We start from the raw sequence: 72,089 nt of genomic DNA on the forward strand, positions 1-72,089 counted from the left end.
CATACCTTTGGAGTCTATCTTATGTATGACAGAAAAGAAAACTGCAATGTAAAAATAAAGCATATAATTTAAGCTCAATTTCTCTAGGGCACACAAATACATCCAGGGAAGGTAACTGGTATTCTAGTACTTCAAACCTTTAAACACCTACATATTTTCTCTCTTTAAGAAGAAAAGTAGTAACATATCAGTCTTGGAACCTGGAGTGTGACCAGCCTTAGGTCTGATCTCAGTAGCCAAATGTCTCTGTGGTGCCATTCGAGGAATAGTGGCAATGCCCTTCTGCTCTCCACACATCTTTCTCACTCAAGTACCACAGTGCTTGAAATTTTCATCATTAAAGATCACTTAGATTCTTTTAAAGGTGGAAGTACTCTTGGAAATGATTAACACAAACAAAGTCACACAAGGTATTAAATACCTAATCAAGATGATTTCTGATATTAAAAATAGAAACAGTCCTTCCTTCTCTCTGCTTTTCTACTCTCCTATGTAAATGCTTACTGTTGTGAAATTTTTTTTAAAAAAATGAAGTACAGGGCTTCCCTGGTGGCACAGTGGTTAAGAATCTGCCTGCCAATGCAGGGGACACGGGTTCGAGCCCTGGTCCGGGAAGATCCCACATGCCGTGGAGCAACTAAGCCCGTGCGTCACAACTACTGAGCCTGCGCTCTGGAGCCCACGAGCCACAGCTACTGAACCCACGTGCCTAGAGCCCGTGCTCCGCAACAAGAGAAGCCACCGCAATGAGAAGCCCACGCACCACAACAAAGAGTAGCCCCTGCTCGCCGCAACTAGAGAAAGCCCGCACGCAGCAACGAAGACCCACTGCAGCCAAAAATATAAACAAATAAAATAAAAATGAAGTACAAAGTTCCAAGGCCAACACAATCTACTTCACAGTTCTGCTAAAATTCACTTCCTCTGAAGCGTTTTGGTAAAGGGCATCAATAATATATAAAGTCAAATATAAAACAAAGAACTGATTATGGCTTGGGCCCAGAGGTACAACTGTGCATATTTGAATGGAAATAGGTCAAAGACATGGGCGAAAGTTAGAGATTTGTTACTCCCATTTCTAAAACACATTTCCCACTAAAAGTACTTTCTGCCTCACTTTTCCTTTAAATATCTTCCAGCAAAGTCACCAAGAAATTCCTGCGAGTGGTCCTCCCCTTCTCTTGTCAATCTTCCAAGAGTGCTCGGAAAACTGTATGTAAACAACACCGACCTGTTCAGGAACAGGGGAGAATTTGTTTAACTTTACTATTTAGAACTACATTAAAACCATCTTTTTTCAGTTCATAATTGGCAAAACTTACAAATTAAAAGTTTGGGTTTTTTCCCTAGATTGTATACGAACGGTAATGTGAAGGCTCGAAACTCGGATATACTATATATAACGTATATGGATAAACTGTTAATTAACATACTGATCGGAGACCAGCCTCTTTCACGTCCAAGCTGACAAATGGAAAACTTGCTGACTCCAAAATAAAATTGTGACCACATTTCTGCCCTGGTGAAGTGTTACCAGTAAGGAACAGGTACCTACAAGATGCTCCATGCGATGACTCAAAAACCCCAGGAGAACCAAACTCGCTGTGCACGCCCGGGCGGTGAGGTCTAAGCAACTTTCGGCCCCTCTGGAGCTGCAGTTTCTCCCTCTGTTGGGGCCCTCGGTGGGAAAAAGCCTGCCTGCAGGTCGGATTCCTGCTGGCCCACCGATGGCTTCCAAGGTCAACAGGCCAGCTGCCCCAGCCCCGCCCCGCCGGGCCCCATCTTCTTAACACACAGCATGGAACTGGTGGAAACATCTCCAAGGTCTTTATTTAGCTTAGGCATCTGATTTAAAAGGCGGTTCTATAAGTTACCGATTAAATAAGGTGCCCTACTATTGGAACCTGTGGGCCTTCGTGAAAGAACGACTCTTTGTTCCTTTCCTTTTCCCTTTTCACAAGCTAGAACTAGCTCTTCAGCACGCGCGTCCCGTCAAAGCAACGCCCTCAGAGCCGTCGCCCCCTGACGCGAACGCACGAGCTTCGCGGTGAGGCGGCCCGGCCTGCAGCGACCACCCCCGCTCGCCCTCTCAGTCTCTGGCTCAGACAAGAAGCTGGTCTCCCGGGTACGGCCTCCTCACCTCAGTCTCCCGGGCCGCGGGCCCGCGCTCCTCAGCGTCCTCCCGCCGTCTCTGAGGTACCGCTCCCAGAATGCCCCGCGCCCCCCGCGCCCCCAAGCGTAACCCCGAGCGTTCCCAGAATGCCCCGCGCGGCGCACTTTTTCCCGCCAAAGCTTTTGACTGCCTGCGCTGTTCTGCCGACGCTCGTGGTTCCCCGAGAGAAGAGCCGGCGTTGGCGCTGGTGTGGCCCGTCTCGAGGCCCTTGCTGTCTTGCAGAGAGAGGTAGGATGCATCTGCGCGGTATGGCCGCTGGGGAGCCACAGGTGCCGAGCCCCGCGCTCGCCGCACTGACGGGCTGTTCGGCCTCATGCGCAGGGCGGCCCTTGGATCCGCTGAATGTCCGGCGGTGGAACTTCCTGAGTGGGGGGCCCTGAAGCGTGGCGTGGCGTGGAGCGGAAGCCGGGCGCAAGGGCTAGTTCCTAGGTATTTATTAAGCGCCTGCTGTGTGCCCGGAGCGTTTGTAGGAGTCACTGATGGAGCATTGAACTAAGAGCGTTCCCTGCCTTCCTGGAGCTTACATTTTACTTGAGGGTTGGGGGATAGATTAATACTATAAGTGCGTAAAATGTCGGTCTGGAAGATGGTGATAGGTGTGCTGGGACAGGGAGACGGAGTGCCGGGAGAGGCCCTTTCGGAGGTCGCGAGGCCTCATGGAGAAGGTGACATGTAGGACAGAAAGGAGATGGGAGTGGGCGGCCACACACAGGTCGGGGGAGGACGTTGTAAGGGAGGGAATCGCGAGGACAAGCAGAACGCCTGAGGCAGGCGGGAGGGTGACCAGCTGGCTGCAGTGGAGCTGGAAGGAGAGGTAGGGACGCGAGGCCGGGAGGTTAAAGCGCGTCAGACAGTGTTAGGCGTGATAAGCCATGTGTATTGTGAAAATGTATGGCTTTTATTTGGATCTTGATTTAAATAAACTATAAAAACTATTTATGAAAGTCAGAAATTTGCATACTCTGTATATTTAATTGTACTAAGGAATTATTTTCTAGATGGCAAAATAACATCTAAAGATAATACTTATAAGATCCTTATTTCACAGACGTATAGAAGTATTTATGGATGAAATGACATATCTGGGATTTGCTTTAGAATGATCCCGTGGGAGATGAGGGTGGTGACAAAGAGGTAACAGAATTGGCCATGTTTTGATAATTGTTGAAAATGAGTGAAGGTTCCTATTATTATCTGTGCTTTTATGTATTTTACTATCTTCTCCACTTTTGTGGTGTGTTTGAACTTTTCTATAATAAAAAGCTTTTAAAAACTTATGTTTTTCAAAAGTAAAATAAAGTGAAGAGACAGGCCACAAGTTGGGAGAAGATATTTTCATAAAAGTAACCCACAAGTGATTAGTTTCCAGATTATATAAAGAACTCTCACAAATCAATTAGAGTAAGACAGTCAGTCATAGAAAAAAGCACTAAGGTCAAGAACAGGTATTTTGCAGAAGGAAGAAAAAGGATGGCTTATAAGCCTATGAAAAGATATTCAACCTCATTAATTATTAAATCTAAATAAGACCACAACGAAATACCATAGTATTGGCAAAATTTTAAGGGTTAGTAAGGATGCAGAATAAGATCTCCATACACTGTTGGAATGTAGGAATGTAAATTTGAAAACAATGTGATGTAATCTTCTGAAGTTGAATATTAACATACCCTTAGACTTAGAAATTCCTTATATACACTTCCCCTTAAGAGACTCTTACATATGTGCACCAAGAAATATGTTTGTAGCAGCATTGTTTGTTGAATAAAATAAGTAAATGCAAAAACAAACAAAATCCCAAATGTTCAGGGACAGGGGGACAGATAGATAAATTGAATTATATTTACAAAATTGGATATTATACAGCAAAGAAAAAAATGAACTACATTTATATGCAACAATATGGATAAAACTTTCAAAATTAAAATGTGAACATATCATAAGTACAGCAGATCCTCTACATAGGAACAAGTTCTGTTCCATGAGCACGTTTGTAAGTCCAATTTGTTTGTAAGTCCAACAGAGTTAGCCTACGTACCCGACTAACACAGTCAGCTATATAGTACTGTACTGTAATAGGTTTATAATACTTTTCACACAAATAATACATAAAACAAAAAATAAAACATTTAAAATCTTACAGTACAGTACCTTGAAAAGTACAGTAGTATAGGACAGCAGCTGGCATCCAGGGGCTGGCATTGAGTGAGCAGACAAGAAGTTACTGACTGGAGGAGGGAGAGGAGGTGGGAGATGGTAGAGCTGAAGGATTGTCAGCAATAGGAGATGGAGGGCAAGCTGCCATTTCACTCATGCCCGATGTTGATGGCACAGGTTCTGGTTCCTTGCTGGATTTAATTCTGTCTACCCTCTTGGAAAATGATGCAGTGATGTCTGCGTAGTAGCTCTTTTTTTCTCGTCATAGGTGACAGTAATACTGGATTGCATTCTGAATGGCTGTTGCAACCTCCGTTTACCATTCTACGTTTGGGTCCTGTGCCTCAAAAGCTAACATTGCCTCCTCAGATAAAGAAAATCCCCTTGCCTTTTCCTGCGTGGTGAATCCCTTCGGTTCTTCAGTTACTTCTTCTTCCTCTTGTCTCTCTTCGTCCTTTCTCTGAGCCTCCAATTCCATCGGGTCTTCATTAATAAGCTCCTTGTGTTGCCCAGCAGCAGTACCGTACAGTAAAGTACACAAAAGCACAACCACTTGTAGAGGATGCACACACGCGAAAATGTATGCCAGACACGTGAACTAACTTACGTGACTGGACACGTGAATGCACGTTCGCATCTTTGAAAGTTCGCAACTTGAAGGTTTGTATGTAGGGGACTTACTGTAAACACTTAGACAGTTTTTCGAATTTTTTTCAAAAATGACCACCCTTATATACCTACCACCCAGATCTAAAGATAGCACATTACCTGTATCCAGGAAGTTCTCCTCATGCCCTCTCCCAGCCACTTACCCACTTTCTCTAAGGTAACTACTGTCCCAACTGCTAACACCATACGTTAATTTTGCTTGCTTTGAAAAGTTAATGGAATCATACCACACAAACTCTGTTGTGTATAGCTTCTTTTGTAAATATTATATTCATAAGATTCATCCATATTGTTGAGGGCAGCAGTATTTTATTCATTTTCATTGCTGGATATGGTTCCATTGTGTGTATATATTTATCCTTCCTGAGGTTGAAGGACAATTTGAGTGCTTCCAGTTTAGAATTATTATGAAGAATGCTGCTAAGACCATTCTTGTTCTTTTGTTTTGTATTTCCTTCTATTCAATATGGATGAATTTTTGAAACATAATTTTGAATGGAGAAGAAAGTTCCAGAAGACTACATACAGTATAATCCTATTTTTATAAAGCTCAATAGTTCTCCAGGAAAGCTGAATAAATTGTTTGTTGATATATCCATATGTGCAAAACTAATTTTTTTAATAGGCAAGGACATCATGAACACAATTCAGGATAATAATGATTTTGGGGAGGCAGAAGAATGGGAATATGGGAGGAGCCCACTGTCCCCAAGTCAAGTGAAGGGTTCATTGGTGTTCATTTATGGTACTATGCTTCAAAATATATATGTACATCCATTTATATGTATAAAACATTACATCATAATTTTTAATTAATAAAAAAACACAGAATGTTATAGGGCCAGAAAGAATTTTCATCCAGGGAAAAATTTTCCTCACAGGGATACATTTTGATGACAAGCTTGTGGGCAAGCTTATTCAATTTTCCAAGTATATGAGTTACTTAAGTTTCCCTTTATCTCACTCACAGGCATTCAAGATGGGAAGGAATGCTCTTAAGGATTCCACCCACTAGTTACCTGTATGTATCTTTTATAAAGATTAAGATCCTTGCATTGTGTTAAATCATGTTTAAACCGTTAGGACATGCAAAGATTAGACCATACTTTGTGGGTAGCCAAGTACCACAAGAAAATGAAGGTCATTTCTCAGAAGAACTACCTGGGGAAGAGTCAGATCTTTAGACTGGAAACTGGAACTAAGATGACAAGACCTAGATGGGCCTTACGGCTGGGTTCAGCATGCACCTTGGACTGGAATTCGAAGAACTGGGATGTCTGAGATTGTATTTATGGGTAGAGTATAATCATCTGCCCTCAAACATACAGAGGGAGACTGGGACTTAGAAGGAAGGGTCCTTACAAAGGGTCCTCACTGGGTGTGCACCTCACAGTCACCTGAGATTTGACAATCAGACAGACTTTTTGAATTGGCATCACTGCTTCATTTATTAAAGGTGAATGAACTATGTCAGGCTCTCATAGTGGAAAATTCTTTTAGGTTATCCTTTAGCAAAGTTCATTTGAATATTCTGGCTCTGCTGTAAGAAGGCAAAGATAAGGGCTCTTTATACACACTTGTGCTAGAGTGTCAAGGACAGTAGCGCAGTGGTAGGCGGTGGGGAGTGGTATCAGTAATCAGTGAGAGAATCAGGGAAGGAAGGATATGGAGGGGTGCAGTTGCATACCTAGAAAGAAGAAACATTTACTTCCTTCCAGCGTCAGCCTTAGAGGTCCTAGATGGTATTTTTATTTAGGTAGGTAGCTGTGTTTCTGATACGGGACTCCCAGCTTTCGAGAACTCCGCTGCCCTCTCCATCATTCATGTTACTTGTACACTTACGTGGCTGCATTGAGCACCTTGGACTGGTGTTAGGTCCACACGCTCATTCATTTTAAACTATTTTCATGCTGCTGCTGCTGCAGCTGCATTTAGCTTCTTTTCCCCACTTTCCTAAACTGGGGAAGAAATAAAACAGTTTTACTTTTTGTAGTGTTACCGAGCCAGGTTTGTTTGTCTGACATGCAAGCCAAACGCTGAGACCCTGAGGTTTGCAGCAGACAAAGGGTTTATTCTCGAGGCCACCAAGCGAGGAGATGGGAGAACAAATCTCAAATCCACTTCCCCAAAGGCAAGGGACTTGGGATATTTATGGAATAAAGCTGGGGTGTCAGGAGCACGGGGAGTGTGAGGAAGGGTGATTAGAGACAAGAAAAAGGTGAGGTAATCATCGTCGTGCAGCTAAGCTACAGGCTTCTTGGGACACGTGCTCAGAAGATGGTGGCGTTAGCGTGTTCTGAGGGTGGAGTTTTTGGCCTTCTGACATGAGACGTTTTCGCCATCTTAACCAGTCTTAACTGTCTGGAGCTTGAACTGGACACAGCTGACTCCAAGTTCCCAATAAACAACTTGGGCAAACATCTCTTATTATTTGGGCTGTGTGACACTTGGAGTACATGCAAGTTTTTGTAAAGACAGTTAAAGCAAGCTTGGTCAGCAAGGGCAAGTTACAGGTATAATGGATCTAACTGATGATTACCCACCCCACCCCCATTTCAGTAGGTGTCCTGGGAAAAGTTAAAAACTTGGCTAATACTCTTGCTAGTGTCAGATAAATGAATCCACATTTCTCAGTATGATTATAGTGTAATTATGATTTTTCCAAGTACTCACATGCCATCTCCTGTATCACATTTATATCCTTATTCATTCAAAAACATTTATGGAGCACGTGCTGAGTGCCAGGCACTGCGCTAGGTTCTGAAGATACAGATGTGACTAACCATTCCTGTCCTTTAGGAACTCTTGGTCCAGTGAGAAAGACAGACATGTTGACCGATGATGTAGTGAGTGCATGATAGCCATGACTGGGGAATAAAGGAGCAGAGAGGGTGCTACTTGGAGGGGAAGGGTGTGGTCAGCTCATGCTTCCTCCACAGTTGACTCCTAAGCTGAGTCAAAAAGGATCCTGAGTCCTTGGCCAGGATAAAGGAAGTAGGAGAAAGGTAAGGAGAGTAAGAGGTAAACTTAAGAGGCAAAGGACAGGGATTGAGCAAGGGTATGGAAGTGAGGAAAGAATGCAGTGTGTTGGAGATCTAAAAATAGCTCACTGTTGCTAGGCTATAACTTGAGGGGGAAATGACAAAGGATGAAGCTAGAGAGAGAGATTTTGAATGACCTTGGATGTTCTGGTAAGGAATTTGAACTTTAGTTATTGGGAAACATTGGAATGTCTTAGGCAAATAATGATATGATCAGATTTTAATTATGGATCCATTACTCATGGAAGATGGGTCTGAGGAGTTCAAGACTAGAGGCAAAAAGCCTGTTAGGAGGTTATTGTAAGCAGATAGGCAGGTAATCATGAAAGGCAAATCTGGGGCAGTGGTAGTTGGGATAAAGAGGAGAGACTGACCTGCATGATTCCCAAGCTTCTGACTTGGGTGACCTGATGATGATAACACTGTCAGCTGTATTACACAGAACTGTCTAGAACCCTGAAGTCTTTACAGAGTTAAATAGAATATCTGGAACTTTCCTTATCTATACCATTTTACTCTTGTTCTGTTTACTTGTGCTGGAGACAAAAAGATTTTTAAAAAGAAGTTTAATATTGCAACCATGTACAATCAAACATCTAATCTTTTTATTTACCTGCTCCTAATTAAAGATGGACATACAAGGAAAATGTGCCTAAGAACGTATTTACAATAAGATGTCCTACATATAATTAACTTGTCTTTGTCTGAAGTTACTGAGGAAAGTTGCCTTACCTCAGCAATGAACTTAAGACCTTTGTATTGACTTTGTGATCAGGTATCTATTATTTTCTGCTCATTTCTGCCTTTGCTATTCAACTGATTAGAGATTATCAACTGACATTCTGGTGTGTTATAAATATGCATGGATTAAAAAAACTTCAAGACATAAGTGCTTTATTTAAGATGAATGAAAATTTAAAAATTTAGAAAATTTTGGATCTTATTGCTAATAGATGGGGAATTGTTTGGAAATCAACTAAATAGGGTATACATACTAGAGATACAGATATTTTTAGAAGGGAAAAGTTAACCTATGCTAACATATTTAAAAGACATGGATTTTAAAAAAATAAAAATAAAAAAATAGAAGACATGGATTTAATACAAATTATCCATGTAGATAATTTGGAGTCCATCTTTTAAGAGTGCCCATTTGTTAAGAGGGAACCTGCTCTCTATGGTTATGGCAAATACAATGATTTGTCAATGGGAAGGAAAGAGCTGATGAAGTGTTTCTTGTGTATTAGTGGCAGAAAGAATTAGAAAAGGAATAAAAAATGCAATAACGTTTGCTTATTTGTGCTTTATGGTAAAAGACTGAGTGCTTTCTACAGTATATTTTACCTGAGGAACTTGAGGAGTAGAGTTGGTTTTCTAAATGTTTATTAAAATTTCTTTGCTGGAGGGGAGGTCAGGAAGAGTTTATAAATTCTTATGTTCCTTTAATTGCTCAGGTTTGTTTGTTTCTAAATTTGCCTAAATTTGCTTCACCTTGGAGCACCTTCCACGTAGGATATTTCCTTATACCTGTGTTTTAGAATAAGGAAGTCTTGATTGATAATAGCACTTGCTAACATCTATTGATTGCTTTCTGTGTGCCAGAGCCTGTGCTAAGCATTTTATAAGCAGTGGCTTAGATGAGTTAACTGATCAGGTCGTAGTCATGCATTTGATAAGTTACTAATCCAGGGATAGTACCAGGTTACTGGCACCAAAGTTTTGTTTTAACCACTTACGGAGTTATTTGGAACTGGGACTGAAATGTGAATCAGTCTTGACATTGGATTATAGAGGTAGCCATGCACTCAAGAGACTCATTGCTCTGCCAGAGTCACAGGGATGTTCAGCAGACCTGGGAACTGTTAGGAAAATAGTATACATAATCTGGTTTACTTTTTTTTTTTTTAATATTTATTTATTTGGCTACGTTGGCCCTTAGTTGCGGCACGCGGGATTTTCATTGAGGCATGCAGGATCTTTTGTAGTGGCACTAGGGCTTCTCTCTAGTTGTGGCATGTGGGTTTTTCTCTCTCTAGTTGTGGCGCAAGGGCTTAGTTGCCCCGTGGCATGTGGGATCTTAGTTCCCCGACCAGGGATTGAACCTGCATCCCCTGCATTGGAAGGCGGATTCTTTACCACTGGACCACCAGGGAAGTCCCTGGTTTACTATTTTTAAAGCATTTAAGAAAGTTATAACACTAAATGCATGCATTTGGAAAGAGGAAAAGTCTCAATTCAATAATCTAAACTCTCACCCCAAGAGACTAGGGAAAAAAGAAAGAAACCCAAAGCAAGCAGAAAGAAGGACTCAATAAAGAGCAGAAATCAGTAATATTTTAAAAAAAAAAGGAAAAACAATAGAGAAAATCAGAGACAGAAAGCTAGCTCTTTGAAAAAATCAATAAAACTGACAAACCTCTAGCAAGGCTGACAACAATAACAACAAGAAGAGTGGTCAAATTACTACTACCAGGAATTAAACAGAGGATATCACTGCAGACGTTGCAGACATCAAAAGATAATAAGGGACAACTATGAACAACTCTATACATAGATTTGACAATTAAGATGAAGTGGACCAATTCCTCGAAAAGTACAGACTACCGCAATTCACCCAGTATGAAACAGATCCGAATAGTCTTATAACTGTTATGGAATTTAAACTCATAGTTTAAAACTTCCTGGAAAATACATCTGCCAGCCCATATGATTTCACTGGAGAATTCTATCAAGAATTTAAAGAAGAGTAACACCAATTCTACACGTTCTCTTCCAGAAAAATAGAGGAAAAGGGAATACTTCACAACTCATTCTATGAAGCCAGTATTACTCTGATAGCCAAGCCAGACAAATACAATGCATAAAGTGAAAACTACACACCAATATCTCTCATAAATATGGATAGAAAATCTCTTAACAAAATATAATTCAGCAATACATAAAAAGAATTACATATCTTTTCAGCAGGTGGTGTTGGGAAAGCTGGACAGCCGCATGTAAAGCAATGCAGTTAGAATACTCCCTCACACCATACACAAAAGTGCACTCAAAATGGCTTAAAGACTTGAATATAAACCATGACATTATAAACCTCCTAGAAGGGAGCATAGGCAAAACATTCTCTGACATAAATTGTAGCAATATTTTCTTAGGTTAGTCTCCCAAGGCAACAGAAATAAAAGCAAAAATAAACAAATGGGACCTAATCAAACTTATAAACTTTTGCATAGCAAAGGAAACCATAAATAAAATGAAAAGACAACCCACAGAATGGGAGAAAATATTTGCAAACAATGTGACCAGCAAGGGATTAATTTCCAAAGTATACAAACAGCTCATACAACTCAATAACAAAAAAGCAAACAACCCAATCAAAAAATGGGCAGAAGACCTAAATAGATATTTCTGCAACATAGAGATGGATAATAAGCACATGAAAAGATGCTTAACATTTCTAATTATTAGAGAAATGCAAATCAAAACTATAATGAGCTATCACCTCACACAGGTCAGAAACAATACAAATAAGTCTACAAATAATAAATGCTGGAGAGGGTGTGGAGAAAATGGAAGCCTCCTACACCATGGGAATGTAAATTGATGCAGCCATTATGGAGAACAGTATGGAGGTTCCTTAAAAAAACTAGAGTTACCATATGATCTTGTAGTCCTACTGGGCATATATCCAGAGAAAACTCTAATTCAAAAAGAGACATACACCCCAATCAATATTCATAGCAGCACTATTTACAATAGCCAAGACATGGAATCAACCTAAATGTCCATTGACAGATGAATGAATGAAGAAGATGTGGTATATGTGTATATATATATATACTCACACATATGTACAATGGAATGCTACTCAGCTGTAAAATAGAATGAAATTATGACACAGCAATATGGATGGACCTAGAGATTAACATACTAAATGAAGTCAGAGAAAGACAAATATTATATGATACCATCTATATATGGACTCTAAAATATGATACAAATGAACATATTTACAAAACAGAAGCAGACTCACAGACATAGAAAACAAATTTATGGTTACCAAAGGGGAAAGGGGGTGGGATAAATTAGGAGTTTGGGATTAGCAGATACAAACTATATATATATAAAATAGATAAACAACAAAGTCCTACTGTATAATACAGGGAACTATATTCAACATCTTGTAATACACTATAACAGAAAAGAATATGAAAAAACATACATATGTATGTATAACTGAATCACTTTGCTGTACATCAGAAACTAACACAACATTGTATATTAACTATATATACTTCAGTTTTTTAAAACAAATAAAAAAATTATACATCGTAAGCAAGTGGGGTTTATTTCAGAGATGCAAAGCTAGTGCAGTATTTGAAAATCAATGTATTCCATCATATGAAAAGGCTAAAGACTATATTTGGAATGTTTGGAAAAATGTCTTCCATGGCCTTGCATTCCTATGGAAGAGGTAAGCAGGGGGACAGGAAGCTAACATTCATCAGCAACTAGTGTGGAAGAACTGTGCTTAGTTTCTGGGAGGATGACGTACATGTGTAACCTATTGTGTAGTTCTTTTTGGAATTAAATACCATTGCCGAAAAAGACCTTAATAAATATCAGGCGACTTTTTAATATGCTGGAATTCTCTCCCCCGCCTTTTTAAAATAGAACATTTGTAAATCTTCCTATCGGTGCCCAGCTGGGGAGGTACTGTTCCCGACTCTATTCCAAGAGCAATCAATTATTTAGGATTTACCTTAAACAATATACTGTTGAGAATAGCAGGAGACACTAATACAAGTACTCGCCTAGTCAGGGTCAACAGCGAATAACTTCAGAGCGACATATGTCCTACGCACATCAGGACGTTTTTGCTTTTATAGAACAATTTCCCTGGGTTTGTTTATCCTGTGATGGGGCAGTTCTGGGGATGGGTCGGGAAATTACAGAGCACTGTTCTGGGCAACACACTTGTTTTGTCGAGGCTACATGAGGTAACTGCGTCTTTTACCGTCCACGAGGCTCGTTTACATCTCCTCTCACACTAACAGTCCACCTCGACACTCGCAGCGGAACGACTTTGTTACAAATTAACGCCCAGCTCTGCCTGATCTGACCTGATTGGGAAATCGCGGCGATTTTGATGTGGGGTCGCTGCCCTGCACAAGATGGACTCTGCGCCCGACCCGTCGGACCCTCCCTCGTCGGCCACCTCGCCTTGTCCGCCGCGAACACCCACACCCGAGGGCTCAGGCCCTGGCGCCGGATCTCCGCGCCACCACCTTCTGCGCAGACACAAAGTTAGCCCCGCCCTCCGCGTGCTCCCACCGCTGTGACTGTGAAGGGCACCTTCTGCAGCCAATCAACGCTCGCGAACTGGGTGCGGCCCGTTGGAGTTGGTGGAGTGTCGGCCGAGGGCGGGACCCTTGAGTGACACGAATTTTGGCCAATCATCGGAAGCCTTGCTTCGACCTCCCCCCACCCCCACCCCAGTGCCTGCCTCCCTGCCCAGGCGCTGAGTAGCGCCGTGGGGAATGTCCCGGGGGAAGTTAGCGGAGACGCCGGTTGCACACAGCCCGGCTGCGCTGCTCGTTTTAGGGCCTGAGGCTCGCCGCGTTCCGAAATGGCAGAGGAGTCCGACAAAGCCGTGAAGTACTATACCCTGGAAGAGATCCAGAAGCACAACCACAGCAAGAGCACCTGGTTGATCCTGCATTACAAGGTGTACGATTTGACCAAATTTTTGGATGAGGTGAGTTGGTGGAGGCAGGATGCCGACTGGAGTTTGGGGGTTCCCTGTCGAGACTTGTCGTTCGCAGCGTGGTGGGATTGACCTGCCCGGCTCTATGTGCGCACCTGAGTGTGTTAACCAGTGCGTGCGCACCCGGCTTTGCACACCTGGGAGCTGCTCCCCGCGTCTGCATACTTGTGTGTGCACCCCCTGAGTCTGTACACCTGGGAGCGGACCCCGAGTTTATACACCTGAGGCTGCGCGCCCGCGTGTTCACACCTGGAGGTGCATAAGCCACTGCCGCGACCAGGTGAACCAATTTAGCAGCCCTTGTAGGGCAGAAACTGTCTCCCGAGACCCTTCGCGGGCATGTAGGAGAGCACCACTTCGCACTTCGTGGGAAACAAAATCTCATCTGGAGCTGTCTTCCTAAGAGAGAGCGCAACTACGGAAGGATTTTTGAAGATCCTTTTTATCCTTGAGTGTGCATAGAGCAGGTCTTCATCTAGGACAGGGGTCGTCCCACTTATTATTCCTGGAGTGGATTCCTAATTGGAGCCGGTTGGAGACCACCCACCTTGAGAGCTGTGGGATCCCACAAGAGGGGACCTTGAGTTCGGAGGTCCAGGTGTGGTCTGCGCCGGCTCTCCCCCTGGCATCCACAAGCCCACCCCACCATCCACGCCCACCCACCCGCTGTTCACCTAGAGGGCGCCCAGTGATATTTAAGGTATCCAGTGAGGACTTCGGTGAGGTACAGTAGTGGACTCCTAAGAGTGAGCGTGGGGGTATGTGTGTGGCTTTGATGAGGAGCAAGGGGGAGGGACAGAGAAGTGAAAAATGCCAGTGCGACTTCATCCTTAAGCAGCTTTGGGAATTGTAAAGTAACTTTGCTTAACTTTGAGGAAAACATTTCTTTGATGAGATTCTTTGCGTTGATTATAATTTTTGCAATAAATTCTAAGGAGTTTTTCTTTGCTGCCTCTGGCTGTGTTATATCACTGTGGGGGAGTTTCAGTCATAAATCTTCATGTAACGCTTGCTCTCCTTCATTTCCCCAGACAATAGACAGGAATGCTTAGTGATGGGAATTTTCTACATAGTTTGTGAGGAAAATGAAGATAGAGGCCTGGTCTGAGCTGGATCACAATTTATATCAAAGGACATTGGTTTTGTAGAGAATGTTTTAAAAAGAATTTTTTTTAAAGATTGAAGTTGATGGTTATTAGTAAGATATATTATTGTTAAATTGTCCTCAGGTGATGTGCCAGAAGATAAAATAGTGTCCTGATCTGGTTAAGAGTGGTTTATAGTAGGGGGTCAGATCTGATCTGTCCTGTTCCTTCTGCTGAGCTACAGAGCTTATTTGCTATTAGAGATTCTTGAACTAATAATCCTGCATAATAACGTCAGGTCTAATTGATACCAGATGTCTGCTTAAAACTGTTCTTTCCCCCTTCCCATGGTATATATACTTGTAGAATTTTAAGATCCATTGTGTGCTTTCTTTATTTGTGTCTATAAAAAAGAATAGCATTTATAAAATAATAGGATATTTTATGTTATGAAGCTTTGCCATTTTTTTCTTTCTTTTTTGTGGGGTCTGTCCTATTCATTGTGTTGTACAGGGGGCCTCCATGGTCTCCCCCCACCAGATGCCAGTATCACCCCCTCCCCCCGTTGTGACAACCAAAAATGTCTCCAACTATTGCCAAATGTCCCCTTGGGGACAAATAAGTCACTGCTAGTCAAGAATCACTGCCCTAAGATATATTGTGCATAACTTTTATGGGTACATTTCTCAGGAGATAAGGAAGAGAAGATGACTAAGCTTTACTATAAACCATTTACATTTCATTCTTATGAGGCAGAAAAGGAATTGCACAAGGTTTTCTAAGCAAAATGGGAAGAGATGCAAACCAGCTGTTCAATGGGTGAATTAGCTGACAGCAAATTCCTTTATTTTTCACTCAGTTTTCAATACTCTTTCTTTAAAAGTAGCTTGGGGAGAACATCTCTCAAGAAAAACGCGATGAGTCGAGTTTATCACTAATATTTGATAACTAATACTTAGCAAGATAACTCAAAACTACTGTTTATAGTGAGATACATAAAAACAAGTTTACAGCGGTTCCTATAAACTAAACTTTTCTTAATTGCTTCATGGTAGAAACTCCCCAGAATAGCCTATCTGTGACACCACTGCTCTCTGGTATTCACTCACGCCCTTCCTTTTGATCAGTGATCCTGTATCTGCTGAGTTCTTATAGTGGAGACTGTGGAACTCGAGAGGAAGAGATATCAGTTCTATTCTCTGAAGTTTCCGTTTGAGGAAGCAGGAATAACACAGAAAACAATGCATGGGCAGGGATTACACACACAGCTGTGCTGTATCAGCCAGAGTCTAGTTCAGCGGTGGGGAGTGGACCCGGAGTGGCCGTGTGAGGCATCAGGCATCGACTCTGGTGAGTAGGGCCTAACATCAGCGGTGACAGACTGGCTCCCAGAGCTGGTCTGGATTAAGGTAGAACAGGACAGTGGCTGACATTGTGAAATGGGACCGATCAGAAGGATGAAGGTATGCAGCGAGGAGGAGGCTCCTGCAGCCTGTTCTAGCTGGTCATCGGCGGTGCCAGCCTTCCCAGAGCATCTGATTCTACTTTTAGGGGACATATGTTCTATTTACTATTTTCACTATCTGTTTTCACTTTTTGTGACCATCTCTGATTAATGCAGTGTCCTAGGCTTTGGCTTCCTGCCCCAGCTTAGCCATCCTAGGATTCCCTGCCAGTGGCTTACTGCATCTTCAACACACATCTCCTTCAGAGACCTGCAGGGCGCTCTGCCAGAATTTTCACTTCTTCCGAGATTCCTCCTGTTCCGTTGTTAGGGCAGTGCTATTTATCTCATCCCTTCTTTTGAAATAGAAAAAGGAGCCCAGAAGATATGTTTCTCCCCTCTTGCCCTGCCCCCTTTCTTCCATCATTTAAAAGCTCCAGAAATTCATGAAGCCTTTGCGTGGTAACTAAAGAAGATTCTACTTTTGCTAACTTACCCAAATATGAAAGAAGTTTTTTGCCTTCCTACCTCTAAATAGTGAACTTTCATTATGGGCTAGATCTCCGTATATATTATAGATCTATATGCATGTCTGTATTCATGTTGAGACAGTATATACTGTGATGGATGGAAGGGGGTCCTAGTCTGTGCCCACGCTCTCTATGCCTCATATGCCTTATTTAACGTAAAACGGGAGGATGACAGTAGTGCCAACTTTGAGGGGTTATGATAAGAAACAAAATAATGCTGGTTAAACATATAACGCAACGGCAGGTGTATGGTCTTCACAGTAAATGCAAACTCCTATACCTGTACAGGTCAGCGTGGGGTGTGGCTTTCTTTCTGTAGCATCATAGGCAGCTGAGTGCTAACATGAGATTTTAGGTGAAGGTGAAAATCTGGCAGGTGATGTTGAAACAGGAGAGCATTATAAAAATTATACCCTCTGGGCAAGAACACAAGTGAAGTTTCTAAGTTGTGCAGTGAGCTCCATCTCCTGAAATAATAGCCTTATAAAGCTGTTTTGTTTTCCAGAGAAGGGTAGACACCTGAGAGGGAAGATTGGCTCCTTACTACTGGCAATCTCAATAGTGGCAGGTGTTCAGTTACTATCTGACACTGATCTATGAGATTATGAGCCTTGTTGCCTACATATTTTTTGAAAATTTATTTATTTTATTTATTTACTTTTGGCTGCGTTGGGTCTTTGTTGCTGCGCGTGGGCTTTCTCTAGTTGTGGCAAGCGGGGGCTACTCTTCATTGCGCTGCGTGGGCTTCTCATTGCGGTGGCTTCTCTTGTTGTGGAGCACGGGCTCTAGGCGCGTGGGCTTCAGTAGTTGTGGCATGTGGGCTCAGTAGTTGTGGCTCGTGGGCTCTAGAGTGCAGGCTCACTAATTGTGGCGCACGGGCTTAGTTGCCCTGCGGCATGTGGGATCTTCCCGGACCAGGGATCGAACCTGTTTCCCCTGCACTGGAAGGCGTATTCTTAACCACTGTGCCACCAGGGAAGTCCCTGCCTACGTATTTTGAAGTAGGTGGGTCTTGTTTTTCAATTCTGAGTTATAGTTTTTGAACTTATATTTGTGAATTTGAGTCTTGTCATTTCTGATTATATCATTAACAAGGTTAACGACTGTAGAACTTTGAATGAAAATGCAGGCATTTGGGGCCAGGGAGAAAAATGGTTTGCTTTTCCCTTTCTGTGATTTGGGCAATAGCATTTATTCAGGTTTTATGAGTGCTGTGGAACATGAGAAGAAAATATCACATAATTGATGGCAGTAATATTAACTTGCTTTCAGTTCAAGTCTTTACATGTTTAATTTGTGAAATAGACACCTTCCTGAAAAATACTATAAAGCATAATATTTTGTGTCAAGTTGTCCTCCTTTACATGATCAAAATGGAAACTTGTTTCTGTAGAACTTTTTCTGGTGATCTTGGGATTCTGATGCTCTGTATCTGCATCTTAGATGTTCTTTAACAGCATTCTGCCTTACAAAGCTGTTGGCTTCTGACTCACTTTTGCCTTTTGAGTCTTAGGCAGTATTCTCTATAGCAGGTTTTGTTTTAAGGACTTACTTTTTGTTGTTTTCCTTGAACATGGCTGCCTGCTTTGCAGAGACGAGTGGTTCCAAGCCTGGGGGACCTCAGTGCCCTGGGGAGCCAGGAGGAGAGTGTGGGTGCTTGAAACTCAGTGTCCTTAATTTTGAAAAACACAGAGGACCCTACATCTTTACTGTTGGTAGGACTGTCATGTTTAGTGCTAAAATCCCAAGTGCCTTTGTTTTTTTCAAGGAAGTTTGATAATATCCTGAATCTTATACTACTATAAAGCTGCAGTTGCAAATATGTCTTTGATGAGTGTGAAATGGAAAAGTTGTTATTATTTAACATACATAGTTTGGTAAATAAACCTCAGAAAATATGAAATCCATAGGAGGAAAATGTAAAGGGATCCTTGGTGGTAAAGGTGGTTCAGGCATCTTGGGTAAATAGGCATCAGAGCCTCATCTCACAATGGTGAATGTGAGAATTTATATGTTGAAAAAATCCAGGAGCTGTGAGCACATATAAAGTTGTGACACTGGATGAGATGGCCGAGGGAAGGTGGAAAACAGTAACTCTGTGACTAGGGCAGGGGACCTAAGATAACTAGTACAGCTTTAAAAGAAAACACATCCAGTTGGTACACAGCTGCTGTTATTTGCTTTGAGATTCCCCCCCCACCCCCATATCCAGGGTTCTCCATAGGAACCAGGGAGAAAGTAAAGGGAAGTTGTGAAAGAATAAAAAGAAAACCTTTGGAAGGTCAAAGGGCTAAAATGTGCTTTTCTTCCCATCTGCTGTCGTTTTACTGTGTTGCCTTCTAGAAGGTGGAGAAAACAGCCATTCCAGTTGCCCATGGGGAGTTTTTAAGTAGAGAAAGTTCTGAAGGATGAACTGAGTTCTGAAGTTCTGAAAGTCTTCAAGGATGCCATTTGTTCCTAACACAGATGACATCTGCATGATTTTAAGAATCTGTATTATTTCATTCAAGAAAGAGATTGTTGGGCATGCGTGCAGAGGTTAAATGTTGTTTTCTAAAGGCCTCTTAAATAACTGGCCTGGAAGGGCTTGTTCTGAATGGAAATCTGATGAGGTTACTGCTCTGATGAAATCCTTCTGTGGATTTAGCTAATCCCCTGCCCTCTCCTTCTCACCCCCTCGCTGATTTCGGTCCTGCCCTCTGAGTTGTGGGTGGTACTGTGTTTGCTTGTCTGCCAAAGTCCCCGTCTCACTTACACGTGGTTCCTGGGGGCCTCAGGAAGGGTCTCTCCCTCCTTCCTTCATACCGTTGTCCGTCTTCACCTTCCTTTCTTGTGGCTCTAGTTGTTAGACTGTCTTCCTCTTCAGAGCCCCTTTCCTGACATAGTCTTCGGGATTTCAGTGGTTCCATCACATTGTTTGTTGATTTATGAGTTTTCAGTTCAGGCAATGTATGTTGTTATTATGTTAAAGAATGTGATTTCTAGAAGAACATAAAAAACTTCATTTTGTAGAAACAGACTGTCATTTCTCTGCTTAGTCCTTTTCCATGGCTTCCCAATGCATTTAGAATAAAATGCCATCTCTCTCCTGGTGTAACAAACTCTGCGTGATCTGGCCCCTTCCTTCCTCTCCCACCTCAGCTGGTAACACTGTTGCCTTGCCCTCCACACCTTTCTGTGTCCCTAACAAGTCAGGCTTGTTTCTGCCTTAAGACCTTTGTGCAGTTTTCCTTCTGCCTGGTGTGCCCTCCTTTCACCACCCTCTTCAGGTCACCGCCCAATGTCTTCTACCAGAAAGGGGGATGTTCTGTCTCATCCTGCAGTGTCGGAGGCCCCGGGGCCCAGTGTTTTCCACTTTCCCTCAGCCGTCTCATCCAGCGTCACAACTTTAAATGTGCTGACAGCTCCTGGATTTCTATCTCCGGGTCACAAAGACGTCTCTCCTACACTCAGGACTCTTGTATCCGCAACTCACTTCGCATCTCCACTCAGCTCTCTAACAGGCCTCTCAGACACAGCGTGTTGAAGACTGAACTGACCTTCCCTCACACATCTTGCTGCCACCTTCCCTATCTCAGTGATGACACTTCCATCCATTTGCTCAGGTCGAAAACCCTGGGGTCATGTCTGATCCTTCTGTCTCTCTCACACCCACACTGAATCCCCCAGAACATTCTGTGGGCTCAACTTTTATAAAGGAGTCAGAATCCAACTAATCTCTCCCCCTCTACGCCGGCTCCCTGCTCAAGCACCATCACTCCAGCCTGGTGACCCTCACCCTCGACTGTGTATTTTTGGTAGTAGAGTGCTATTTCAAGATGTCAGATCCTATCACTTTCCTATTCAAACCCTTCAGTGGCTAATGACACCACCCAGTTTAAGACTTTGGATATAGCTGCAGTAATCAAGAAAGCGTGGTCCTGGCAAAGAGACATATACGTAGATCAGTGGAACAGAGTAGAGAAACCAGAAGTAGACCCATGCAGATACTCTGACAGAGATGCAAAAGCAATTTGATGGAGGAAGGACAGCCTTTTCAACAAATGGTTCTGGAACAATTGGACGACAGTAGTCAAAAATATAAATCTTGACCCAAACCTCACACTTTATATAAAAATTAACCCCAAGTAGATCATAGATCTAAATATAAAATTTTGAAGAGACTTAGGATTAGGCAAAGTTCTTAGACACAACAGCAGAAGCATGATCCATATAAGAAAAAGTGGATAAATTGGACTTCATAAAAATGAAAAACTCTGTTCTTTAAAAGATCCTGTTAATAGAATGAAATGATGGGGCCATTGACTAGGAGAAAACTTTTTCTAATCTCATATCTGACAAAGGACTTATATCCAGAATATATAAAGAATTTTCTAATCTCAACAATAAGGAAACAAATAATCCAAATAGAAAATGGGAAAAAGACTTGAATAGACATTTCCTCCAAGAAGCTATGTGAACGGCAAATGAATACATGAAAAGATGTCCAACATCATTAGCTGCTAAGGAAGTGCAAATTAAAACCACAGTGAGATACTATAACATACTTGTTAGAATAAAAATTACTGATAACCCAAATTCTGGTGAGGATGTGGAAATGCTGAATTGGTCATGCATTGCTGGTGAGGATGCAGAATGGTACAGACACTCTGGAAATCAATCTACCTGTTTTAAAAAGCTAAACATAGGCTTACTGTATGACCCAGCAGTAGCACTCCTTGACATTTGTCCTAGAGAAATGAAAGTTTATGTCCACATAAAAGCCTGTACGCAAATCCCAGCAACTAGAACAATGCTGGCACAGAGAGAGGACTCAATATTGATTGATTGAATGAATAAAAGTTTGTAAGTGTAAACAATATCAGATAATTGATACAGAGTGGCTGTTGGGCTGGCAGCTTTATTTGTAAAGCCCCGAACTGGAAACAACTCAACATGTTCCTCAGTGGGTCCCTGGTGAGACTGGTACATGCGTAGAGGGAAGACAACTCAGCAGTAAAAAGGGAATAAAGCAACCTGACTGGGTGTCAAGGGTATTATGCTAAGTGAAAAAAGACAGTCTCAAAAGATTGCACACAGTGTGCTTCCATTTCTGTGACATTCTCAGAATGACGAGGTCACAGAAGTGAAGAACAGACGATAGGTGGCGGGGGAGGGGGACTGCAAAGGGGCAGGAGGGGGAGCGCCTTTGTGGTGGCAGAATGGTCCCGTGTTCTGTGAATCTACATGTGGGAAAGTGCCACAGACCAGGACACAGAGATACACCAGACAGACACACAAGTGCACACAACAACTCTAAGTCGGTCTAGTGACTCCTATTTAAGATATTTGCTGGTTTTGACGATGCATTACAGTTATGGAAAATGTTGCCCATTGAAGGAATCTGAGTGATGGGCACATGGCACCTCTCTGCAGCTATTTTCAATATAAAGAGTTAAAACAAAAAACACATTCATCAGCTCCCTCTCTTTCGTGGTTAAAGCCGAGCCTGTAAGGCAGCTACGAGGTCCCACCGCCTTCTGGCACGTCCTGCGTCATGCGTGCTGATGCCCTTGCTCTTCTGTGAACGTGCCAGGAAGCCGTCCACCATATGACCCTTTGCGCTGGAAGGTTATCCCCCAGATAGCAGCATTCTCACTCCTTCACTGTCTCGACGAGGCCTCTCCTGAAACCCGTTTACAACTGGTCACCCCCCAGCCCCTGCATTCTGGGCCCACCACCCTGCTCTGGTGTTTCTTTTTCCTGTAGCACATGTCACCTTCTGACATGCCATGTAACCTATTTCTCACGTTTACTGCTTATCTGTCTCCCTCCACTGGAATGTAGACTCTGTGAATGCAGGAAGTATCCCAGCAACTGGAACAATGCTGGCACATAGAAAAGACTCAATAAATAGTTATTTATTGAATGAATAAGTGAAAGTTTATGAGTGTAAAATATTAGAAAATCGATGCAGAATGGCTGTTGGGCCAGCGTGGATAATTTCCTGACAGCTTGTTTTATTTCTCTCCTGCCTCCAGGAGAGAAATAAAATTGCCTGTTTTAGCCAATTTTTAAAATTCTTAACGCTAGATATAAAAGGAAAAATAGGCCTAATGATTTGGTATTGAGGAGGACAGGTTCCACCCTCAATCCTCCTTTTCAGTCTCAATTGTAGCCTGTCCTGTCCTCTCATCTTTTGGCCAGTCCAACTCAAGATGGATCCTAGCGTAGATAGAGCAATAGCCCCTCTTAGATCATAACCCATCTTCCACTGGGCCCTCAATTTTGGTGGCTTTGCCTGTTCTTATGAGGAGCGTTGGGTTGAGCTGGGTCACAAGGCAAGCGGTGCGTGTTCTAACTCTCCTGGCCTCGGTGTCCCCTGCTCTTGTCCCTCGGAGGCAGACCTGTCCCTGTCCCTGCCCCTTCCTCAACCCCAGGGTCATTACTTCTCAGTCTGGGACTTACTCTTCCCTTCACAGATCCCAGGAGTTGTTACGTCTCCAGTGAACTCACTTATTTTACCTAATGATATAAGTTTAGTGATGGTAGAATTAAAAATATTGGTCAGGGTACACTGACTAAATGCAAAATTATCTTTGATTCATGGTAAATTTGGGGCCAAACATTTACTGTCTCAACTCTAAAAGTAACCATGGGGCTTCCCTGGTGGTGCAGTGGTTGAGAATCTGCCTGCCAATTCAGGGGACACGGGTTCGAGCCCTGGTCTGGGAAGATCCCACATGCCGCGGAGCAGCTGGGCCCGTGAGCAACAGCTACTGAGCCTGCGCGTCTGGAGCCTGTGCTCTGCAACAAGAGAGGCCGTGATAGTGAGAGGCCCGTGCACCGCGATGAAGAGTGGTCCCCGCTCGCTGCAACTAGAGGAAGCCCTCGCACGGAAATGAAGACCCAGCAGCCAAAAATATATATATATATATAAAATAAAATAAAAGTAACCATGAATGATTTTTCTTCTCTTTCTTTTCAAGGAGAGAACACTATAACAGCGCTGCAGGAGAGTTATCAGCTCACAGCTGCATTGTTTATCTGTTCTCATCCTAATGACCTTTAAGAATGATTTCATGTAGCGAATGTTCTTTGTCCTTATGGTATGTTGTTTCTATTAACTCTTGTCATTGGGTCTGTGGCTTAGTAGGATCAAGCCAGTTGATTAAATCCACAGAAATCTCTTGAAGATGAAGGGCAGGGTGGAAAGAAGGGGTCACTTGGGGTTTGGTGCTGGACTTGGCCTCAGCAGTTTACAGGGACCAGGCGCTGTGTGAGGTTCTGTGCTAGGTTCTTTCTGGCAGTATTGAATGTGCAGTATTGAATAAGAAAGGGAACGAAATTGATATTGATGGAACACCTATTACATGCCAGGTATTATACTAGTTATATCACTTATCTCTGTAGTTTAAGTGGGAGAGGTATCTAATGATGGAGAAATGGAAGCTCAGGAAGAGCTGCCACCTTCCTGGGTTGCTCTGCTAAGACATGGCAGAGCTGGATCTTGAATTCAGCTTCCTTTGCTTCCAAACCTGGGCTTCTTCCGTAACACAGTACTGCCTGGACGTGGAGGCCAAGACAGCTGGAGACCAAACTGCAACAAAGGTGCAGGGGCTATGGCCAAATACGTTGACTACTGAGGGGTCTGCTTTAACATTTTGTCGAGTGATATGGGGAAGGGTTATTGATAGCAATTGGGAGGTGACACGTGTGTGATCCTGTTTTCTCATTGCCTCCCCCAAACAAAAACAAATAAAAAAATGATCAACAGTGCATTTTTATCCATGTGAAATCCGGTTATTTACAGTGCCTGCAGTTCCTCCAGGGTGCCATTGTGTCTCTGCCTCCGGGCCTTTGTGTTTTCCATTTTCTTTGCATAGAACACGCCCTTCCCCACCCCTTTTCACCTGGTGAACCACCAGTGTACCTTTCACACGGAGTCTAAGCACCCCCTCCTTAGCGACCCCTCCCTGGCCGCTTCTCACCTCCAGCTCTGGGAGAGCTCATCCCTCCCTCTGTTGTGCCATGGCTCTGCACCCGGGGCTTACTATGTTTAGCTCTTACTTGTCTGCATGTCACTGGAGTGTAACTCCCTGAGGGCAGGGCCATGACCTACCCACCTTGGAAACAACAGAGCTTGGCGTGGCACTTGGCAGATGTTTGAGTGAGCGGGTGGGTCTCATAAGCCAGCAGCGGGAATGCAAAGATGGGCCTTGTTTCATGTTTCATTGCATCATTTTCAGAGTGAAATGAGGAGAAGTAATTCAGATGATGCCTGTGAGCCTCTGGTCCCTAAGCTTTGAGGGTTCAGTGAGAAGGTGCGCAGAAAGCCCCGAGGCGGTGCAGACGCAGGTTCCAGCCCCTTCACCCAGTCCACAGGGGTGGCCATCACCCTTTGTCTTATCAGAAACTGTCTAGAAATGATAGGAAGCATTTGGCTGTCTTGTTATTTTTTCTAAATTTTATATAAATTGATTGCACTCCAAATAGTTGTTTTCATTTTTGGCTTAACTATTGAAGATAATCTCTTTAGATAAATTTGTTTCGCCTAGTCATTGTTTATGCACAGTCTTGTTTGTGCCACCGTTTTTTGGCAGTGTTAAGTGTTTGGACTGAAAGATCCTATTTAAAACTCCAGAACTGGTGGACTTTGGGTCCATATAACATTACATTTATGTGGAAAGGGTTTTTCTGTTATTATCATTTGTTTTTGCCTAGTTAAGCAAGCCCTCGAAGTGAATGGCTTTGACCTGATGAGTATTGCGATACTGCAGTGTGGTTCTGCATTCCCTTCTGGGTTTTTTGTTTTTGTTTTGTTTTGGGGTTTTTTTTGCTGTACGCGGACCTCTCACTGCCGTGGCCTCTCCCGCTGCGGAGCACAGGCTCTGGACACGCAGGCCCAGCGGCCATGGCCCACGGGCCCAGCCGCTCCGCGGCATGTGGGATCCTCCCGGACCGGGGCACGAACCCGTGTCCCCTGCATCGGCAGGTGGACTCCCAACCACCGCGCCACCAGGGAAGCCCCCTTTCTGGGTTTTTTATTGGGACAGCCTCGTAGCCAGACAGAGCCCTGAGACAGAAGCATGTCTATCCTTTGAATTGTCCTTAGTTATTAAGGCCCAGGAAGGCAGGGCAAATGACAACATTTCTTGGGGTCTAGAAGTGAGATTCCCCAACAAAGTCCCCAAAGAGATATGTACAAAGAAACTTTATTTTGAAGGCATCTAAAGTCACTTTGTTCAGAAACATGAAAATGGCCATTTAATTTGCCCATTCAAAAAAGAGAGGGGAGGTTGGACTGTAAGTCAGACCCCAGTGTTCTGGTCCTGCTACTCCATGAACTGTCAGTGCGATGTTGGGCTTAATTTCTCTGGACCCCCGGTTATCCATCCGTGAATTTAAGGATGTTGGGTCTCTGAAGGTTCTTTTAGACTCTGAACTTCTGGGGTTTTAACATGTAGCCTAGCCTTTTGAGTTAAGATCTCCAGTTGAGTTTTATGCTTTTGATGCTGTGCTCCACAGGTGAGGTGGAGGGCAGCCGACTTTCAGGAAGCCGAGAGGGGCTTCTTATTAAGGCTGGCGCCTGTGGGCCGGTAGAGGGAAAGAGAGGGGTTTGTGCTGCTATGCTGGTCAGATTGCTGCATGTCTGCAGTGGTGCTCTCCCTGTCTGGATTTTGAGCCTCTCTGTTCTAACCATGACAGGTCCATCCGGCATTTTGTCATGGTCGCTCTGCTCTTCAGGAACCCACAGTGATCCTCAGTGTCTTCCACTTCACACTGGCTCTCAAGGCCCTAATGGTTTGGTCCTTCTAACCATCCAGCCTGTGTTAGGATTCTCCAGAGAAATAGAACCAATAGGAGATACTCATACATATTTCATATATATATTTATGTATGAAGAGATTTATTATAAGGAATTGGCTCCCATGATTATGGAGGGTGAGAAGTCCCCCAGTCTGCCATCTGCAAGCGAGACCCAGGAGAGCTGGTGGAGTGATTGTCTGAGTCTGAAGGCCTGAGAACCAGAGGAGTCAATGGGAGGCTGAGGGCGGGGGAAGGAGAGATGGGATATCCCAACTCAAATAATGATACAGGAAAACAGGTGAATTCTTCCTTGCCCCACCTTTTGTTCTATTCAAGCTCTGAATGGATTGGATAGTGCCCACCCACATTGAGCAGGGCCATCTCCTCCACTGAGTCCACTGATCCAAATGCTAATCTCATCTAGAAACACCTCCCAGAAATCAAGTTTCACCTCAAGTTGACATGTGAAGTAAGCCATCACACAGCCTCACATGTTTTACCTTATTCACACTCGTCTCTTCACTTGCCCCAAGTATGCCATGCATATTTCAGCTCTACCCACCACCCGTCCCTCCCATCAGGAAGCTTGCACAAGCCTCTTAGATAGCCTCATCCACCAGAGGGCAGACACAATCACAGAGAGATAGACAAAATGAAAAGGCAGAGGATTAGGTCCCAGATGAAGGAACAAGGTAAAGCCCCAGAAAAACAACTAAATGAAGTGGAGATAGGCAACCTTCCAGAAAAAGAATGCAGAATAATGATAGTGAAGGTGATCCAGGACCTTGGAAAAAGAATGGAGGCAAAAATCGAGAAGATCCAAGAAATGTTTAACAAACACCTGGAAGAATTAACAAACCAACAGAGATGAACAATGCAATAAGTGAAATGAAAAATACACTAGAAGGAATCAGTAGCAGAATAACTGAGGCAGAAGAATGGGTAAGTGACCTGGAAGATAGAATGGTGGCAATCACTGCCGTGGGTCACACATGAATAGCCAAAACTATGAGGCTATATCTGTGTTTTTCTTCTTTAACCTCAAATTAATTGTATGCTTTTTCAGGATCAAATTATGTCTATTTTTCATGTACTTTTGTGTGTCCCAGGCGATGCTTTGCACATAGTATTCATAAATATTTGGATTAAATGAATTAAACAAAATTGAATATGAAATTATATGGTTTCTGAATGGTAAGAACTATTATAGTTCAGGAGAAGGAAAGGGGTGTGAACTAGAATAGTTGGAATGGGAAAGTTGTTGTCAGTCACTTAACCAGTTGTATATACTAGTTCTAAGACCAATGTGTAATCAGCCGTGCACATCTCCTTTATTTATCCAAACTTGCTTACAAATATTTCTTTGTATCTGCCATGTGCCACGCATTGAACTAGGTATTGGGCAGCAGGGATGAGTAAGACAGACAAAGGCCTCTGTCCTCATGAATCTTACAAATGATTGACAAAATAGAGCTTCAGGAGTCCTAGGTGCTGTGAAGGAAAGAGCAGGGAGGGGATAGAGACCGTGGTGTGAGGACGGGGTAGGCCCTTCTGGATGGGCAACTCAGCGAAGGGCTCTGAAAAGCTGACATGTGAGCAGGGATAAACGAGGGGACAGACGAAATCTCATCAAGGTTTGGGAGAAGAGCATTCCACACAGAGGCAAATGTAGGGGTTCTGAAAATCCTCAGATGTTAGCTTAGTCCAGGGTAGCTGGTCATAGTGGAAGCGAGAGAGGTAACAGGTAAACAGGTAACAGGCATGATGGAGTAAGCACAGTCGATTGTGGGAAGGATGGAGAAGAAGCAGGAGACCCGTTAGGGGTCAGTTGTGGTTGTCCATTCAGGAGATGCTGGTTTGGTCTTAAGGTGGTAGCATTGGAAGTGGGGAGAGGTGGTTAGCCTCTGAATATGTTGTGAAGATAACCAGCTGGATTTGCTGATGGATGGCAGTGAGAAGGAAAGAGGAATGAAGTTTGATTTCTAGTTTTTGGCTGCAGCAACTGTATGCATGGTGGCAACATTCAGTGAGAATAGAATAACTGGGAAGGAGTGTATCTGGGGGCAAAGTAAAACGTTCAGTTTTGGTTATGTTATGTTCAGGATGCTCATTAGACATTGAGTGAACAGGTAAGTAGGCTGTTGCATGTGGGAGAAGTCTGGAGCTCAAAGGAAGCCTCATGAACTGCACTCACTAGAGAACAGGTGATATTCTGGGTCGGAGACCAGGTAAGATCACCAGGAGAGCTAGTACAGGTGGAATGGGAGAGTGCCAAGGACTGAGCACTGGGGTTGAGACTTGGAGAAGATCAGGAGGGGAAATAAAGTTGAAGGGAAACTAGGAGAGCCTGTTGTGCTGGAAGCCACGTGAAGAAAACATTTCGAGAAGAGATCCACTGTGCCAGCATCGCTGAAAGCATTTATGCTGTGAGCAGTAGAAAGCCAGTTGTAATTCCAGGACCTGGTAGCCACCATTCTCTTTATACCACAGGAATTTACCACGTCTTTCTGAAAGTGTTCTTAGGAATGGGTAGGGATTGTGACAGTTGATGTCTTCTGAATTATGGATTATGCCAATGTTTCATCTTTTAAAATCTATTTCCTGTTTATTTGCTTGCAAATAACCCTTATATACAAAAAGATGTAAAAAATGAAAGCTATTTCCAGTTATTTTATTGGTATTCCCTAGTTTGTATCTGGAGATTCTCATATGTTATCAGCGCAAGGTGGTACTTGGGGACCTTATAATAAGTAGAGATTTCACAGAAGCAGACAGGGAATTATGCACATGGAAAATGGAATCTTCCTCTGGAAAAATGGGAGATTTTTTGTTAGAAGGACAATTCCAGTGGGAATGGCTTGTTTTGCCATGGCTGCCGCCGGTTCTGTCCTTCCTGGGTCCTCCTACCGTCACCGCTGACGTTCCCTCCAGTCTTTCTCTCTCTCTGGGCTCTACAGGGGCTGACTGCCGGCACACGGTGGGATGAGTGGAGGTCCTAGTGAGTGACCCTTTACCAGGACAGATTTCTGATACAGACTTCACCAAAATTTGTCTCAGACTCTTTTTTTTTTTTTTTTTTTTTTTTTTGCGGTATGCGGGCCTCTCACTGTTGTGGCCTCTCCAGCTGCGGAGCACAGGCTCCGGACACGCAGGCTCAGCGGCCATGGCTCACGGACCCAGCCGCTCCGCGGCATGTGGGATCTTCCCTTACCGGGGCACGAACCCGTATCCCCTGCATTGGCAGGCAGACTCTCAACCACTGCGCCACCAGCGAAGCCCCGTCAGACTCTTTTTTGTTACCTCTAATCTTGCCTGCCTGTAACTAGGCATTTTGGTCTTTTCCTTAATCTTTTAGAAAATCCTCAGATAATTTTGCTTTGCATGCCTGTTCTTATATCACTTTCCTTTTTCAAAGCCTTGCCTTTTCTTTGGGCTACCCCAAATTCTATAACCTGCCCCAAAGATAGTAGTATGTTCTCTGAGAGTTTCTGGAAAGAAATGGGAGACATAGACCATCTCTGGGAATAACCAAGACGGCGCCAACACCAGCGTTCCCAGTTTTCTTTCTTTGTCACTTTCGGGCGCCAGCAGGTAAGGAAGAGCATTTCTTTTAGTCTTCAAATGTGATGGTTGCTTATTAAAATGGCAGCATGAACTTAGTCACAAGAGTGAGGACAGTGACAAGACGAATTGTGGAGTTCCACACCATCATGATTTAGACTTGATTTCCTTGGCAGTGTGTCTCTGTTTGCCTTTCCCTGCACATAACAAGCCAGTCCCATATTTATTGTCTTACCAAGACTTGAATTATTTTTTTCCAAAAATCAATTTTTAGACTTTGTTTCCTTACTAATTGTTTTAAAAATCCAAAAAAATCTTAAAAGGTAGAGCAAATGTATTTTAGCATCAATTCATTTATTCTATATTTTTTCCTAAACAGTGGTCATTCAAACCAATATAACCCAAGATGTTTCTCTCATTCTCTATTTTTTCCTTAGAAAACTGCCTTATAAAAAAAAAAAAAAGAAAACTGCCTTATAAATGGTTTAGGCAGGGTCTGAATCATAAATGGTTACATATGTGCATGCATACACATATGCATAATGCATACACACTTGCGCATGCAATGCATGTGTGCATACATACATGTAGACACATACTTCTTTGTTTCCTGTGCTTGATGAGAAATTAAGTTGAGAAGTTGTCCTTTTGTTTTAGGTGAAGACTATTGTGTTACGGTCTATGAAGTAGAATGTTTACTTTCTTCAGTTTAGCACTTTAAAGATAAAATTCTATATATATATATTTTTTTTTTAATAAATTTATTTTTGGCTGTGTTGGATCTTCATTGCTGCGTGTGGGCTTTCTCTAGTTGCGGCGAGCGGGGGCTCCTCTTCATTGCGGTGTGCGGGGGCTTCTCATTGCAGTGGCTTCTCTTGTTGCAGAGCACGGGCTCTAGGCACGCAGGCTTCAGTAGTTGTGGTGCGTGGGCTCAGTAGTTGTGGCGCGCGGGCTCTAGAGCGCAGGCTCAGTAGTTGTGGCGCACAGTCTTAGCTGTTCTGCGGCATGTGGGATCTTCCTAGAACAGGGCTCGAACCCATGTCCCCTGCATTGGAAGGCGGATTCTTAACCACTGCTCCACCAAGGAAGTCCCAAAATTCTATATTTTTAAAACTTGTATAATTTTCTGATTGTTTACAAAAGGCCAATCTATGTTTTTGTTTTTTGTGGGTTTTTTTTGCGGTACGCGGGCCTCTCACTGCTGTGGCCTCTCCCGTCGCGGAGCACAGGCTCCAGACGCGCAGGCTCAGCGACCATGGCTCACGGGCCCAGCCGCTCTGCGGCATGTGGGATCTTCCCGGACCAGGGCATGAACCCGTGTCCCCTGCATCGGCAGGTGGATTCTCAACCACTGTGCCACCAGGGAAGCCCCAATCTATGTTTTTAACCTCATTTGGAATTTTCCTTTGAAGATAGGCTGTAACTGGAAAATAATGATTTAATTTGGGAGACTTGTCTATGGTCACATATCTTTAACAGGACCCAAAAGTTAAGGAACTCATGAATGAAGCCACCCACACAGAAGAAACAACAATCTGTGAATTTGCATAACTTGTGGGTGCTGCATAAGTTAGTCATTTTGTGTGTCCCTGTCAGGCTGTGCCTAAGAATAAACAGACTGTTCGAGAACTAACAAGACACATTTGTCATTGCCACGGCCTTGGAGATGCATCAGGAAGCTTCAGGCTGGCTTTCAGAGTGAGCCCGTCAACAGCCTGTACCTCCAGGGCGGCTTCCCATGTTTAAGTGGACTCATATCCTGTGCCCCAGTGGAAGGCTCTTAAATAAGTGTGGAAATGCGTTCAAGATGTAGATTGGGTAGAGACTGAGAAAACCTTTTTGAGATTTTGAGAGCTTTATGGAAAAGCAAAGAGGACATTCCCAAAGGATGAAAAATGAGTGCCTAATGGTTTTATTGTCATGTGAATAACCGGGAAATAAATGTCTTACTATTGGAGAAAGTTTGTCTGCACTTTCAAGTAGGAAATTGAATACAAAGGAATCGTTTTCACCCAGGTTATGAATGGTTTATATTGCCACATTGTCATCTGTGGCTTCTGGAGTAGCCTGTTTGGTTAGGTAAACTGGCCACTTCCTTTTAACTCATTTGCCTGGAAAACATACTCATTTTTCTGTCTGTCCTTCAAACAGCACCCGGGTGGGGAAGAAGTCTTAAGGGAACAAGCTGGAGGTGATGCTACTGAAAACTTTGAGGATGTCGGACACTCTACAGATGCTCGAGAATTGTCCAAAACGTTTATCATTGGAGAACTGCATCCAGTAAGCACCTTTTGGGGGCCTTGTTTCTCTTTAAGGCTGTAGGTTGACCTTACTCGAATCTGTAAACTTGCATATTACAAAATTTAAAAAGGAAAAAAGCAAAAAACAGTTTCTCCTGACTTTAGAAATAAATTGACCAGAAATTTCTTTGTATTTCCCTGGTTGCACTTTTCACCAGCACTTAAAATCCTCTCACTCCAGGGTCACGTCCTGGGGACGGTGTGTCTCAGACTCTGAAGTTTCCCTGAGCAGCAGATTTTAGAAGGTGGGGGTAGTGACCCAGAGTAGGGTTATTTTGTCTTTCTTTCTTCTTTGACCAGAATATTTTTCTTAAGAAACTCCTTTCTACTTTCATTAGTTTGAGGATATTTAAATTCTAAAAAATGATTTAGAAATTTAAAAAAAATCAGCTATGTTCAATGAATAAACTCTGCCTTCTGTAAAACCCACACATGGTCCTCAACCTTGTCACTCTACCTGAGACCTTTGAGAACATCATCTTTGGTGGCAATCCATGGACTGATTTTGCAGAAACGTAGGCTTGTTTTGGCTTTTATGTAAACCCAGGGCTGTAATAGGAATTTAGGCCCTTCTGCAGCATTTTAAAATGTACATTTATAACTTCACTCATCTGTCAACCAAAGTTATCAGGAATATAGCTGCAAACTTGGAGATGTGCAAACTTGGAATCTGGAGCAGACAGGTAGATCCCTCTCACCTCTAGAGAGAGCCTGGACCTCTCCTCCAAGCCAGTGCCTTCCTTTCTCCTCCCCCAGCTCTGGGCACGTTACCAGTGGCCAACCTGAAGGGGTGGAGATGCTCCTAGAAGCGGGCTCCAACAAGGAAAAAACATAGCAAATAGCCTCAACCCCAGTGAGCACACCTAGAAACCATATGAAAAACAGCCATACAAAAAGTTCTGTTGCGTCTGATTGATGCTTCTTGTAGTGACTGTGAATAAAGGAAAGGTTGAAGTAGGCTCTTTGGGGAAGGCTGAAGGTAGGAAATCTATTTTAGAGCAGTTTCCGTCGAGTGAGACGTGGTTTTTTTGGTGGTGGGAAATGGTACTTTGAGAAAGGAAGCTTCATTTATCAGGAAGGTTTATTCATCCACATATTTTCATCTTTATTTTCATATGTCACCAAAGCGAAATAGTTGTATGGTAATTGGAAAGGCCTTCCCTTAAAATGTTCCATCCTGTCCTTATTCTTTCCATTCCAAAGCTTGTGAGGGTAGAGCAGGGGGGATTTCAGGCTGTGACTGCAGCATTTCTGCCTCACCTGTGATCACCCTTTAGGGAGTAGATTATAACCCTATAATTGGGAGACTGCAGGAATTCACTGAGGATACCACACAAATTACACACACACACACACACACACACATCCTACCCCCCCCCACCTCAAAGTGAATTTCAGAGGATAGAAGAGAAGAATCTAAGTAGGTCTCAGCTGCTCCCTGAATTACAGATCATAAATATATATACAGATCAGCATATAAATATGACTATCATGCTATTTTAAACTTTGGAACGCTAGATCGAAATAAATCTAGGCACTTAATCTGCTATCAATTTTTGCAGTCAGATGGATCAAACTGTGTATTTGATAACCTAGATGGAACCTAAAATGCTAATTACTGAATAATAATTTTTTTTTTTTAATCTCAGTAAAAGCGAGTACTTTGGAAATGGTAGTTTTACAGATGTTTTTCCTTTCATAATGGACCTTACTTTTTTTTTTCTTAATTGCAGGATGACAGGTCAAAGATAACCAAGCCTTCGGTAAGTGTGACCATCTCCAGTATCTCAGCTATAGTTATCTGCATTGTATTTCATACCTGTCAGACTGGAGGGCATTTATTTACCTGAGGCCAGCAGAGGTCTTTCTAGGTTAGATGAATATGTACCCTGTTGTCTCAGCAAAATTTTTTGTTTGTTTAGGCCGCTCAGTATATTTCATTAGGATAGCTTGTGTATTCTCGTCACAAGACTCTCAATACTTAAAATAACTTTTTCACCATAATTATCAACAGATACCTTTTGAAGAGCTACTTTTTATAAGTGGCATTGTGCTTCTGATCTGAGAGATTTGACATAAGCCTTCTTTTCAGAGAACTTAAAATCTGAGCAGAGGTCTTAATACTTAAACCTTTAAGGACACTACCTATGTCTTCTTCATCTTCACGTCTCTGGGACATAGTAGGTGTTCAGTAAATATTTGTTGGTTGAATTTAATGCTAATTAAAGAACTTTTTGATGTATTTTTCCTTAAGGAAGGAAAATAATTCTAGTAGTGCTACTTTTATGCCCTGGTTCATTAGCCCTTCTCTCTGAACTGATCACCTCACTTAGATGACTTAGTACCTTTTTTGAGGCTCCTTTTTGGACTGTTGAAATTCTGTGATACATGAAGTTTTTTGCTTTTTCTCTAAAGTCTGTCAGGGAAAAAGTGTAATTTTTCCCATTAGGTGTTCAGTATGTTAGTAAGCTTGGTGCATATCATTCAGCTATAGTAAAACAAGAATTTGCTAAGGATTGTTACCTGAACTTGGAGCTAATGTAGGTCCAACCATGTCCTGAACCACGATTCCTACCAGTAGAAAGCAAGCACCAATTAGAGCTAAGATCTCCTACATAACTGTTTTACTTCTGAGAGACAGACTCTTCCTTTAGAACATATGTGACTTTGCTGACTTTAGAGCAGAACTGGAGGAATATGGGACAGAAACTTGCTATTTTTCTTAGAGGCCATAAGCAGACACAGTGAAAGAAAATACATGACCACTTTCCTAGATTTATCTTTTCTGTGCTTCTAGTTTATCAGAAGAGAGTGTTCCTTGTTGGGTGTGTCTTATAATCATTCCATCTATCTCCAGTCTGATAAATGTACACTGTGGTCTGAATTTTTGAAATTTTGCCTGCTGAAGATATTCAAATTATGAAGGAAGCTGCACCAAAGATTATTAGCTTGAACCTGCCCAAAGGGAAACAGGTGAAGTTGCCAAGTTAAGATATTTGTAGACACAGAGACACATTTTTAAGTAAGCAAATCCAGATCTATCAATTTGACATGGACGATATCATTAGTGGCAATACCTACTGTTAGGATTTTGTGGTTGCAGTTTTCAAAACATTGCTATGTTAGTGAATTAATTTGGTTCTCATGATATCACGGGGGAATTCCTGGACCTTCTAGGGAAGGTGAAGGCAATGAAACTCAACCTTGTTCCAGGCTTTGACCTTGTTCAAGGTCACACACTGCAGAACCACTGCTAGCACCCACTTAAGGCTTGGCAGTTGCAAGTCCCTCATGCCTCCGTAGGCTCTAGCCTTCACATCAAAGGCATCACTCCATCAGCAGTATTTTTAGGAAAGCCTTCCAGTGAAGAAATAGGCTAAGTGAGATGAAGTTATAAATGAGGTGACTTTGATTTGCAAAAGCTCAATGGGCTGTGCATGCTTTTATTGAGAGCTTATCATGTACTGATTTCATTGTTAACCTTTTCCTACTTGAAATTGAACCCCTCAAGGTCACGGAGTGAACAGGAGGCACAGCCTGTAATAAAGACCAGAGTCTTTTTTTCCCTGTTCTGACAAATTTGTTAGTTACATACCAAAACCCAACTGTGGCCCAAGTGCTAATTCAAACTTGCCTTAACTCTTAAGCATCCCTGGGTTAAGAGCCTAACAGATAATAAGCAATCAAAAATGCATATTGTCTTTTACAGTTCAGCTCTTTAGAGGATCATTGTTGTTGCTGGTGGTGACGTTGCACTAGTAGTGGAAGGCAAGCCAGCCAAGTTTCCATGCCGAGTTGTCAGCATGTTTGGTGAAATGCATGTGCTCGGTATAACAAAATAACAGATCCGTGTTTGCCTTCTGTTTACTATTTCAGGCTTAGCTGTCTAGTGTGACAATAACATTTTACCTTAAATGAACTTTTGTATTTGTTTCAGAACTGATTATGTCTTTCTTTATATGTCTCTAATAGCTAAATAATATTTTCTCATTGTCCAGTTACTTCTAGTAATCCTTATTAATTTTATTCATCTATGCAAAATTTGAAACCTAATCTTGCAGTAGTTATGGATACATTTTGTAGTCTCTAAGATTTAATATTGCTTAAAAAGATAATAACTGTGAAGTTTTCTTTTAAATGACTATTTTTTTCCCTCCTCCTGTGTCAGGAATCTTAAAGGCCATGTTACCAGGTTGGTGGGTCTCACAACTGCTTTGCTTGCTCTTCCTGGAAGGTTTCTGCCTTTCCACGGGAATGTCTTTAACTCGCCTTGCTGTGTGTAGCTTTGCCTCACTGCAAATCGCTGATTGTTTTGCTAATGGTTTTTTACCTTGTGTTTTGGGAAACTACAGAGATAGAACTCTGTGAAGCTGCCTTATTTCTGGCTACCTTTCTTTGAGGCACTAATACTTTTGCTGGTGTGGCGCTTCAAAAGAATGCTTCTTAACAAGTTTTTAAGCCCGAAAAAGCTTACATTTCATTAGGCCTTAGTTACCCCACTGTTTGGGGAAGTATGCATCTTCCTAGAGCCATCCATAGTTCATTTTCATGGTACTGACAGGAAGGACCCCACTCAGAAAGTGCTGGAAAGTGATACAGGCTGTAACTGAAAGACTGTGGCATTTGAAGGTTTCTTGGTGGGTGACAGTGTGAAGTCAGCCTGTGACGCCTCCAGTGTCTTTTTAGAGCCTTCTTGACAGAGTTAAAGAAGGCCAGGAAAGGTGGTCCAGACTGTTATAATTTAAGTGATACTTCTTATTTTTTCATTTTGGTTGACATGTCTTTTTATATAATCTGGGTACACTTTTACTTCATATGAGATTTGATGAAATAACTGATGTTTTTATTGAACATTTCATTCATGCATTTGAAAAATGAAACAAAGATAATGAAACTTTAAAGATAATGATAGGTTCTGTATATGTATAAATGATACCTGTGTTTGGTTTCTATGTTAAAGTATTTAGATGTGCAGAATATTTTAGGTAGCCTATTAATTTTTAACATTTTCTTTCAAATTATCTAATTTTTTTTCTTCTGAAAAAATGATGAAATTAGGTATTCAGGTAAGAAGTTTATGATATAATTTTCCCTTTCAACTGTTTTTGAAGAATGCACTGAATAAGAAGAATGAATTGAATAAACTATTGTGATCTTGTTTTTTTTTTTTTGCGGTACGCGGGACTCTCACTGCTGTAGCCTCTCCCGTTGCGGACCACAGGCTCCGGACGCGCAGGGTCAGCGGCCATGGCTCATGGGCCCAGCCGCTCCATGGCATGTGGGATCTTCCCGGACCGGGGCACGAACCTGTGTCCCTTGCATCGGCAGGCGGACTCTCAACCACTGCGCCACCCGGGAAGCCCTGTGATCTTGTTTTAAAACAGGTTTTAGTCAATTGAATAAATGTTTAGATGTTCCCCTTAACTTACTTTACTTTTTCTCTTGTGTTTCAGGAAACTCTTATTACTACTATTAATTCTAATTCCAGGTACGTGGTAGTTTTCTTTAAAAGCATTATTGTGATCAGAAGGCTCCTAAAATCAGAGTTGGACTGGGGGCCTCTCCCCTCATCCGAGGTGCCTCTGTTGCTCCGGCTCCCGCCGTGTGCCTCTCAGTGGACAGGCCAGGGGTCATCTCCACTTAGCACCCAGACTACCCAGGGCCTTCCCTCCTCAACTGTCTGACAGCTCCGACCGTGGACACTTTAGAGCGACCCCAGATCTCACCCTCCAGCTGCATCTACCTTAAGGAGCAGAACAAATGTAGTCTCCTGTTCCCCCGTGGCAGTCCTGTGACCTGGGCAATCTTTTAATTTCCAGGCGGACATTCCTCATTTCCTTCCTTATTTGATATGTGGTCAGTTTCTTAAATTGTCATGATTATACCTCCCTAAGCATGGCTCAGTTTTCCCTTGTCCCTTTTTTAGGTTGGTCTTAAAATCGAATGCAGTAATCCAGTGTAGCATGAATCACTTGTTCTAAGGACTAGATTGCTTTATTATAGTTTAAGATCATAATGACATTTTTGGCAGCTCTACCATCCTGACTTGTTTAATTGCCATTATATACATTTTTGGGGACTCAAGCTCAAAGCTACACAGTCCTGCTTATTAATTTCACCCTGTCAAATTTTGCTGCCCCAGGCTGTCAGTGTTCTGGTACATTCCCTGCAGTATTTCCTTATTTCCTCTTGCTTTCCCCTGAAATGTCAGTCTCCTTCTAAATGGAAACTGAAAACCTACTAAATTACACTTATAATCCTTTTGCAATTTAAATCTTTATTTTGAACTTGATCTTTGAATGGGTTGATATGTGAAGAATATTAAAGGGTAGAAAGTTTATGACAGAAAATATATGTATACGTAGCTGTTACCGGCTCTTTATTCAGATTCTGAAACCTATACATTAATTTCTGTTTTCTAAGAAATTATAGGTTCAAATCTGTATTGAAGCTTTTCCTAACCCTGCCCCTGATATCATCTGTCATTTATAGTAGATCAAAAATTCTATGCATCAGGACCGAACAATGTGTAAATTAGGGATTTTTGTGAATTTACACCACAAATTAAGTAATTTGGGCATGTTGTTTATTAACACGTTAAACCTACTACACGCATGTAAAGAGTAGATTTTCAAAGCAAAATCACAGAATGTTGAGCTGTGGTGCTAGTAGCAACTGTAGTAATCCCATGCTTCAAACTCCTTAACTTTATGCTCCGGGGACGTGATTTGCCCTTGGCTATAGAGCTTGCTGATGGCTCTCTTGAAATGAGAACCTTGGTCTTCTGGTTCTCAGTTCAGTGCCATTTTCAATTCTTCACTTACGGATGTAACTAGAATAAAACCTGCTAGGACTATTCACTTTCGTGAACTTGTGATATGTAACCCAGAGTTGATGTCTTTTTGATAAGTCACTAGTTCTAGGTGGCATCTGTTGGGGAAGTGATTCATAGCTCTTTGTATAAGTACATAGAAACAGATCTAAATGGAACTGGGAGGACATTAGTTTTCTTACAAGGCTGGAAGGACCGACCAGTTGCCAGCATACCAGGACATGTGTTGTACTCACGGCACGTTCGGCAATTCAGTTACCTTTTCACCCAAAAAAGTTAGAGAGGCAATAAAAACACGCCACGGTGACTTTCATGGCAAAGGGAAGGAGCACAGTTGTGAGTGCCCTCCTTCGAACACCATGCAAGCATCACTGCTGTTTCTTTCCAGCTGGTGGACCAATTGGGTGATCCCAGCCATCTCAGCACTGGTTGTAGCCCTGATGTATCACTTCTACACATCGGAACACTAAACACGTTCTCAGGAGCCAATGGAAGAAAAGACTGCTTTGGTCTGGGGAGAAAGAAGCCACTGTTAACTGCTTCAACGGACAGAACCCTGCACCTGAAAATGATTTGAATAGACCTGTTTTCCTTTCCTCCTGCATTAGACACAAAACAAACGAAAAGAACTGTCCTTTCTGCTCCTGAGCGTTTAGAGCATGCCTTTTTATCCATCAGCTTTGTTTTGATGTTCCACCACTATGTCATTTGCTTATTGTGGGCACAATCCTTTAAACCATACCACCATGTTTGGCTGTCTGATATGTAATTGTCTTTAATGTTTGGAATCTGATTATTTGGCGGTCATTTAATTTGCTAATCTTTCAGATCCAAGTTGTCTGTCTGATGTGAGCAGGGATATCCTTGGATCTCTTCTTGTGCTGCTTCATCTAATTGAATAATCAGGTATTGAATGTTTCCAATGTAGTTTTTTTTTTTTTAAAGGAAATTAAGGAAGGCCCAGAAATAACAGCTTAAAGATTTCTAATAATTGCTCCACTTGAACAATCATATAGGTGATAAAAAGAGAGAGTGGCCTGCAAGACCTAGAAAAGATGCCCCATGTTTTCTTTGATTAAAAACACCAGCAGCATCAGCAAAAGACTGTGAACCATGAGAGAACATTACCACTGTCCATTCTCTCATCTTAAACATGTCATTCCGAAGAGATTTTCAGTTATACACGTTCTCAGGTTTTACAGACTCCTCCTTCAGAGGTGAAAACTGTTTACGTGCTCCTGTAAAGAAATGTTGATTCCCTAATTTGTAAAAACACACATTTGAAAGAGATTGTGGGACATTTGGAACCTGATTTTTGAAGAAATTTAGCTCTGGTGATGGGCCATGAAGAACTCTGGTGTGGACTGATTCAGTCATCCCGTCTTTGTTTATTATTCTCTGCCCAGTGCTTTTTTCTTTAAATGTCGAAACTTGAGAGCTGAATTTATAGACTCGAAGTACTTTGTAGTTAGCAATGATTGTCCATTGGCCTGCTCGCCGACTGACGAGCCATGGAGTTCTTCAGAAATAACTAAACACATTGGAAAGGAATGTGTTTAAATTACAGAGCAGAGATTTTTATAATCAATGACATGTATTACCCTCTGCCTTTTGTGTCACTGGAAGTTAGAGCGAATGTAGGAGGGCAGTGGGGCAGCTGTCTCTATCACATGGGAAAATACCTTGCAGAGGAATCCTTTGTTTAGATTTTAATAAACATAAGCCTGGAACAAAATCATGCCTCTTGTAATGGACTTGAAGTGCCCGACACATCCCTCTGCGTTTTGATGCATCCATAGACGAGTCAGCAGGCTCTGCTGTAACATGCTCTCGTGACTGTGTAATCATGGATGGGTCAGTAGCTAAATAAAAATGACCGTGGGACCTTCACTCTGCTTTTTGGTGCTACCGTATCAAGGATATCCATGTCGAGTTCCACGGTTCTACCTCTAAGATAGGAGAGCAGTGGGTTCGCTGCTCCGGGCGTGGTTTTCAGCATCATTATGAAGGGTGTGTCTGGAAATAAACAGTATAACCAAAGGGATTAAGGCAAGAAATTAGTGCCCTGGTGAGCGTTTCTGCATCTGCCCTCTCCCACTCCCCCACCCCACCACGCCATAGATAGGGGCTCTGCATGTTCCTGTGAAGCTTGGAATGAAATGACCACCAAGCTTGTACTCTTCTGCCTGGCCCACACGTGCAGTGAATGTTTGCACGTCTCCCATCTGGATCTCATAGAGAAAAGCTTGCTTTAAATTTGGATGAGATATTTGGTGTGTGAAATTTGAACAAAGGAAATCGTACAATAATTGCGATATTTACAGTTAAAAGCCATGTCCTGTCTGTGTGCAGAAATCTCTGTGAGTCTGGGTCGACCCAGCCTCCAGACTCCTTTCTGCTCTTCTCTGGCTGCATGTGTGTTCACTGTCACCTTATCTGGAGGCCCAGTTTGGTTTGGCTCCAGATCAGGGTGGGGAGCTCTGGTACTTGGGATAGTCCAGCATTGCTCTCAGGGACCAGGGTCTACTCCTAGCTGTATCTGCTGGGAATTCTCCTATGAGTGAGTTAGTGCTTCAGTGTCTCGGGGCAAATCAGTGACCAAGCTCACACCAAGAGGAAAGAGAAATATGCTTTCTCTAGTTACTGTTGGCCTCAGTGGTAAGTCCTGTGCCATCGGCATTAGCAAAGACAAGCTTTCATATTGTCCCTGCTCTCAGCGGGCCTTACCAACTTCCTGGGAGGAGCAGGCATGGAAGAGAAGGCATAATGGTGGGGATCGTGCTGGACTTCTATGTCTGCTGTGTCCAGCTGCTCAAAGGCTGGGCAGGCTGGGGGAGGGGCAACAGGAGAGGAAGATGTTTATGCAGGAAGCTTGGCGTCAGCCTCAGAAACAGTAGAAAAAGATAACAAGGGATTCCCTTAGTGAGTGGGGGAGGAGGTTCATCTGGAGGCACATTTTGTAAAAGATCAACAGATGTTTGGGAATTTCATTGATCACGAAATCATTATGTAAGTTCTAAAACTAAATCACAGTCTTACGTGTTTTTTGACTGTCAAATGTGAACATTTCCATCAGGATAGAAAATGAAGCCCAAGTTGTAGGTGGGAATGATGCACCTGTCAGGGAAAGTCCTAAAAAATGGAGAAATAGGTAACCCTTGTATTTCTGCTTCTCTCTACTGTTCCCTCATGCCCGGGTATCTCTACCTAGTCACTCCTTTTTCCTACTAAGGCAGATGACGCAAAGAATCCCATAAGTCATGAAATTCTCTATGAACCAAACAAAGCCCATGTGAAGTTTGGAAGCCGAATTTCTTAAATAAAGGCTAGTTGTTTTAAGGAGGGTGGGTGGGCAGTGGGTCTTTCTGATCTCACGGGTGGTCTCTCCACATCTGGTGGTATTTGGCATCTCGAGGACCAAGCTGAAGTTGACTCAAGGTTTCAGGTTGGCCTTGAAACAGTTAATACTTCCAGGGGTGCGGCTGTGGGTTGACTCCACCTTCATCATTCCCTTTAAAGAAGAAAGAAGCAAGTGAAACAAATTTGCTTGTGTCTGCAGTGTAGGTCCTCCAGAAAAACGATGCAAAAGGTGCAATTGCAAAAATTTTACCTTCAACCCAAATTAATTTAAGAAACCATTAAAATGCATGTTGTCATTTTTAGATAAGAAAATTCTGTTTGTTTTAACATTCTTGGAGCCATGGGGGAATTCTAGAAATAACTGAACAATTAGAAGTTCTGGTAGAAAGAATTTACCCGATACTTTTAAGTAACATTTATCTTGTGGTGAACATTCAACAACTTTGAAAACTCTTGTTTCATTGTCCTAATATTTTATTGATAAACTAAATTTATTTCACCTTTATGATTATGCTTGTCACGTCAATAACTCTTCAGGAAGAAGTCATTTGAGAATTGTCAGATGGAAATATTTAACACATAAGTAATTGCATTACTTTCCCATTCGTTTTCTCAGTTAACCAGTTCAAGAACAACAAAAGATTCATAATTATCTTGGAAGAAAACATAGGCATAGTTCTTTATGATTTTGGAGTAGGCAGTGGTTTCTTAGATAATGATACCAGAAGCACGAACTACAAAAGAAGAAATAGATAAACTGAACTTCTTCAGAATTAACAACTTCTGTGTTTTAAAGGACCCCATCAAGCAAGTGAAAAGACAACACACAGAATGGGAGAAAATATTTGCATATCATATTTAATGAGGAACTTTTAAAGAACTCTTACAACTCAATAAAAAATAACCCATTTGAAAAAGTGGCAAAAGATCTGATTGTACACTTCTCCAAAGAAGATGTTCAAAGCCAATGAGCACATAAATGATGTCCAACAGCATTAGTCATTAGGAAATGAAAGTCAAAACCACAATGAGATAGCACTTCACACCCAGTAAGAAGGCCATAATACAAAAATCTGGTGATAGCAAGTGTTGACAAAGATGTGGAGAGATTGGAACCCTTGTGCATTGCTGGTGGGAATGTAAAATGGTACAGCCGCTGTGGAAAACATGGCAGTTCCTTAAAAAAACATTCCTATGATAAACCATAATGGAAAAGAGTATTTTTAAAATGTATACGTATAACTGAATCACTTTGCTGTACAGCAGAAATTAACACACCATTGTTAATCAACTATACTTCAATGAAAAAAAAAGTTAAGCATAGAGTTACCTATGACCCCAAAATTCGATATGCTCAAGAAAATTGAAAACAGGTACTGATACAAAAACCTGTGCATGAAAGTTCACAGCAGCAGCATTCATAATAGCCAAAAAGTGGAAACAGCCCGAGTATTTGTTCATCAACAGATGAATGGATAAAAGATGTGTTATATTCATGCAGTGTTGAATTATTTGAGAACAAAAAGTACTATGCGTGATACAACATGGATGAACCTTGGAAACGTATGCAAAGTGAAAGTGTTACCGAACCCAGGTCCAGTTGCTCAAGGCTCGGAAGCCAATTCTTGAGAGACAAGTATTGGTAGGAAAGGAAAGGTTGCTTTACTTCGGAGGCCGGCATCCCGGGGAGAGGGTGGACTCCTGTCGGAGAACCAACTCCGGATGGCTGCTCAGGGGACAGGGACTTTTAAAGGGGAGTTTCAGGGGGAGGGAGGGAGCAGAACAGCACAGTCTGTTCCAACAGTCATCTTGAAACCAGTAATGTGGTGGTCTGGTCAGCATCACCTTGGCTGTTTTAAGTACAGTTAATTTTTAGTTCCAGGGTTTGTTCCTATTTCTTTGAGGCCAGTTCTCGTAATTGTGGCAGCTTACGTCATGGCTTCAGTTTGGTCATCATGTAGTCATCCTCCCCCTGGTGGGGGGCTTCAATATCTGGAAAACAGCTCACAGGAGATGGCTCAGAATATTATCCGCAGCCCTTAAGGAGGAACTAAAGGTCCTTGACTGTGCTTAAGGATTAGACTATTGTTGTCTGGTCTCCTTTCACTGTTTTCCTTTGTTTCTGCATTTTCTTCTCTGATTAAACTTATTCTTTGGCTAAAGTTTTTCCACAGACAAAAGGCAGGCTGAGGACATGGTTGGGGGACAAGGACCATAGGGTCCTGCTCTGTCTCGAAAGTAGTCCCAAAAGGCCACATATCGTATGATTCCATTTATATGAAATGCTCAGAGTAGGCAGTGGTTGCCTGGGGTTGGGGAGAAATGGGGAGTGACTGCTAATGTGTATGGGGTTTCTTTTGGTGGTGATGAAAATGTTCTAAAATTGATTATGGTGATGGTTGCCCATATCCGTGAATGTACTAAAAAACATTGAATTGTATAATTTAAAATGGGCGACCTTGTATGGTGTGGGATTATAATATAGTTCAATAAAGCAGTTATTTAAAAAATTCAGCACAAAGTAAACATCCCCTACCCCCAAGAAATTGGTCTTCTCCTGTGTTCGTTGTCTTAGAAGCATCTGCCCAGTTCATGCCAGCAGCGGGAGTTCCTCACATCCCGCCCACCCACAGCATCACTTCCTGAAGTCAGCACTCTGTTAAAAGTGGCCTCCTGTAAGATGTGGGATGTGAAGCTAGAGAAGGGACTCTTGCTTTTTTACTTTATATTTTGTCCTCTTATATATTATTTGAATGAAAATGTTTGACTTTTGCAATTAAAAATAAGAAATAGCTCTAATGGTCTGTCTACTCTCTACCTAAATCTATCTCCCTTCTCCACCTGCAGTGTCACTGCCTTAGTTCAGGCCTTCAACTCTTCTAAATTTTTGCTACAAATCCTCCCTGGCTTTTCCCATCTGGATCTGTTATTTCTATTCCATGGTGTATCTTTTAAAGCTTGTCCAATTCCTGGGACATAGGAGGTGTCTGTTTGTTAACTGAATAACTAAAAAATGACTGATATCCCTTAGCTGGTCTCCCACCTCACGTCTCTATTTCTAATCTCTTATTCCCATTATCGGATTATTTTTACTGAGACACCACTTTGATATCACTCTTGCCCAAAAGCCTTGGCGATAGCACCAAGTCCAAGGCGGTGCTGAAGGCACTTGGCAAACTGCTCCTCAGCCTGGAAGGATATTGAGCTTTAAGAACTCCAGTTTTGTATATTGGAATACAGGTGCGTTTAGACTCCAGTAGTTTCTCAGAAGTGGCAAGAGGCGGAGAAAGATGTTAACTGATAAGCCCCTGATATTAGCATGTCGGATCCTGTTAGCTGGTGAGGCTAGGTTAGTACCTAGACCTTGGAGCCTGTCCAAAAATGGAGGGCGAGGGAGGGTGGAAGGTTATCAGTTGCAAACAGGAAGGAGGGCAAGGCTGGTTACACACCCAGAGGTCAGGAAAGTTCTATGCTCTTGGAGCTGAGTCTGATTAACTTCTGCTAGTTACTCTTTATCTCTGCCGAGCTGCAGTATCTCATGACTTCAGCAAACCTGCCCCAGACCTGAGCCTGTAGACTCTTCCAAGCTGGTAAAGTTTACTTGGCAGTAAGCCCAGTCCCTAAAAGCCTTCGTTTTAACTAAAACCGCTAGGCATTAGGGGCCCCAAGTGGCACTGTCCTCCTGGGAACATAGTAATTATTTCAGCATTCAAGACTTACCACTGAGGCCAACAGTAACTGGAGAAAGCATGTTTCTCTTTCCTCTTGGTGTGAGCTTGGTCACTGATTTGCCCCGAGACACTGAAGCACTAACTCACTCATAGGAGAATTCCCAGCAGATACAGCTAGGAGCGTCTCTCAATGTTTTTGGCTAAAGTTTTCATACATATTAGAACAAAATCCTTTCAGGGAAATCATGGGGTTGATCATTGCCTTTATCTCCAATGCTCTTCACTGCTTGTTATTTTTCAGAATCATCTCTCCTGGGCATTATGCCCCTCCTTGGTTGGTTCTCTACTTTTCAAGTTCAAACTGGATTCCATAACCCTTTCATTTCTCTTCTCATGAACCTGTTCCCTCCAGAGCCGCTGTGCGGCCCTTTTCACCTGTGCCCCTATTCTGTTTAAAGCTCTCACCCGCTGAGGGATTACAGAGGACCTATTCTTCCTCAGTTTGCTGAGTCATGCCAGGGGAAAAACACAACAGCTCTGATGCATTGCATCTTTATAAATGCATAATGAGCATTTGAGCATCCATTTGAGCATTTGAGCATCCATTATGGATGCTCATCCAATTATGAGCATCCATAATGCTCATAGGATTTCCTTTCTTCCCTTTATGATTTTGGGTTGCCTGTCTCCTCTTCCTATTTTTAGAATGTAGTCGAAGCCCCTTTAAGTGTATGCTTAGATGGTTGATTACTCAAAGTCGGGTAAAGTGGAACATCATCATTTTTTTTTAAGTTCATTCAAATGTTCATTCACTTGTCCAGTGCTTTTGTTTGAGAACAGGTCCATTACATTCAATTAAATATTGTCATTGCAATTATAGATACAGCTACGATAAGCAGACTGGGAACTAACGCAACTGATAAACCTACATTTAACTAGTTAGAGTTGGGATGTGCAGGCACTCGGGAAGGCAGACTCAGTTGAGCGTATCAGTGTGTCATGGGCGTTGGTTAAGTATTTCAAAGGACGAGGAAAGAGACAATCTGGTGACTAGATTCAGTAGAGATAGGTTGACAGAGCTCCTACTATAATTTATACTGCTAAATCTAGCCTATTGATTCTCACCCATCTCAAGCTCAAATTGTAAATTTTCATTTATAACGTGTGTTGGTGTTATGTGCATTCTCATGGTCAGCCGCCATCCTGTGACAGCAGTAGTTACCTGTCAGTGGGAGAAAGCCAAAGGAAAGAGCTTTCTAGTAACTTCTGGCCCAGCTGAATAGCAATTAGGCTTCAATGAGTGGCACTTGAAGTTTGGGGCAGCTGATTTCAACTTTAAAAAGCAGCTCCAGCGGTTGTTAAACTCCCAGAAATTACATGAAATGTCCTGTTCGTGTGCATGTTTTTCTGAGAAGGGGATTAGTAAGTTTTCTTAAATTCTTAAGGGGTCTTTTATTCCCCAAGGATCAAGGGCCACTCGTTACATAAGTGTAAGAATGAAGGAAAAAGTGTTCCTCTTCACTTCAAAACTGTTGCCTAAAATCCATCCCCCAACTATGCATTGAGCTCTTGTTATGAGCCAGAACCATCTGGGCCTGGGGACCCAGCCCTGACCAGGACGCCACAGTCCCCACCCTCTGGAAGCCTCATTCTGGTGGGAGGTGTGCAAATAATGGGTAAATAAAGAGACATGCGTGGAACATCAGTGAAAAGTATTATGAAAAGAGTAAAGCAGGCCCTCTAAGCGGAAGAGGAGTGTGATTTTAATTAGGTGATTAGGAAATCCTCTGTGAATTGGAGACATCTGGGTGGAGACCTGAACGAAGTGAGGGAATGAGCCATGCAAATTTCTCACGAAAAGCATCCCCAAGATCAGGGATAGCAAGTGCAAAGGCCCTGAGGCATCAGGGTGCCTGACATTTGAAGAAGAATGAGGAGGCCAGCCTGGCTTCAACACACATGATCTGATTTACGTTTAGAGGGATCCATCTGGAGATTATATGGGTGGCCAAGAGCAGGTGCCTGAGCCTAGGAATAAATACATGTATTTATGAATACATTTTTATGTATTTAAATTTTTCAAAATGGGAATTTTAAAATTATAGTATTTTATATATAAATAGAAAAGTGAAATGACATATAAATCAGAAATCTATAAAAATAATTTTAATTGATGGCCACCTGAACATACCTGTGATTAGCATTTCAATATATATATTCTTCCAGAACTATTTCTCACATTCCTTTAGATAAGTGGAATCACAGTGGAAAGATTTTTTTCACTCAACAGTAAATTGCAGAACTCTGTCCGTATCAAAAAGCAAAAGGCTTCCTCATTTTTTTTCCTTTTGTCTTCTGTCTTTCTTCTAGTCACTTTTTTGTCTTCCTCATTATTGAATGTGATCCATTTTGTACTATTATTATTTTTATTGTGGTAAAATATACATGTATTAATTTTTAAGGGAAATTAGCAAGGCCTGCACCCTGGCTTCTCAAGGCGTGTTCTGTGGACCAGCAACAGTGCAGCATCAATGAGTTTGTTAAATGCAGAATCTCGAGCCCCACCTGAAAGATGGAGAGGCACTGGCCTCAGTGGGGTTGACCAGGAGGCCTGCAGAGGAATAGCCCTCCCCCGCCACCTGAATGGGGTCTTCCCTAAGGCCCTATCTTGTGCCATCTGCTCTTCTCTCTTCATGCTGCTCAGAGGAAGTCAACTGTTGTTATGACTTAAGAATAATCTTATGACGCTATACTTTCATACTGAATCTCTTACCAGAGACCATCCATCCATCTCCAGCATATTGAGAAGTTTCCATATGTCAGTTTTTGTAGGAAGCCCCAAGGGTACAAAATGATCAAGACATTTGAACAAGTGGGAGGAGTTCCAAGGGGCTGGCTTGGGCATCTGGGTGGTGGCCATGCTCTCCAGTCAGGTTGGAGACATGGGCTGAGCCATCACTACAGATGGTCGCTGAAGCCACTGATTGCTTGGGATCATCTGGGAAGAATGTGTGGAGTGAGAAGTTGGGACCCGTGTGAGGACAGGGGAGGCCTGGGAGGAGGCCGAGCAGGAGGGAGGCCAGGAGAGGGCAGGGCACAGGCGTGCAGAGTGTTCAGCGTCACCAGTGTTCCCCGGGGGTCACGGGTAATAGCAGGTGCTTCCCTACTAACACCTGTGTAGGGTTTGCCACAGGCCAGACACCCTTTGAAGGGTGCTACATTTATGACCTCACCTAAATCCTGTAACACACACAGGAGGAAGAAACCTGCTATATCTCTGGGTTAAAGATGAAGCAACAGAGGCAGAGAGAGAACTCTCCCAAGGTCACCAACATGTGACAAAGCCGGGACCCAACTCTTGCAAGGCTGGCCCTGAGGTCCGTGCTCTGAACCAATGTGCCAAGATTGAGACTGAAGACTTCCCCTAGAACAGCAACAGAACAGTCGTGGCAGGCCTTGTGGAGAGCAGCTCCCTGGAGAAGAAGGGGTGGGAGCGGGTCACAGATGGAAGGGAGAGACTGCTTGTCCAGAAACTTGGCTGTGAGAGGACAGGGAGGGGTATTAGCTGGAGGGGCTGGGCAGTGGGTGGAGGGCTTTTTGCTTTATTTTAACTTAGAAGTGGGAGATATGAATACATGTTTAAATGCTGGGAGCTGCGTATAGGCAGAGGTTGAGAAAAGGGCTGACTGGTGGCCACAGGTCCCTGGGCGAGCTCAGCCCTGGAGGAGGGCTTTCCACTGTGAAAGGGCCAAGGAGGCCAGGATGGGAGATAGGGAAATTGGAATTTCATGCCTCTTGTCTTCTGTTTTCCTGAAGTCATCTGAGAGACAGAGGGAGGTGGTGGAGGAGAAAAAGGAATAATAATAATGAGGAATAGAAGAAAGATTTATTTGAACCAAGCTGAGGACCATAGCCCTGGGGAACAGAGTTCAAGTGCTTCTGGTAACACGACCCAGATCTGACTCTTAGGAGACCAGCCTCATCATTCTCAGTGATGTGATATGGGTAGGATTGACCCCACTCCTAAATCCAGGGTGAACCCAGATTTGCTTGAGCTAGAAAATTCTATCTCTTGGCCATAGTGGGAAGATACGTTGCTCTGTCAGAACCAAGGAGGCAGAAGAGCTGTTTGCTAGTGTTCACGGGAAAGTGAAACACCTTCCCTCCTCCGTGTGTGCTGTCAGAAGAGACCATCTCTCCTCTCCTGGATGATAGGGTGTAAAGATGTATGTCATGGACTGCCGCAGCCACTTTGGCATCATGAGGTATTTTGGGTCCTACTGGGGTGGGGACTCATGAGGTCTGGGGATGAGCCTGTCCTCGTGAAAGGCAGATTGGAAGGACTTGGAAAATCTGAGTTCTTGGTGACACTGACCAAGCTGCTGGATCATGCCTCTCTTCCAGATCACGGGGCATTTTTTCGGGTCAGAAGCCTCTAATACTGCTGATAAATTTACAAATGTTGACTTATAAGAATGGCAGTTTCTTTTGGTTCAACCTGCGAGTCAACATTCATAAACCCCTTTGACTGTCTAAGTCAGTTTGAGGTGAGTTGTTGCTAAGACAAGCTGGAAATCAGAACCATGCCCAGAGAAGGAGAAGCTCACCCCTAAACCCCGGGTGCTGACTGCTCCAGGACGTCTCTGTGGTGCCATTGCTGCCACCGGTTCCTCGTGCCGCTCACACCTGGCCAGTACAAGAGATGCATCAGTTTGCTGCTGTAGCAGCAATGGCCACGGCTGCTCTGTTGATGCCCAAGGGACACAGATGTGGGGAGGGCTTGGCTTAACCGACCCCAGGTTTCCATGAGCCCCAGCCCGGGAGGATTATGATTTGGAGCAAATCCCAGCTCAGCACAGCCAGTCAGAGTGAGTTCACGCACAGGAGTCCCCCTGCGTCTGGGGAACGTCCACAGGCTCAGAGGGTGAGGAAGACAGACACCTCTCTTTGAGAGTCACAGGCTCTGCTGTGAATGTTCCCTCCTCTTAAACATCAGTGTGGCTGAAGACAAGTTGCTTCCGTAAATGTGTTGAAGATGGATGGTGGGACCTCCAGGTGCCCGCAGACATCTGAATTTTTGACTCAGAGTGAATATTTGGGAAGAGCCAGAAGGGATTTTGGTGTGGCGAGGTAGGTCGGACAGATGCCAGTGTTGCGGGCTGAAGGAAGTTTTTCTAGGTTAGAATATGCACGCTTTCGGCAGTGGATTTTTCCTGCCCGCGGTGCTCAATAAGCTTCCGGCTTCACTTGAAACCATAGTTCATTAGTAGCAACCCAACATGTTTTATCAGGTAGCAGCTCATTTGCTTATGTGAGGGAAGAGGAATCTTAAGTCGGTGTTTGCATACATGCTCTTCCTCCATAAGATGTCTGTTTGACTCACTTCTCCTGACGGAGCCAGCAGGAGCCTGGGCAGGTAGGGCCACCCTGCTGGGAGCTGTGCCCTGGGCCTCTTCACCTCCTGCCCCCCTGCCCCTTGCTGGAGTAGGAGCTGGTCTCCAGGAGGGACAACGCTTGCTTCATAAGCCAAAGAAGGCAAATCATTGGCTTTTCTTAGTCCGGCAAAGGTTAGTGGAGGCCTCTAGCACTTCTTGCTTTCCCACTTATCAAAGAGTAACTTGAGCACAACGATGTGGTGAAACATGTTGCTGACAAAGCCTCAGAGCCCAAACCTTTCAAATCAAAGGTTCTTTGATTTCGTGGTTTCGTGGTTCTTTTCTCAAGTCAGGGAGGTTTAATTAGCTCTGTTTATTAGTCGAAGATGGTTGCCTTGCTGTCGATGACATCAGTTTGTCTGTTTCCAAACTCTGTCTCAAAAAAGAAAGTGCACGTGCCCCTTACTAAGCCAAAACCCACAGGGGACAGCTTAACTTGTTGGTACACATACTGTTAGGCAATCTCTTTCATTGCCAAGGCTGACAATTGGGGGACTATTAAAACCCATCCACCTTGGGACTTCCCTGGTGGTCCAGTGGTAGAGGGTCCGCCCTCCAATGCAGGGCAAGCGAGTTCAGTCCCTTGTCAGGGAACTACAATCCCATGTGCCACAGAGCAATTAAGCCCACACGCCACAACTACTGAGTCCGTGCGCCTCAGCTAGAGAGAGAAAACCCATACGCCACAACTAGAGAGAAGCCCACGTGCCACAACAAAAACATCCTGCATGCCACAACGAAGACCGGATGCAGCCAAAAAAGTTTTTTTAAATAAAAAAATAAAATAAATATATTTTTTAAATCCATCCACCTTATGCCTAAGGAGTGGAAACAAAGAATTGCACTATTAAAGTGAGTCAGATTCTGAGTATCTCTTAGCAGTCACCTTCCCGACGTGGAGACTGAGTCCTCAGAATTGCAGCACTGTTTGAGATTCAGATGAGATGAGTATATTCTCAATTTAATCTCTTCCCCTTAGAGGCTAAAGGCGGAACCAACTCCTTCCTTTGCACTGCTTTAAGCTGCCTTTGATTGTCCTGTGGGCAGGAGAGAAGAAAAATGATGTATTTAATGCCCAGTGTGCCTGACTTTAAGGGTTGGTCTTAGGTATAGCCAAAGGAGAAAATAATAAACAAGATTTATGTTACATATATAAATGTTATATGTCTTTCTCCCGGCTTCCGGTGGCTTGCTGGCACTCTGGTGTTCTTGGTTTGTGGAATCGTTACCCCACTCTCTGCCTTCATGTTCACATGGTGTTTTCCTTCTGTGTGTCTGTGTCTTCACAGATGAGGACACCAGTCATGTTGGATTAGGGCCCACCCTATTCCAGTGTGACCTCATCTTGACTAATCACATCTGCAATCACCCTATTTCCAAATAAGTTCACATTGAGAGTTAGGACTTCAACATATGACTTTGGGGAGAAACAATTCAACCCCTAACCATGAGTAAACCTAATATTGGGCCAGATTTTCAGGGAAAATGTGACCCAGGGCCCATTTTTTTAAAATTAATTTTTAAAACAGAAAAGTACTGTGCCAGAAATTGGTTACACCTCTCCTAAGGGGAAAGAAAAGCAGTGAAAATGAAATAGCTACTGGATCCAGGCTGGCATGCCTGTCCTGGGAAAGTGGCGTTGCGACAGCACTCTAGTGCCCGCTCGTGCAGGGGGTGCTGCCCGAAGCCGTCTGGTTGGGACGTCTTCTGTGGAGGAGCATGTGTAGCGCTGTTGAAGGGCAGGTGGTTCTGCAGGTCACCCAGCTCTTTGGGCTCCGTCTGGTCCTAGGAGACCTCACAAAACCCAGGTGAGCCGAGAGCAAGGCAGGTAGAAGGTGCAGCATGTGAAACAGACCTCGGCTGCGACGGAGACTACGGCTCCAAAGCGAGCAGGTGTGCCGCCGTGTGTTTTGCAACTTGCGAAGCACCAGGACTTGGCAGTGATGACAAAGGGAAATTATAATAAAGCCGTCACAGCTCAGGCATGCAAAAATGGAGTCAGATGGCCACCGAGGATGTGGTCGCAGACACATGACACATCCGTGCACCACTGAGGACCTGAACTGCCTGTGAACTGTCCGCTTATGGTCTCAAGGCTCCCCTTGTAACTGTACAACCATTTCAGTCCCCAGCCAACCCTGACTCAACAAGCAGCCCCATTTCTTGCCAGCTCCAATGATACTTCTTGATAAACAGCTCAAGTAACCAACTGTAATCTTGTGGTTTTTACCTTTATAAACGCCCCTTTTTTTAGTCTGGCAGAACACAATTCAAGTGCTTCTTGAATCTGTGTATCCAGGGCTGCAGTCCTAACAAACTCCAAATAAACACCTTTTAATTTCACCCCATATTCACCCTTTTAAAACTAAGATTTTGTAATGCCACCTTAATCTGACATAAGATCCCTAGATGATATCACTTATACATACTTTCTTGAAAAGAATCATCGTAACAACCTAATCAGGTCTCTGTTTCTAAAATTTCGGTTAACAGGATGGAGCTCAGAATAAAATCCCACACGTCTATGCTGTTCCATTTTTTCATCATGGATGGTTTGGGCCACAGGTGGTCTCCCCAGGCTCCGCTGTCCCTTCTCAACTGGCAACCTCTTCCCTGCTTGGCAGTTCCCTGCAGATGACTCAGCACCCATTGGGAGAAGAGCTTGGCTGAAAGGTGCTGCAAGGCTCACGGGCAGACCCAGGCAAGCCTGTGGACACGCCTGCTCTGAGCAGGTGTAGTACAGGTGTGTGTCAAGCAACTCCAATCTCAAGGTCACTAGTAGTCAAATGAATCAGATTTTCAGTCTTTACTTGGGAGGAAGGGGTGTTTGCAATGGATATGATGTTATGTATTTTTGCCTCAAGCTCTGTATTGAGTTTGTGACTGACAAAGTATTAGAAATCACAACTCCTCACCACTGGTGCTCACCTCGCCATTAAATCACTTCTCAAGCCAGCACAGGGGTAGATTAAAACAAACAAACAAACAAACAAACCTCGTCAAAACTTCCTTTTCACTCCAAAATTTTGACCATGTTGATTTTAGGGCACAAAAGTTGAGTCAAGCCCTCTGAAAGAGAAGGTAGGAGAGTGAGTGTATGGGATGGAGCTGGAGCTGGGAGCCAGCAAGGTCAGAGCCGTATGTCTCCAGGGTCAAGTGGCTTCCTCTTTATTTCTGGTGCGTTCTGTCTTTTTTTTTTTTGCAGTACGCGGGCCTCTCACTGTTGTGGCCTCTCCCGTTGCAGAGCACAGGCTCCAGACGCGCAGGCTTAGCAGCCATGGCTCACGGGCCCAGCCGCTCCGCGGCATGTAGGATCTTCCCGGCCTGGGGCACGAACCCGTGTTCCCTGCATCAGCAGGCGGACTCCCAACCACTGCGCCACCAGGGAAGCCCGCATTCTCTTTTTGTACCATTATTTGCCCACTGAATTTGTCCCCAGCCCCTCTCTTTACTTCTGGTGGCCGATTTGCTTTGCAGTCTCTAGTACAGATGCTGGGAGGACATTTTTGGCTCTGCTAACTATTGGCTAGAGTCTTCTGCACCCCATGGATGAGCCCTCCTGGGTCGGGGGATCTCCATGGTCCAATGGGTGGCCCTGGTCACAGCGTGCAGCCCTAGTGCTTCCCAGTGACAGTGGTACTTCCTCCTGGGGGGGTGTTTTGGAAACATGTGGGGCCCTTTTTGTCTTCTAGCAAAACTGCCCTCTAACGTTTATGTATTAAAATATATATCATTATTCGATTACAAACGGCTTTCATTTTATTTTCCCTTTATATTAGATTTAGGTTGTTTTGATGATTCTTTTCAGAAGTGTGTATAGTGATATCATCTAGGGATCTTATTTCAGATTAAGATGGCATTAGAAAATCTTAGTTTTAAAAGGGTGAAGATGGGGTCTGATAGCATTGAGAACCTATAACTCACATGTCTCCTACATATGAATATAAATTATTTGATTCCGAAGAATGATAAATCTTTTCTCATGTTTCACATGTTGACCCCTAACTTGGAACAACCTATAGCGTTTTGGGGAGACACTTCCCCCAGAATGTACACTGAAGTAATGAATCTGTTGATACATGCAACCACAATGAATGCAGGATGGAAGTCACAGGTGTGGAGTTGGGGGTGCGCCCCTTTAAGAGTTCAGCTGAGGAAGAGTCAGTGTGCACTGAGCGCGTTAAAGTTAAGCAGGGTGGTCGAAAGCCTTTGGTAGTCTCTGCACGCCTGTTTGATTTTTGCTCTGTCTTATCAGTATGGTGTTTATTTGCTCTTGGTTCCTGCTGCGTCATCTAGACCTTTGATACAGTCCTTGGTCACGCATGATCATTACCTCCGGTTGGGAGCGGGTGCAATTTGTTGGACTGGAGAATAGCCCAGGAAGCCTCTGGTGCAGAACTCAGTCCCTTTACTACACAACGTTCTCACACTTGCAGTCCCCAGAGCCTTCTTGCTCATTTCTGCCTGTGTCTGGGGCAATGATTCTATGGAACAACGTACGTCAGTGCCCGGATTGAGAACCATTTCCCTTTATAACGACCTCCGTCCATGTGCACCAGTGGACAGCCACACACCCTAGTCGTCATCCACACGAGGAGGGTTGTTACTCTCCTCCACCTCTTTATCCCAGCTGACGAGGCACTTCGCCTGCAGGAACATCCCTGGCGGTCATCTCACCTTCTCACGACTGCCCCAGACATACCCTTTGGTCATCTTTGTTTTTTCCACATCTCTCCACGGAGCAGAGTTTAAATGTCAAAGTTTAGTCCATGAACACCTGGTCAAGGTGCTGCTTGGGTGAACCGCAAGCTTCCTTTCTGTTGTTCTGAGGTTCAAACCACCCACGATGGCTCTCTAAGCCCCAGGCTACCATGACAGGGCTGCCCTGCCATGTGTCCCCTCGGCCCCCTGCAGGGATAACATTCCCCACTGAGCCTGCCTCTGAAGTGGGAGGAGGTGGGAGCACAGACATTCCCCCAGGGAATGCAAGTCCTTGGATCGGGTTCCAGCGTGTCTTCTATGCTGTCTGTGCCTGACGGAAGCAGGTGGCCGTACCTACCGTTTCCCGACCACTGCATGCTAAGCATTGGGCATCCATCATTTCACTCCACCCTCATGACAACCCTGCAAGCGCAGTTAGTTTACGGAGAAGGAAACTGAAGTTCAGCAAAGCTCGGTGGCTTGCAGACGGTTGCTCGGCTCGGAGGGCCCACGCGCCTCTGAGTCTCACCTCTTCGTTCCGGCTTCGCACAGGGGCAGGCTTCTGGTCCCGGCTCTGCTTTCTGCATCCTTTCCGCCTCTGGTGCCCAGCATCTCTATGCTCCTCCCTGGCAAGCTTTCCTCCAGCCTGGCTTGTAGGAGCTCCTACATTTATCCTTTACAGGTAAAGGAATGTTGATGCCCTGGTTTTTAGGATAGCAGCATTGTATAAGACCTCCAGGTATCGGTGGCCTGTAGAATTTCACATGTCGGTCTGGATAAGGCAGACATATGATTTTAAGTTGTGGGGAGGTTGATAATCTGTACTTTATTTGGAGCTACACCTGTGTGCTTATTTATATTGAAATCATATGTGAGAGAGGAACGTTATAGGTTGAATTATGTCTCCCGAAAAAACACATGTTGAAGTCCAAAGCCCTAGTACCTGAGGATGTGACTTCATTCAGAAATAGGATGGTTGCAGGTGTGATAAGGTGAGGTCTACTGGAGCTGGGTGGACCCTAATCCAGTGACCAGTGTCCTTATAAGAAGACGGCCACATGGAGACAGGTGCAGCAGGAGAACACCTTGTGCTGATGAAGGGAGAGAAAAAGAGGGATGCAGCAAAAGCTCAGGAATGACAAAGGCTGCCGGCAGCCACCGGAAGCTGGGAGAGGCAGGAAGGCTTCTGCCTTCCCTGCCAGCACCTTGGTTTTGGACTTCTGGTCTCCAGAGCTGCGGGAGAATCAATTTCTGTTGTTTTAAGCCACCTGGTTTGTGGCCTCTTGTTATGACAGCCCCAGGAGACTAAATCAGGGGAGAAATCGGGATGTGCCCTATTTGAGATGGCTGGTTAGAAGGATCTGAACAGCCCTCATGTTCCTGCATGATAACCGGTCATGCATCTCTCTGTACCCGTGGATCTTGGCCTCATAACAAATCCAGATATTTAAACAGACGAAAAAGATTAAAGAAAAGGTGTCAATTAGATAAGAATGAACATTAAAAGGCAGTTTTAAGGAGTGTTTTGTTTTGTTTGAAAGGCTGTAAAACTAGTATGTTTTTGTTTGTTCGTGCTAAGGGTGATGGTAATGCGATGCTGTCTGTAATACGAACCACCAATGGAGAGAGCAGTTTACCAGAAATGCACTCTGGCAGCCACAGGGTGGAAGCCTGTGGAAGACTCTCCTTCCACAGCTTTGGAAAAGAGGACTTGGGTTTTCCTGCGATCAATGTGCACCAGTTCGTTGGTGCCCAGCTATCAACTACCTGCGGGGGCCGTCTTCTTTCAGCTGAACCCATGTCAAATTCCTAGAGGCGTTTTCCTCAGTTAGAAATGCCTCTTTCTTTCTGTCCCTTCCTTTGGACTTTTGTCACCTGCTCAATGGACCCCAGAAACATACCCCTTCCCTCATACTTCTTATTACCACATCAGCCACTGGGTTTACCACTCACTGGGTCACTGGATAATTTCTCCTGAGCTAAACATTCCTCATATATTAAGAGCTAATTGGACAATCAGCCACATCCAGGATGTGGGAAATTCTGTAAGAACCCTGTTTCTTCAACAAGTAAATGGGATTAAAAAAGAGGGAGCACTATAATGGGTTAAAATACTCTTAAGCGATCCATCACGTTGAATGTATGGGCCTTGTTTGTTTATAACTTAATTTAAACCAAGTATAAAAAGACATTTTTGAGATAATTGGAGAAAATTAATCATGGGCTGGGTACTATTAGACATTAGATAATGAGATTATTGCTTTTCATTTTGTTGCAGATAATAATGGTGTTGTCCTTAACTGTTGGAGATGCATATTGAAGTATGTTTACAATTTGCTTTAAAATCGTTTTGCCAAAATGTATGGGGGAGGAAGGGGTGTGGATGAACTAAGAATGGTGGGTGAGGCCACACAGGTTCTTTCACGATTGCATGTGTTTGAAATTGTTTATGATACCACGGTTTAAAAAGAGGACATGGGGTAGGGCTTCCCTGATGGCGTAGTGGTTGAGAGTCCGCCTGCCGATGCAGGGGACGCGGATTCGTGCCCCGGTCCGGGAGGATCCCACATGCCGCGGAGCAGCTGGGCCCGTGAGCCATGGCCGCTGAGCCTGTGCATCCGGAGCCTGTGCTCCACAACGGGAGAGGCCGCAGCAGTGAGAGGCCCGCGTACCGCAGAAAAAAAAAAAAAAAAGAGGACATGGGCCACGTGCTGTTTGGTGCTGGCGCTGCCCCAGAGTCTGGGCATCCTGGAATTCATTTCATCGACATGATGGCAGGTGAGGGGTTCAAGGAACTCCCTGTGATTTACACGAGTATCCCAGAAAGTTCACTGCTCTGTTTTCTAGTTAAAATAACCTGGTGGCTTGCTGTCCAAAGTCACGGGAAAGGTTCAAATCCAGGGACCAGTGCCGGGGATCAGATTTTGAAAGCCCCATCCCGAGTGGGGCTCTCGGTCCCAGTAGTTCCAGCCCAGAGTGGTGCCCTTTTGCACTGGGAGCCCAGTCCTTTATCACAGTGTCCTTATTTGTTTTTTCCTCTTAGCCTGAACTCTAGGCCTCTTTGTTCCTGGGAGAGAACATAGAAAGAACCATGTTATATAATGCTGGTTCCAATAAAAGCTGACCTTGGAAAGGACACCCCCATGATAGAAATGCACTCATTTGTTCAGTCACTCAAGACATTGTTGAGTGCTGTGTCCACTGAAAGGCCTAGAAGCAAGTACACCTCGGTGGCAATGAACACCTTGTACCCAGACCTTGGTGTCGAATACTGTTTCTCACCCAAAGGAGCCAGGACTCCTCTAAGAAATGGCCGATTTCAGGGCTAAGACAGTGTAGGTCCATGAGCATGGGGTACCTTATGCCACAAAATAAGGAGTGATTAAAAAAGAAAAAAAAGTTGGGGCATGTTGGAAGGACACAGGAGCCAACTTGATGGGACTCTCATTGGCTAAATCTAGCCCAGTTTCAGCTGCCAAACAAGTACAGTAGTGACTTACTAACTGTTCGAAAAAAACAGAATCCTCAAGTTCATAGTGATAATTAAAGGATAAATAAATGGGGGGGCTTCCCTGGTGGCGCAGTGGTTAAGAACCCGCCTACCAGTGCAGGAGACACGGGTTCGAGCCCTGGTCCAGGAAGATCCCACATGCTGCGGAGCAACTAAGCCCGTGCGCCACAACTACTGAGCCTGTGCTCTAGAGCCCGCGAGCCACAGCTACTGAAGCCCGCGCACCTAGAGCCTGTGCTCCGCAACAAGCGAAGCCACTGCAGTGAGAAGCCCGCGCACCGCAACGAAGAGTAGACCCCGCTCGCCGCAACTAGAGAAAGCCCACGCAGCAACGAAGGCACAGTGCAGCCAAAAATAAGATAAAAATACAATAAATTAAAAAAATAAGTAAATAAATGGGAGAGAAAGGAGGGTTACAGGAATGCCGAGTGTTGGCTGGTGATGTGTGAGGAGTGCCAGCAATGGGAAATCTTGTGCAGCCATCACAGTAAAGACGGATTCAGGCAAGAATTACTGATGGATGCTGAGTCTAAGGGGAATATTTTATGAGGACCGGCCTCCGTGTGTCTCCCCATAGCCTGCTTACTCACTGCAGGGGAAGTAGTAGAACCATGCAGTAGGGAAACTGGGTGATGCCTGTGATGGGTGCTGCTAGAGAGGGGTCAGTGGACCCCGCATGTCTGCAGTGGACACAGCATCGCTTATGTGGTTTACTGGCCAGGAGTGCATCAAACCCTAAATGAGGGCAATTCCATTAAAAAGGGGGGAGGAAATTGTTCTTCAGAAATGCAGTGTCATAAAAGGTTTTTTAAAAAGCTGATGGAATGTTCCAGAGTAAAGGTGACTAAGGAGACGTGGCGAATGGTTGCAGTACCAGATCCTGGGTGCTGTGCTGTGCTGAAGGAGAAAAGTAAAAGGCTCTGTGGGTCCACTGGCAAAATCAAAATACAGATGGTGCCCTGGTGCTAGGAAGGGATTGGCGTGTTTCTCACAATGGCTGCAGGGTGTCCTGTGAGCCCTGGCAGGGCCCTGGGGCAGGACTGGGTTCTCCGTGTCCACTGTACACGTGTTTGTTTCCAGGAGCTGCCCGTCAGGAGCCGGGACACCCCTGCCCTGCTTGGTCCGCCTTTCACGCTCCTCGCCCTTGACCCCTCCTTGCACCTCTGTCCTTCCCAGTGGAGCCCAGGCCAGGCCTTCTCTTCTCCTCTAGTTTTCCCTGAAAAGTGCCAAAAGGTACAAACCGTTCATTCTTACTTAGTAGATGGGCTGCCAGTTGGTGAGCTAAAAGACAATTTTTTTCTAGCACATTTGACATTGGAGAGTAGTTAATGACTAGCTTCCCTGGTTTTGTGTTTTATGAGTGAATCTCTTCCTTTGGTGTCCTGGGTTCTCAAATATTTGTTTCTGAAATGGCATTTCTGATACAGAAGTGTATATAATTGGAGTGCATGGTTTTCATTAATGAAAATGTAGTATTTCAACAATATTGTCATCACTGGACCACGCTATAGCATTCCTCACTTGGGGTGGTCAGAACCGTCCAGGAAACTTGGGCGGGCCCTGTAAGTTCTAGAGAATGACTGGGCACTGCAGTGGATATTCACCTGTGAAGAGACCTTGATGATGCATAAGTCTATGTAGATGCCCCGCGGTTCTCAAGCCTAGTGAGGGCAGAGGGCAGGGCATCTGACCTGTGTCTTTTCAGCCCACCTGAGGAGTCATCTAAGGCCTGTTCTTGGGGCTGTCGGCTTCCTGCGTCTCTCTGCCTGAGGGTGTTCTCTGGCTCTTCCTGGGACCATGGCTGGCCGGCTGGTGGGCAGGCTCAAAGTGCCAGGGAGCCTTTGGGTAGGATGGTGCTGAGGCATGCTCGATGCCCTCGCTGAGTCCCTGTTACCTGTGCCTATGTCCCTGCCTCACTGTCACAACCTTCGTTGCCTGTCCTCCCTTCCCTGGCTCACCTCGCACGTTCACTCCTCTCACTTGTGGGCTTGTCCCAGGGTCGACCTCCGGGGATGCCCAGTTTGAGACCACGGGCTTCTCCAGCAACAGCCCAAGCTCACGAACTCAGGCTGCATCCAGTCTGTGTCTGTGCTCATGTTCACTGAGTTTATCTTTTCATTTTCCTTTTTAGAAATAATTTTCCAAATAAATCACTCAACGAAGTCTTAATTTAAAAAAAACAAGGTATCAAAGGGCATGTTAACATACTTAAGAAAAATTTCTGAATTAAAAGCAAGAATGTTCACATTAGCCCTTTATATAGTGCTAAGGTATAATGTTATATAATATTATTATATGACAAGAACAAACGACCTGTAAATATTCTTCCAACAAATATTTTAAGAATTATACTTGTCGGCTCTAGGTTTATTAGAAATCAATATCAAGGACTGTTAACTTGTTACTACTTCACACATATTGCCTGGTTGATTGAAGATACCAGCAAAATAGGTACATGTGACACATCATCTTTAGAGCTATAGGAATTGTCAGTCTCCAGAAAGTGAGGTGACTGGCCATCACCTCCTACTCATTTGTGCATTCATTTATTGAGCAAGTATTTTTCAAGTGCTACTATGCGTTGGAACCACTTGTTTCTAGAGACACAGAAGTGTGAGCACCTAGTGCAGGTAGAGGGCAGGTGCAGGAAGGAAGGGCAGTGGTCTGCTGTCACAGACGTTTTGCCCCATATTCCACGAGAGCCCAGAATGAGAAGCAGACAAGATAACTAAATGTACGTGACACGTAGAATTCGAAATACTGTACCCCGCAGTTTCTTCCCAAATGAGAGCCAGGGTTGTCCCAAGTCTGGCCTTCTCTCAGATTTTTCATTTGAAGTACTGCCTGTTACAATCGTGATTGATATTTCAAGCCCTCTTGCGACACAGATTGGAGTGGTGCAATTGTTTGCAGGGCTGACTGGCCTCAGGGGCCACTGGGGCAGGCGACATGGCTGTTGCCTCATTTTAATCTCCCGGGGACATAAGTGAGAGCACTTCTCTTGTTCTTGGCAACCACCACTGGTTGAAACAGAAAGCAGGATTAGGATTAGGAGTTGGGAGGGTAGGTTTTAAATTTGGGCTTTGCCTTTGACTCTGTAACCTTAGGCGGCAAGCCACGCCCCTCTTTCGGCACAGATTTCTTCAGCTGTGGAGCAGTGGATGGTGATGAACACATCTTACTGCACAAGTCAGTTTAAGGAAAACACGGTTAACAGTTCTCCTCTGAAAAAGGAAAGAAACGGTAACTTTTAAAATCAGGCATTGCAACACTGTATCTGCCTTTGAATGTAACGTCTGAGATTTCTTTCTCCTGAAGATAGTGTGTTGCTTGCAGGTGACTCCTCGCTAGACGAGGTCACCCGAAGACCTCTTGCAGCTTTATAAGTTTGACCCCCACTATTCTAGCCTCCAGTAGCATTGACGGTCTGACATGTTTTGACGTATCTGACATACTTGATATGTCTTGAAATGATATGTACAGGGTTGCAAAAGAGGTGTTTGAAATCTGTGGCCTGTGTTTGCCTGTGCAGAGTTCCAGATATACCGTAAACCTGGTGAGTGGGCTAGGCGGCCAGCCCCGTTCCAGCTTTACCCAGAGCAAGTCCATGCTCACCTCCGTTGTGTATTGAAGGGATCTGCTGAGCCCAGAACATCACAGTGGGAATGATGAACTCCTTATCTGACATATATATTTGCTTGTTCGATTTTTTTCTACACCGTGTTTTCTTTCCTCTTGACATTTATTCACATACAGTAGTTCTATTTACAAGTCACAAGAGTTCATTCAGAAGCATCGCTCCAAGTCTTTGGGGTCATCGCACCCCAGAGCGCTTCTTTTGAGCACAGCCTGCTTTACGTACTTGGGTTCTACTCATCCCAAGCCTGCCTTGCAGGGTGCTGGTTCTTGGCAGTTTTTGCTATCAGATCTATTCCTCACCTGTCCCCTGTTTGGCTCTATGTCACTTGGGGGTGACCCCGGCAGGCTTCATTTCCTAGACTCTGAGAAGAGCTGATTCAGCCAGTGGGGACCAGGGTCGGAGATTGGCCAAGCCGGGGGAAGGGACAAGCCACAGGGTTTTCCCTCCCTGTGTTTCCTGGGGTGTCTCAGGCAGTGGCTGCGCTTTCTCTTTGATACTAACTTCTGTCAGATGGGCCTGCTGTGGTTCCCACCTCCCTGGGCTCTAGGAGCCCCACCTCTTCCCTTTGTCCCTCCAGCCCATCATGGGGGTGTCTTCTTGTGTGACTGATCTCTTTGGGTCCTTGATTTGGCTTCTCTGCCTTTCCATCACCTGTATAACCAATTCCTTTCATCAGATTCCCTCTGTTTTTAATCTTTAAATGATCTTTGTTTTTCAAGTTGGCCCCTGGCCGATGGAGTTCTTGTTACCAGAATTAGTGCCAGAATCAGATCTTCAGGATGGGATTAGGGGACTGGGCTGCTTCCCTGCTTGAGCACATGGTGGTGCCCTTCCTGCCGATGGAGGAGGGGAATCCTCACCGAGGACATGGATTTGTGTCATGACTGCCTAAACCATCACCTGTTGTTTGACTTGGGATGTTGGGTGGGTTCAAGGCATTGGGATACTAACTAGAGGCTGCATGCCACTGATGTGCAGTAATAATGATCACGAGGATGGTGCTGAGCCGTTTCCAGAACGACAGTCCTGAATTGGAAGAGCTGGAGGTCTTGGGTTAGGCACAAATGCATCCAGAGGTCAGCCTTCAAACAAGCATTCATTTCTTGTAGCCACAAGGCAGGCATGGCTGACCGGGCCCAGTAACTAATTGTGGGGGCAGCAGAAATGACAGCCATACAAAATCCCTTACGTTAACTTTGCGGCATTAGTTGGGGAGAGGTGGGACCCGGGAATTAGGGAAGGAGACATTTGAGTGGCCTCAACTAAGAACCTTGACAACCCCTACCCCCAGTTCCTCCAGCCTGTCTTGCTAGACTCCTCCCTGTCTGAGGAAAGGCTTTCTTGCATAAGGACTGTGTGTTCAGGTGTGTTCTCACCAGCTGTCTTTGCCTCCAGGCCTATAACTACAGTGGGTCCCAGCATCTTTGTTCCCTGCCGGTGCTGCAGAGAAGGATCTCTGCTGCAGAGAAGACTCAATGATCAGTGGACAAGATGGTCCATTCTCTGGAGAACAGCATCTTCCTCCAGCTACCTGGAGGCTCAGTGGGCCATGGCAGCAGGGATGGAGGTTTTCTACAGCTCAGCACGGACATCCTCTTTCTCAAGTCAGCCTGGGTACCAGCACCGCTGAGGGCCCAGTCTGCCAATACTGAGTCCCTGAAAGGATACTGTTGCCTGGTGGTCGTGGGGGGCAGGGCGGGAGGTGCTGCTGGAAACCTAGTGGTGAGTTGACGATGTTATGCTCGTCTTATCATGATGGATTCGTCCTGAATGGAAAGGCATCCTTTTCTGGGTATGGATTTGCCCTCCCTGACTGAAATGCTTTTGTGGACTTCAGACACCCGTTGCCTGAAGTGGAACCCTGCGTGGGGGAGTATCGTCCATTCAGGTGAAGAAGTGCAGCTTTAGGCCTCTCGCTTCTCACCCTATACGCCATCATCACGTAGCCTGAAAGAACAGAGGAGCAGCCGGTGCTGGCTGGGGGGCGGCCCCTCGGGAAGTTGGGTACCATCCTACAGGACGTGGTGTATGTCTTAAGCCAGTGATGGGTTGATGACGTTCTTTGTCCCACAGTCTGGGAACAACAGGGTGGGACCTAATAACCTGTTGAAGAGTTTTTGCTCTCTGTTCCCACAGCCTTGAGGTCTGCTGGTCTAGATGCCTTAGTTCTCATTTCGAGAGAGGAAAGCTCCAAATAACAAGGTCCTACTGTAGAGCACAGGGAACTATAATCAATATCCTGTGATAAACCATAATGGAAAAGAATATGAAAAAGAGTGTATATATTCTTTTTCATCTATATACATACATATAACTGAGTGTATGTATTCATTTTCATCTATATGCATACATATCACTGAGTGTATGTATTCTTTTTCATCTACATGCACACATATCACTGAGTGTATGTATTCTTTTTCATCTACATGCACACATATCACTGAGTGTATGTATTCTTTTTCATCTACATGCACACATATCACTGAGTGTATGTATTCTTTTTCATCTACATGCACACATATCACTGAGTGTATGTATTCTTTTTCATCTACATGCACACATATCACTGAGTGTATGTATTCTTTTTCATCTACATGCACACATATCACTGAGTGTATGTATTCTTTTTCATCTACATGCACACATATCACTGAGTGTATGTATTCTTTTTCATCTACATGCACACATATCACTGAGTGTATGTATTCTTTTTCATCTACATGCACACATATCACTGAGTGTATGTATTCTTTTTCATCTACATGCACACATATCACTGAGTGTATGTATTCTTTTTCATCTACATGCACACATATCACTGAGTGTATGTATTCTTTTTCATCTACATGCACACATATCACTGAGTGTATGTATTCTTTTTCATCTACATGCACACATATCACTGAGTGTATGTATTCTTTTTCATCTACATGCACACATATCACTGAGTGTATGTATTCTTTTTCATCTACATGCACACATATCACTGAGTGTATGTATTCTTTTTCATCTACATGCACACATATCACTGAGTGTATGTATTCTTTTTCATCTACATGCACACATATCACTGAGTGTATGTATTCTTTTTCATCTACATGCACACATATCACTGAGTGTATGTATTCTTTTTCATCTACATGCACACATATCACTGAGTGTATGTATTCTTTTTCATCTACATGCACACATATCACTGAGTGTATGTATTCTTTTTCATCTACATGCACACATATCACTGAGTGTATGTATTCTTTTTCATCTACATGCACACATATCACTGAGTGTATGTATTCTTTTTCATCTACATGCACACATATCACTGAGTGTATGTATTCTTTTTCATCTACATGCACACATATCACTGAGTGTATGTATTCTTTTTCATCTACATGCACACATATCACTGAGTGTATGTATTCTTTTTCATCTACATGCACACATATCACTGAGTGTATGTATTCTTTTTCATCTACATGCACACATATCACTGAGTGTATGTATTCTTTTTCATCTACATGCACACATATCACTGAGTGTATGTATTCTTTTTCATCTACATGCACACATATCACTGAGTGTATGTATTCTTTTTCATCTACATGCACACATATCACTGAGTGTATGTATTCTTTTTCATCTACATGCACACATATCACTGAGTGTATGTATTCTTTTTCATCTACATGCACACATATCACTGAGTGTATGTATTCTTTTTCATCTACATGCACACATATCACTGAGTGTATGTATTCTTTTTCATCTACATGCACACATATCACTGAGTGTATGTATTCTTTTTCATCTACATGCACACATATCACTGAGTGTATGTATTCTTTTTCATCTACATGCACACATATCACTGAGTGTATGTATTCTTTTTCATCTACATGCACACATATCACTGAGTGTATGTATTCTTTTTCATCTACATGCACACATATCACTGAGTGTATACATTCTTTTTCATCTACATGCACACATATCACTGAGTGTATACATTCTTTTTCATCTACATGCACACATATCACTGAGTGTATACATTCTTTTTCATCTACATACACACATATCACTGAGTGTATACATTCTTTTTCATCTACATACACACATATCACTGAGTGTATACATTCTTTTTCATCTATATACACACATATAACTGAGTCACTTGGCTGCATAGCAGAAATTAACACAACATTGTAAATCAATTATACTTCAGTTAAAAAAAAAGGAAGTTTCCATTAAGGGGCATACCACCATGGTTCCATGAATTTGGAAGTTACCTCGATCGCCACCTGACTGTCTTGAATTCCTCGTGCCACACACAGCCACGGGCTGCTTCTCCCCTGCCTCTTGCCTTACAGGAGGGATTCTAGATAAACTTTGTTTAGCTGCCTTTTTATCAACCGGGAAGGTTTGAAGGTGGAGTAATACCATGTTTTGATCACCTGGAGGGAAGGGTTGACATTAGGTAAACTCTTAATAAATCTTAGCATGAAAATACTTGAATGCAGACGAGAAAGCAGTAATTAGGTTGATTCGTAATTAGCAGCCGCAGGAGTGTAGAGCAGAAGTGGGGAGAAGGCGGGCACCTTTACTGATTCACGTTTTCACGTTGTGACTTGGAGGGAGGCTTAGGGCTAGTTTAGGGACATCTCCACCTGCTAAACATTGGTGTATCTTTCCGGAACAGCCGAGTAACCTCTCTAGAAAGTTTTCAGCCCATCAGAGACATGCAGCAGGGCCGTGTGGGTCGCTCCATTCTTCGGAGTGGAATAGCGATGGGATGGAGAAGAATGCACAGAGCAACTTCCAGAATTCCCTCTTTGGGGTCCAGGAAAGGGAGGGAGCAGGCCCTGCTTCCTTCCTCCAGGCTCGTGGTCCTGGGGGAGCATTTGACGTGGACAGTACAGCTGGCGGCCCTCGGCCTCAGCCAGCCTGTGGTGGAGCCAACCTCGCACCTGTGTCACTTGACAGTCATGCAGCCCTGCCTTTGCTCCATGTTGCCTTGGGAGTCCCTGGTCCACATTCATTCCTAGAGGGGACTCTGACCCAAATCAACTCTGGAAGGAAGTCCATGGAGTTCCAAGGGCTATAGGATGTCAGTGACGGTAGTGCCGAGAGGTGTCCTAGCTGTCCTCTGGGCCAACCCCCGTGTTGTACAGCTACTTTATTCCAGGGGCCCTTATTCTGACTTCCAGTTCAGTGTCTTTCCATGGAATCTTTTGTGGAGCTTTGAAAGGGCACACAGTGGTGCGGGGATATGGCCAGAGGGCCACCGGGAGGCCTCGACTCCAGGTGGGCTCTGACTGGACGACAGAGCAGGCACTTGACCTCAGTTCTCCGAGCTCTACTAGCCTAGACGCGCTTTAAGTGTGTGCACTTGGAGCCACGCTGCCTGAGCTCGGAGGCTGGCTCTGTCCCTTGCCAGTGGGGTGACCGTGGGCAATTTGTACAAACTCTGTGTCTGAGTTTCCTCTTTCATAGAACAGAGACAGTAATGGCGCCTACTTCTTAAAGTAATTGTGAGAATCCAGTGAGTTAGTTCATGTAAAGGGTTTGGAGCATCTCGTGGTACTTAGTAGGTGTTCAAGAAATGTTAGCTGTTACCTGGGTTTTGGTAGTAAGGTGATATTTATCTAGGCATAAGTTCTGTGCCAGAGTTTTAACATGTTTAGATTGATGAAATCTAAATAATGAACGATAGTTTAAAAAATACTCCTTGAAGGTATACATGCTTTATCTGCGATTTTTGTTGGTATGTTTGTGTTTTAAATACAGTACATGCCCTGTTTTGTTTTTTGACAGCTTTATTGAGATACAGTTCACATGCCAATACATGCTTTATTTTGAGAGTGGAAAATATTCTAAATCTAGAATACTGGCCAAGATTGCAATAATAAGACCATTATTGGACATGCACATCTAAAAACAAGATTTCTTTTATACATCATGTCCCACAGTTAGAACTGTGTCTGGTTATTTTAATATATAATTGCATTTTCAAAGGTAACAAGAATTACACAGCAGACACTAGTTCAAATTTTTATTTTACTTTATTTCTCTCCTATGAAGATCTTTAATTCTGAGTGCTTACAGCATAATGCAAGTATATCACCTTACTGATGAATGTTTACAAGAAACTAAATAAAATTATTGTTAAACACTCAGCATTTTTGTTATCAAACGTAGGTATTCATTTTCTTAAGCTGCTTCTGCTTCTAGCACTGAGTGGAATTGAGCAGACGCGAATAGGAGCGATTTCGTTGTTTACACTGTTTACTGAACCAAAGTGTTGGACCTTGTCTTCTCTGGGCTTTTTAAAAAAAATTTATTTATGTGTTTGACTGTGTCGGGTCTTAGCTGCGGCATCTGGGATCTTTCATTGTGGTGTGTGGACTCTAGGACACGCGTGGGCTTAGTTGCTCTGTGGCATGTGGGATCTTAGTTCCCAAACCAGGGACTGAATCTGAGTCCCCTGCATTGGAAGGTGGATTCTTAACCACTGGACCACCAGGGAAGTCCCTGGGCTTTTTAATTTCTACCGTTTGAATGACATGCTGCTCTCTTTTGATTATATGTCATGGGCTTAGAAATAATATTCCCGTATCGCACACATGGTATAGTTTTTCTGATAGATGCCGTTTCTCTTTCTGCCACACTGATTTATTTTTGTTTGACAGTACTCAAGATCTTAAGGCATTTGCTCTTTGGAAAAGAAAAACTAAATGTCTCACAATTTGACTCATGCTGATAATACCCTGGTGCCAGTGTCTGCCTGAACCTGCTACTCTCCTCTACCACGTCCTCCCATCGCTTGTCCCTGCTGCCCTTTATGTGGCAGAATTTTCTAGAAGGGACTCCTGGGTGCTCAGTCATAGTCAGTGAAAGACAAAATTTTTACTAGTCTCATGGCTCTGAGAAAAAGTGAGTTGCTCACTCCCAGACCACTTAAGCATAGCAGCTTTTAATCTCCAGGAAGTTCAAAAGTGCTCTTAAAACCTAAAGACCACGACCAAAACTTCTCATTAAGTTTTGTCTAAAAAATATATTGGTAAGGTCAAAGGCTACCTCATTGCACCTCATGTAGTGTTTCTTACACTTGAGTGACATTATTCACATTAAAAAACTTGACGATATTTTAAATATTATTTTAAACTCTCCTTTTTTAACTTCACTTACAAAGACTTAATTTTTCTTATCTGGCTATTATGGTTGTCAGCCTCTAATTATTCGGAATAATTGAGACATGATATCTTTGATGAACTATTAACTACTTTAATTAGATAACTGGAACTGTCCCAAACTGTCAATTATGCTTCAAATGTAATTTGAATTTATTACAATAATCATTATAAATTTAATATTGTGGGAAATGGAAGGTAAACAATATTTACCATGACTGGATTTCCAAAATGAAAATAAATGAGAGTAATACATATTTAACATCACCGATTAATAGAACATAACTGATCGTGGATGTTTTAGAGTGGGGGGCACTACGCTGTATGTCTCCTCGTTACAACAGGGAAGGTGGTGTTAATGGTCTCAGTTATTCTGATGAAGAAACTGAGGTTCTGCGAGGTTAAGTCACCCAATGACCATGTAAGAGGCTCCCACTAAGTGAGCCTGATCAGTGTACTCTCAGCACTGGTCATGAGCCCTGAAGTATGCTAGGCATACCCTGAATGGCTGTTGAAGGAAAGATGGTTTTGAATAGCTGGTCTCTACATAGAGCGCTCTTGATTAAAAAAGGGATAAAAAATTTAGTTATGTATGATCTGACCCCAGGAAGTTGTCTCAAAAAAATAAACACCCCAGGGGCTTCCCTGGTGGCGCAGTGGTTGAGAGTCTGCCTGCCGATGCAGGGAACGCGGGTTCGTGTCCCGGTCCGGGAGGATCCCACATGCCGCAGAGCGGCTGGGCCCGTGAGCCATGGCCGCTGAGCCTGCGTGTCCGGAGCCTGTGCTCCGCAACGGGAGAGGCCGCAACAGTGAGAGGCCCGTGCACCGCAAAAAAAATAAAATAAAATAAACACCCCAAATCAGTTTACATACTTGTCATTTGGATACACCTGTCTGTGCATTGCCAGGTGAGAACCATCCTCCCTCCTCCTCACCCCCACCCAACAGCTTGCCACTTATTTGGGGAGTGGCTCCCTCTCCCCCTGCCGTTCCAGTTCTAACCACGTGGCTCTGGAGGAATTGCTGGGCTCCCGCTAAGCCCACACGTGGTGCTCGGGGTGGGGGGGGTGGCTGTCTCCTAGGACTTTCTGCTGAGAAGGAGCCGGTCCCCTGAGCTCAGAGGCGGTGGGCAGGGAGGTGACCTCCCTAACATTTGTCTGGCTATTCACGCCCAGATTCCAGGGGCTGTTCAATTTCTTTTCCGCCCAAACTTGCTGATCTGGTTTCGGAAATTTGAAG

At 43.8% G+C, this 72,089-nt stretch overlaps 1 protein-coding gene across 1 annotated transcript; it reads left to right on the forward strand.

Moving 5' to 3' along the window:
* The first annotated feature begins 13,659 nt into the window (after positions 1-13,659).
* CYB5A (cytochrome b5 type A) lies at positions 13,660-40,066 on the forward strand. Its single transcript, XM_065890070.1, has 5 exons — positions 13,660-13,795; positions 32,365-32,493; positions 34,247-34,276; positions 37,967-38,001; positions 39,734-40,066. The coding sequence occupies exons 1-5, from the start codon at positions 13,667-13,669 to the stop codon at positions 39,813-39,815; spliced, it is 405 nt and encodes a 134-aa protein (XP_065746142.1). The 5' UTR covers positions 13,660-13,666; the 3' UTR covers positions 39,816-40,066.
* The last annotated feature ends 32,023 nt before the right edge of the window (positions 40,067-72,089 follow it).

The sequence above is a fragment of the Phocoena phocoena genome, chromosome 13 (assembly GCF_963924675.1).
Source record: "Phocoena phocoena chromosome 13, mPhoPho1.1, whole genome shotgun sequence".
NCBI lineage: Eukaryota > Metazoa > Chordata > Mammalia > Artiodactyla > Phocoenidae > Phocoena > Phocoena phocoena.

Bases quoted from the DNA above. Each gene is read 5' to 3' on its own strand.
- CYB5A (XM_065890070.1), top strand. From the start codon at position 13,667: ATGGCAGAGGAGTCCGACAAAGCCGTGAAGTACTATACCCTGGAAGAG. The intron at 32,494-34,246 runs GTAAGCACCTTT...TCTTAATTGCAG, and splicing joins TCATTGGAGAACTGCATCCA to GATGACAGGTCAAAGATAAC. The intron at 34,277-37,966 runs GTAAGTGTGACC...CTTGTGTTTCAG, and splicing joins CAAAGATAACCAAGCCTTCG to GAAACTCTTATTACTACTAT.